The sequence below is a fragment of the Carcharhinus amblyrhynchos genome, chromosome 26, assembly GCF_965287045.1.
Source record: "Carcharhinus amblyrhynchos chromosome 26, sCarAmb.v2.hapA, whole genome shotgun sequence".
Classification (NCBI taxonomy): Eukaryota; Metazoa; Chordata; class Chondrichthyes; order Carcharhiniformes; family Carcharhinidae; genus Carcharhinus; species Carcharhinus amblyrhynchos.
In genome coordinates, this window is record NC_137349.1 from 11,828,374 (window position 1) to 11,897,311 (window position 68,938).

General features: G+C 46.5%; 1 protein-coding gene across 2 annotated transcripts; it reads right to left on the reverse strand.

Annotated features, from left to right (window-relative positions):
- Nucleotides 1-22,221: 22,221 nt before the first annotated feature.
- On the reverse strand, nt 22,222-57,923 carry arrdc2 (arrestin domain containing 2). Of its 2 annotated transcripts, none has more exons than XM_080212679.1 (8): nt 57,590-57,923; nt 31,012-31,081; nt 29,783-29,930; nt 28,654-28,756; nt 27,419-27,675; nt 26,957-27,119; nt 26,077-26,240; nt 22,222-24,958 (listed from the first exon to the last, which is right to left on the reverse strand). In XM_080212679.1, exons 1-8 carry the CDS (start codon nt 57,846-57,848, stop codon nt 24,905-24,907), a joined length of 1,218 nt encoding a protein of 405 aa, XP_080068805.1. In that variant the 5' UTR covers nt 57,849-57,923; the 3' UTR covers nt 22,222-24,904. The 2 variants fall into 2 exon arrangements, with proteins under 2 accessions (XP_080068805.1, XP_080068804.1); XM_080212678.1 differs by lacking the exon at nt 57,590-57,923 and adding an exon at nt 35,967-36,320.
- Between the last annotated feature and the right edge of the window lie 11,015 nt (nt 57,924-68,938).

Sequence of the window (68,938 nt, forward strand, 5' to 3'; positions counted from 1 at the left end):
TCTTAACCCTTTGATCTTCTTACCCAATCAAAATCATTGAAGCTCCTCCAGACTCAAATTTAGATTATCGAAAACGTGAAGAAAAAATGATTCTTGTCCTAAGGTCATGATACTTCAAATATTCACCTCTGCAGGAGTGACAAGGGATAATTAGGGATGGGCAATAAATGCTGGCCCAGCCAATGATGGCCACCTTCCAAGAATGAGTCTAAAATGTGCCTCAGGCATGCTTTGAAATGGATTCCCACACACAAAAGCTTTTCAAGAGGCAGAGTTTTACATTTCAGGGCTCCATAAGCTGCACAGTGGTTAGCACTGCTGCCTCACAGCACCAGGGGACTGCACTCAATTCCCGGCTTGGGTCACTGTGTGGAGTTTGCACATTCTCCCTGTGTCTGCGTGGGTTTTCTCTGGGCGCTCCGGTTTCTTCCCACAGTCTGAAAGACATGCTGGTTATGTGCATTGGCCATGCTAAATTCTCCCTCACTGTACCTGAACGGGCGCTGGAGTGTGGCGACTAGAGGATTTTCACAGTAACTTCATTGCAGTGTTAATGTAAACCTACTTGTGACATTAATAAATAAAATTTAAACATTAAACCTTTGTTCATTCATAAGGGTTTGAACCTTTTTGGGTCCAGGTACATTCTAGGTAAGACCAGGTCTCACGTGGACTGTAACCTTTGATGAAACAAAATTAGGCAGGATCTGCCCTAGGTAGACTGGAATGAGCCACTGGTGGGGAAATCTACAGAAGAGCAGTGGGGGGTGTTCAAAGATGAAATGGGGAGGGTACAGGCCCAACATGTTCCCTCTAAGGTAATAGGAAGGTGTAACAAACCCAGCGAACCATGGATGACCAGAGACGTTCAGGATACAATGGGAAGGAAAAGAGGGGCTTTTAACAAGTATAAGGGGAATCAGTCTGCAGAGACATTAGCGGAGTACAGAAAGGATGGAGCTGAAGATATCAATTAGGAGAGTAAAGAGGGGATATGAGAAAGCTCTGGCTGGTAAAAGTAGGGGAAATCTTAAGATATTCTATATGTATATCAATGGAAAGAGAATAACCAAAAAAAGAGTAGAGTTCATTAGGGACCAAGGGGGAAATCTGTTGGTGGACATTGGTAGGGTGTTAAACAAATATTTCACATCTGTTTTCAACCATGAAAATGAGGGGATAGTTATGGAACTCCGGGAGTCAGACTGTGAGGCTCTAGAAAAAATTATTATAGGGAGTGACAAGGTATTGGAGGGCTTAAAAGTGGACAAATCTACAGGTCTGGATGAATTGTGTCCCAGGCTATTGTGGGAGGCAAGGGAAAAGATTGCAGGGGCTCTGACCCAAATATTTAATTCCTCCCTGGCCACCGGGGAGGTGCCAGAGGACTGGAGAACAGCTAATGTGGTCCCACTATTCAAGAAAGGCTGTGGAGACAAGTCAGGGAACTATAGATCAGTGAGTCTCACATCTGTGGCTGGGAAACTACGGAAGAAGATTCTGAAGGTGCGAATCTATGTCCATTTGAAGAGGCAAGGTTTGATCAGGGTTAGTAGCATGGTTTTGTCGGGGTGGTGGGGGGGAGGTCATGCCTAACAAATTTGATTGAATTTTTTGAACATGTAACCAAGTATGTGGATGAGGGTAATGCGGTTGATGTAGTTTACATGGATTTCTGCAAAGCATTTGATGAGGTCCCACATGGGAGAGTTATTAAGAAAGCTAATACACGTGGGATACAGGGTGATCTGATAAGGTGGATTCATAATTGGCTTAGTGATAGGAGTCAGAGGATGGTGATAGATGGCTGCTATGATAACTGGAGGCCAGTGGCCAGTGGCGTAACACAGGGATCTGCGCTGGACCCCCTATTGTTTGTTATTTATATAAATGACATAGATGACTGTGGGGGCTGGGTCAATAGGTTTGCCAATGATATAAGATTGGCTGGGTGGTTAACAGTAAGGTTGAGTGTCTTGAGTAACAGGAAGATATAGACGAGATGGTCAAAAGGGCAGATAAATAGCAGATGGAATTTAACACTGAAAATTGAGAGGTGATGCAATTTGGAAGGAGTAACTTGACAAGGGAGTATACAACGAAAGGTCTGACACTGGGAAGTTCCAAAGAACAGAGGGGCCTTGGCGTGTATGTTCATTGATCTCTGAAGGCGGAAAGGGAGGTTAATAGGGTGGTGAAAAAGGCATATGACACACTTCGGGGAATAGATTACAAAAGCAGAGAAGTCATGGTGAGGTTGTAAAGATCTTTGGTGACGCCACAGCTGGAGTACTGTGTGCAGTTCTGGTTGCCACATTATAAGAAGGATGTGATTGCGCTGGAGGGGGTGCAGAGAGGATTCACCAGGATGCTGCCTGGGACGGAACATTTAAGTTATGAATAAAAGTTGGATAGGCTTGGGTTATTTTCATTGGAGCAAAGAAGGCTGAGGGGGCGACCTGATCGAGGTGTACAAGATTGTGAGGGGCATGGGCAGAGTGGATAGGGAGCAGTTGTTCCCCTTAGTTGAAGGGTCAGTCATGGGGGGACACAAGTTAAAAGTGAAGTTTACGGGGAGATTTGAGGAAAAGCTTTTGTATCCAGAGGGTGGTGATGGCCTGGAATGTACTGCCTGGGAGGGTGGTGGAGGCGAGTTGCTTCACATCCTTTGAAAAGTACCTGGATGAGTACTTGGCGCACCATAACATTCAAGGCAATGAGCCAAGTGCTGGCAAGCGGGATTAGATGGGCCTCATGGGTCAGTGCTGACTCGATGGGCCGAAGTGCCTCTTCTGCAGTATGGTATTCTGTGATTCTAATCTGAGCTCACTGTGGGAGTGAGACTGATCGCTCTGCATTGTGTTCCTATTGAGTTCTCTTTGTAAACGGGATTAAGTGTGATCCAAAGGAGTTCAGATGAGCGGGTTCCAGATTCCATGGCCAGCCTGTGTGAATACACAGGATCACACAATGTTTATAGTGCATTCGTGGGGAATTAGGCCCACCTAGTCACTGCAGTTTTATGCCCCACCCTATCTGTATAAGGAATCTGTGAAGCAGTCCCCCTCCCCCCCACCCTGTGTCTCCCACAGGGGAAACATCCTCTCAAAATCCACCCTATCAAGCCCCCTCAGGATTTTCTATGTTTCACTCAGATCCCCTTCTCATTCTTCTAAACCCTAATGGACACAACCTGTCCTTGCAAAATAACCCCCATCTCCAGAGCCAGTCAACTTAACCTTTGAACCTTCTCTGAACTGCTTCTCACATATTTATATCTTTTCAGGCACGGTGGTAGTCCTGCTGCCTCACAGGGCTTAGGACCTCGGTTCAATTCTGGCCTTGGGTGACTGCCTGTGCGCAGTTTGCACGTTCTCCCCGTGTCTGCGTGGGTTTCCTCCGGATGCTCTGGTTTCCTCCCACAGTAGTCATGATGTAGAGATGCCAGCGTTGGACTGGGGTAAACACAATAAGAAGTCTCACAACACCAGGTTAAAATCCAACAGGTTTATTTGATAGCAAACACCCCTGATCTGATCTTGGGTTCATGTCACACTATTTGTAACCCCCATGACTTGCCTGGACTTGCAACATCTAACTTATTGTCCTGTCTGGAGACAATACACATCTCTTTAACCTATGCTTAATGCTATCTCCATTCACATTGTCTGCACCTTTAAGACTTGATTAGCTGTAAAGACTTGCATTCTAATCAATATTCTGTAAACTGAATCTGTGCCTTTATATGCCCTGTTTATGATCAGTACTCCCCACTCACCTGACGAAGAAGCACAGCCCCGAAAGCTAGTGGTGTTTGTTGGACTTTAATCTGGTGTTGTGAGACACTTCTTACTTTGATCGTCCCACAGTCCAAGGATGTGTGGGTTACGTGGATTGGCTGTGCTAACTTGTCCCTTAGTGTCAGAGGATTAGCAGGGAAAATACATGGAGTTACAGGAATAGGGTCTGTGTGGGATTGTTGTCGGTTCAGGCTCGATGGGCCAAATGGCCTCTCGCTGCATTGTAGGGATTCTATGATTCTTTAATAAAGGGACCAAAACTTTACTAATTGCTCTAGATATGCTCCCACCAATACCCTGTACAACTATAGCAAAGCATCCCTATTTTTATATTCCATACGAACATAGAAACCATAGAAACTCTACAGTATAGTAGGAGGCCATTCAGTCCATCAAGTCTCCGCTGACAACAATCCCACCTCAGGCCCTATCTCCACAACCCCACACATTTAGCCCGCTCATCCCTCTAACCTGTGCATCCCGGGACACCAATGGGCAATTTAGCGTGGCCAATCAACCTAACCCGCACATCTTTGGAGCGGAGAAAACCAAAACACCCGGAGGAAACCCACGCAGACATGGGGAGAAGGTGCAAACTCCACACAGACAGCGACCCGAGCCGGGAATCGAGCCCAGGTCCCTGGCGCTGTGAGGCAGCAGTGCTAACCACTGTGCCGCCGTGCCACCCAGACTGACACGCTTAATTCATTATTCTTTTCTTTGCCAATGTAAAAATGAATTTTATTCTCACTCAGCAGCTGCCTGGAACCAATCCCAGAACATTGCTGTGTTTGAAAACTTCAGATGTTTTGTCATTCCTGCAGGAGTCGAAAATTTCACACGCATCTCGACCTTGGAACATGAATCATTTCATTTTCCCATATTTTCCCTGGGTCAGTGGCTTCTAATAAATGAAATCTGAGTCTGGGAGGGGCCGACTGATTCTTGTGGCTTTAGTGTGGTCACATTGTTTTGATGCGTTTGACATTTGCAGGGTGTTCAGACTCTGGTTTGTGTGTGTTTCAATACCCATTCATTCCCCCCACCCCCCCAATCCCCCAACATCAAATCCTGATCTCTGCCCGGTGAATGTTCCTGCCACTAATGTCTCTTCTGAGTCCAAACAGAATTTCTTTCATTCCTGCTATCTTGCGATGGCTCTCCGGGACTCTGTAGCTAAATTGCAGCTCTTGTGTTCTCTCGGACTGATGTAAACGATCCCATCAGTTCCCCTGATTTCCCGCTTAACAGCTCTCGTCCAGGCCAGCATTATCAACTGGCCTTTTATTCTGCTCCTATCCATGGGATCTTGCTGTGCATAAACTGTCTGCCGCATTCCCCTGCATTGCAACAGTGGCTGCACTTCTCAAGTACTTCATTGAGACATAGAAACCAGAAGCAAGAGGAGGCCATTTGGCCCTTAGAGCCTGCTCTGCCATTCATTTTGATCATGGCTGATCATTGAATTCAATATCCCGATTCTTCCTTCCTCCCATATCCCTTCATCTCTTTAGCCCCAAGAGCTATATCTAATTTCTTCTTGAAATCAGACAGCGTTTTGGCCTCAACTACTTTTGGTGGGAGTGAATTCCACACATTCACCACCCTCTGGCTGAAGAAATTTCTCCTCCCCTCAGCTCTAAAAGGTTGACCCTTATCCGCAAACTATGACTCCTAGTTCTGGACCCCTCCCACCATTGGGAACATTCTTTCTGAATCTACTCTGTCTAACTCTGCTAGAATTTTATAAGTTTCTATGACATCCCCACTCACTCGTCGAAACTCCAATGAATACAATCCTAAGTCTCTCCTCATATGAGAGACCTGCCATCCCAGGAACCAACCTGGTAAACCTTCACTGTTTTCCCTCTATAGCAAGGAAGTCCTTTCTCAAAAAAGGACACCAAAACTGCGCACAATACTCCAGGTGTAACCTCACCGATGTCTTATACAATTGCAGGATACATCCCTGTCCCTAAACCCAAATCCTCTCATCGTGAAGGCCAACTATGATTGCCTGGAAACGGGAGTGTTTAGTGGTTGTGAAAGGTACAATCAAAATGCAAGTTTTTTGGTCACCTCGCCATATTCCCTGTATGAGTCTGGTACCAAGTGTTGAGCAGACTAAACATGGGTTGCCATTCCAGAGGTTAATTCTGCCTCTCTCTAGTGGTTGTCCCACAACAGGAACCTAACTGATCTTGCTCCTTTCTAGCCCAGACAACTGAATCTGACGTAACCTTCCAAGATGCAAATTCGAGGCTCTCAGCAATGATAACAAGACTTCCACACAAGGGGCATCTTAATGTCATATGCCCGGCCATTTCCCATAACCACCTTTCATTTAATTACCTCCCTTACAGAAGGTGCAATAGCTGCCCCTGTACCTCCTCCCTCCTCTCTAATTAAGGTCCCAAAATCTCCCTTCAGGCTAAACAGCACTTTATTTGTACCTCCTCCAATTTGGTCCACTCTACTCTCACTGTGGTCTCCTCTACACCGGGGAGACTAAACGCAGACTGGGTGACCGCTTTGCGGAACACCTTCATCCAGTCTGCAAGCATGACCCCAACCTTCCTGTTGTTTGCCATTTTAACTCACCACCCTGCTCTCATGCCCACATGTCCGTCCCTGGCTCTAGCTCGGTGCAAGCTGGAGAAGGAGTATTCACCTTCCGATCAGACACGTTGCAGCCCTCAGGACTCAACACCAAATTCAACAGCTTTCGACTGTGAACTTTCTCCTCCATTTTTACCTTTTTTAACATCCCAAAAATATTTTTGTTCCTGTGTTAAATACCTCCCACCCCTCTGCCCTCACCAGCCTGACTGTCATATTTTGTTAGGTTTTTGGGAGACACGGTGGCACAGTGGCTGGCACCGCTGCCTCACAGCGCCAGGGAACTGGGTTCGATTCCCAGCTTTGGTCACTGTCTGTGTGGAGTTTGCACGTTCTCCCCATGTCTGCATGGGTTTCCTCCGGGTGCTCCGATTTCCTCCCACAGTCCAAAGATGTGCAGTTAAGGTGGATTGGCCATGATAAATTGCCCTTTAGTGTCAGGGAGACTAGCTAGGGTAAATGCATGGAGTTATAGGGGATAGGGCCTTGGTGGGATTGTGGTCAGTACAGACACAATGGGCCAAATGGCCTCCTTCTGCAGTGTAAAATTCTATGATTGTTCCGTTTTGTTTCAATCTCTCAAATCTATATTTTCTCAGTTTTAAGTTTATCTATTAGTGTTACAAGTAGGCTCGCATTAACACTGCAATGAAGTTACTGTGAAAATCCCCTACTCTCCACACTCTGATGCCTGTTAGGGTACACTGAGGGAGAATGTAGATGGCCGATACACGTACGCAGCACATCCTCTGGACTGTGGGAGGAAACCAGAGCATAGAGGGTGGCACGGTGGTTAGCACTGCTGCCTCACAGTGCCAGGGGCCTGGGTTTGATTCCTGACTTGGGTCACTGTCTGTGTGGTGTTTGCACATTCTCTCACTATCTGCGTGAGTTTCCTCCAGGTGCCCCAATTTCCTCCCACATTCTGAAAGACATGCTGGTTAGACGCATTGACCTGAACAGGCGTGGACTGTGGCGACTAGGGGAATTTCACAGTAACTTCATTGCAATGCTTTACTTGTGAGTAAAGGCCAAAGGCCTTTGCCTGACTGAAACTTTTGGGATGGTGCTGCCCACACAGAAGCTGATAGGGCTGAACTGGATTGTTAATGGAAAATAATGTCAGAAGGAATGTAAAACAGGCCTCTGAGTCGACAATGTAAGACTTGGGGAGCTGTACCAATGGCTTGGCCAACATTCCTTCTTCAAGCAACACCACCGCCCCTCATTGAATGAGCACTCAGGGTGAGGCGATGGCCTAGTGGGATTATCGCTCGACTGTTAATCCACTAACTAAGCTAATGTTCTGGGGACCTGGGTTCAAATCCCCCCACAGCACATGGTAGAATCTGAATTCAATATAAAAAAAATCTGGAATCAAGAATCTACTGATGACCACAAAACAAACAACGATGAGACAGAGTACAGGAATGAGAGAGAATCTGGTGAACTGCTGCGGCAATAATAACCTCTCCCTTAATGTCAACAAAATGAAAGAGACTGCCATTGATTTCAGGAAGCTAAAGAACATGCCCCTGTCTACATCAATGGGAATGAAGTAGAACGGGTTGAGAGCTTCAAGTTTTTAGGTGCCCAGATCACCAACAACCTGTCCTGGTCCCCCCAATGCTGACACTATAGTTAAGAAAGCCCATCAACGCCTCTGTCTTTCTCAGAAGACTAAGGAAATTTGGCATGGTAACATCTCACCATAGAAAGCATTCTTTCTGGTTGTATCACAGCTTGGTATGGTTCCTGCTCTGCCCAAGAGTGCAAGGAACCACCAAAGGTCAAGAATGTAGCCCAATCCATCACGTAAACCAGCCTCCCATCCATTGACTCTGTCTACACTTCCTGCTGCCTTGACAAAGTAGCCAGCATAATTAAGCACCCCATGTGCCCTGGACATTCTCTTTTCCACCTTCTTCCTTTGGGAAAGATAGAAAAGTCTGAGGTCACGTACCAACCGTCTCAAGAACAGCTTCTTCCCTGCTGCTGTCAGACTTTTGTTTGGACCTACCCTGCATTAAGTTGATCTTTCTTTATATCCTAGCTAAGACTGTACCACTACATTCTGCACTCTCTCCTTTCCTTCTGTATGAACGGTATGCTTTGTCTGTATAGTGCGCGAGAAACAATACTTTTCACCGTACGTTAATACATGTGACAATTATAGATCAAAACAAATCAAATCATATCAAAAACCATTGTCGGTTGTCAGAAAAGCCCATCTGGTTCACTAATGTTCTTTAGGGAGGGAAATCTGCCGTCCTTATTCGGTCTGGCCTACATGTAACTCCAGAGCCACATCAATATGGTGACTCTCAACTGCCTTCTAAAATAGCCGAGCAAGCCACTCAGCTCAAGGGCAAGTAGGGAAGGGTAATAAATGCTGGCCTAGCCAGCGACGCCCATGTCCCGTGAATGAATAAAGGACCTTCCTTTCACTTGTGCCACGTTGCAGACTGGGTGATTTATTTGCCTCAATAACAACAGGCACTGTCTCACAGTGTTTGTTTCAGAGACTGAATGATAAGCACTCTCTCCCACCTCAAAACCAGGAAGCTGAGTTCCATAGACTTTCACCCCACAGCTTCAGCTGAGGCAAGCAGTTTGCAGCCAAGTTCAGGAAATGATGAACAGACTCACACTAACCTCCACTCAATGCTCTCCTAACTCGAGCATTAAGCAACTTATATTAAACATTAACAGTGGACTCAGCAGTCTTGCAATTGTAATTTTCACCCTCATCGGCACCATGTTTATATCTAGAGGGGATGTTTGTGGAATTGTCTGCTCCCAGTAATCAGAATGATCACAATATCAAACACATTAAATGGTTGCACAATGTAAAATCACAAAGTTTTTTTTAAGTTTATTTATTAGTGTCACAAGTGGGCTTAAATTAACACTGCAATGAAGTTATTGTGAAAATCCCCATTCGCCACACTCCAACGCCTGTTCAGGTACACTGAGGGAGAATTTAGCAACGCCAATCCACCTAACCAGCACGTCTTTTGGACTGTAGGAGGAAACCAGAGCACCCGGAGGAAACCCATGCAGACACAGGGGGAACGTGCAGACTCCACACAGACAGTGACCCAAGCCAGGAATCGAACCTGGGTCCCTGGCGCTGTGAAGCAGCAGTGCTAACCACTGTGCCACTGTGCTGTCCACTAACCACCATTTATATACATTTTTCTATATTTTATGGGATGTGGGCGAATTGTTTGCCCATAACTGCCTGTGAACAGAATGATTTACAAACATAGAAATTAGGCACAGAAGTAGGCCACTCGGCCCCTCAAACTTGCTTCACCTTCAATAAGATGATGGCCCATCTGATTGTAACCTTAAATCCACATTTCTACCTACTCCCGATAACCTTTCACCCCCTCACTTATCAATGGCCCTCTAGGCTATTTATGAGGGCAGTTAAGAGTCAACCACATTGCTCTGGGTTTGGAGTCACATGTAGGCCACACCAGGTACAGATGGCAGATTTCCTTCCCTAAAGGACATTAGCGAACCAGATGGGTTTTTACAACAACTGATGATAGTCTCACCACTAGCAGAGGCTAACTTTATATTCCAGATTTATTAATTGAATTAAAATTCCACCAGCTGCCATGGTGGGATTTGAACCCATGTTCCTGGGGTATTAGTCTGACTCTCTGGATTCTAGTCCAGTGATGTTACCACTGTTATGCCATCTATATAACACCTTAAATGCAGTTAAATATCCCGAGTGACATTATCAAACAAAATTTAATATATCAGGAGGTATTTGGATAGATAAACCTGGTCAAATAAGTAGTTCTTGAAGGAGCAGAGAGAGAGGCAGAGAATTTTAGGGAGCGAACTCCAACATTCTTTTCATCCCAAGACTAACCATGCGTCTCTCCTGCTCTTACTGCCTGTCATTGGCGTGTTTGGAAGGATTTTACAAACTGACACTCAACCTGTTTGACTGCGTTTCAAACAACCTTCTTTGGCCACCAAGTCTCGAACGCAGAGTTCAAGGGCAGGACCACTTTGCCAAAAGACCTCCGGGGGAAGATTAAGGCTGATCTAATTGAGTTGTTCAGCATCATTAAGGGGTTGATAAAGTTGACAGAGAGAAATTACTTCCAGTCCAGAACAAGGGGTAGAACTTTCAAATTCGAGGCAGGCCACATGTAGGGGGATGATAACTGGAAGCACTTACTTACACAGAGGGAAGTGGAAATCTGGAACTCTCTCCCACACAAGGCTGGGTGTAAGAAATGACAATGATAGATTTATGTGAGGCAAAAATAGATTTATGTTAGGGATTTGATGCATTGAGTTGTAAGGAGAGGTTGGATAGACTGGGACTTTTTTCGCTGTAGCATAGAAGGTTGAGGGGTGATCTTATAGAGGTCTATAAAATAATGAGGGACATAGATCAGCTAGATAATCAATATCTTTTCCAAAGGTAGGGGAGTCTAAAACTAGAGGATATAGGTTTAGGTGAGACAGGACAGATATAGAAGATATAGAGGGGCACTTATTTCACACAGAGGGTGGTGAGTGTCTGGAACAAGCTGCCAGGGGCAGTAGTAGAGGCAGGTACAATTGTGTCTTTTAAAAAGCATTTAGACAATTACATGGGTATGATGGGTATAGAGGGATATGGGCCAAATGCAGGCAATAGGGACTAGCTTAGGAGTTTAAAAAGAAGGGCAGCATGGACAAGTTGGACTGAAGAGCCTGTTTCCATGCTGTAAACCTCTATGACTCTATGAGTCTATAAAGGTTAGGCAATGGTTACAAAATCAAGGTGGGTAAATGAAATTAATGTGCAGATCACCCAGAATGGAATTAAATTGCAGGAAAGTCATCTGGTTCACTAATGCCCTTTAGGGAAACAAATCTGTTGTTCTTACCCAGTCTAGCCCACGTGTGACTCCAGACCCACAGCAATGTGGTTGACTCTGAACTGCCTGCTGAAGTGGCCAAGAGAACCATCGAATAGCCTCCTGTGTTTTTGACTTCTGTAGTAAAGAGGAGCTAAGGGGTAGACAGTTCTCTCCTCCCCTCCCCGGGTTTATGCTGTACTGTCCTCATAACTGTTTGCTTGGTTCTGATGAAGGAATGAACGTTTCTGACTGTTTCTGTCTCGTGGCAGGAGGAACTGTTGTGGTTTCAGGAGATTGTGTTTCTATTTCAGATTTCCACTGCTTGTTATTTTGTCTCCACTTAATAAGGCAACTGTTCTCGTCAAGGGTGGATTTGGTGAAGAAGGCCCTGGGGCCTGCAAGAAACTTGTCTGTGTCAGCAAGGCCCATCATTAATGCAAAACACTCAGGTCACTTAGCTCAGAACTGTGATGAAAAATGTTATTAAGGAAAGTGTCACTGAAAATCTCTGATGCCTTTCGCATTAAATCCATTGGGGAAATTTTTTTGATTGTCTGATTTCTGTTCGCATAGACAAGGATTTTAATGGGTTGTACACACATCCCAGGGAGGTCTTGTAGTGCAGTGAGTTAGCGCCCCTGCCTCTGAGCCAGAGACTCCAGGGCTGAGTCTCCCCCCCATCAGAATTTGATGGCCAAGGAAGATGCATTCAAAATGTGGCCAAACAGGTTTAGTGCCATCCTGTAAATTCCTTGCAACATGCCAATAGCAGGCATTAAGATTGGGATAGACTTCAGATCTACCACGCTTGACTTGAAGTGACGTGTCTCAAGCTATTATTCCTGGTGACAGATTAGTGACCTGTTAACTAACTATGAAAACAGGTCTGCCTTAGTACACCACTTGCTTTCCAGATGTATCACAGCTTGGTATGGCTCCTGCTCTGCCCTAGACCACAAGGATCTACAAAATGTTGTGAATGTAGCCCAATGCATCACGCAAACCAACTGCTCATCCATTGACTCTGTCTACACTTCCGGCTGCGTCGGCAAAACAGCCAGCATAATTAAGGACTCAATGCACCTCAGACATTCTCTTTCCCATTTCTTCCATCAGGAAAAAGATACAAAAGTCTGAGGTCACGTAACAACTGACTCAAGAACAGCTTCTTCCCTGCTGCTGTCAGACTTTTGAATGGACTTCCTTGCATTAACTGATCTTCCTCTGCATCCTAGCTGTGACTGTAACACCACATTCTGCACTGTCTCCTTTCCTTCTCTATGAACAGTATGCTTTGTCTATATAGTGCAAGAAATAATACTTTTCACTGTATACAAATACATGTGACAATAATAAATCAAATCAATCAGCAATTCACCAAAGATATTTGGACAGAACCTTCCAAACCCCCAACCGCACTCAACTAGATGGACAAGGGCAGCAAATAAATGGGAACACCAAAACCTGCAAGTTCCCCTCCAAGCCACTCACCATCCTGACTTGGAAATATATCGATGTTCCTTTGCAGTCGCTGGGTCAAAATCCTGGAATTCTTTCCATAGAAACCATAGAAACCCTACAGTGCAGAAAGAGGCCATCTGGCCTATCAAGCCCGCACCAACCACAATCCCACCCAGGCCCTAACCCCATATTCCTGCACATTTCCCCACTAATCCCTCTAACCTATGCACCTCAGGACACTAAGAGGCAATTTTAGCATGGCCAACCAATCTAACCTGCACATCTTTGGATTGTGGGAGGAAACTGGAGCACCCGGAGGAAACCCATGCAGATACGAGGAGAATGTGCAAGCTGCACACAGACAGTGACCCAAGCTGGGAATCGAACCCAGGTCCCTGGTGCAGTGAAGCAGCAGTGCTACCTACTGTGCCACCGTGCTGCCCATAATTCCCAGCGGCATTGTGGGTCAACCCACAGCACATGGACTGCAGCGATTCAAGAAGGCATCTCACCACCACCACAGCTCTCAAGGGCAACTAGGGATGGGCAATAAATGCTGGCCAGCCAGTGACACCCATGTCCCATGAATGATTAAAAAAAATCAGGCCTTTGTGCGCCACTTGGTGCAGGAAGGGAATTGGAATTAATCTTTTACACTTGAGGGAAGGATGCTTTATACAACCTCTACTTCCAATTTTACCTTTCCAGTCCTTGGGTCTGGATTTTGACTGTGCCACCTCTTCTAGATTGTTCTCCAGCATTAGACATACAGAACAATCATTCTCAGAGTGCCGGCATCACTCAGAGCTGGCATTTATCATCTGTTCCTAACTGACCAAATTTCAAATCTGGAAAATGCTACAAGACACAGAGCTAGTGGCAAATCTATAACAGGGAACCTAGAGGATATGAATCCAGGTGCATTTACGTAGGATGTGAGCATTGCAGGCATGTGCTGCATTTATTGCTTATCCGTAATTGCCCCTTGGAAAGGTGGTGGGTGAACTGCCTTCTTGAACCACTGCCGTGCATGTGGTGTAGGTAAACCCACAATGCTGTTAGAGAGGGAGTTCCCAGATTGTTATTGGACATCAGTCAGTCCCATGTGGCGTAGGTATACCCACTGTGCTGTAAAGGATGGAGTCCCAGGATTGTTATTGGACATCAGTCAGTCCCGTGTAGTGTGGGTACATCTCCAGTGCTGTTAGGGACAGAGTTTCAGGATTATTATTGGACATCAATCAGTCCTGTGTGGTGTAGGTACAGCCCCAGTGCTGTTAGGGTAGGAGATCCAGGATTGCTGTTGGACATCAGTCAGTCCCACGTGGTGTAGGTACAGCCACAGTGCCGTCAGGGAGGGAGTTCCAGGGTTTTGAGTTCCAGCGACAGTGAAGGAACGGTGATACATTTCCAAGTCAGGTTGGGGAGCGGCTCGGAGGAAACCTCCAGGTGGTGGTGTTCCCATGCACCTGCTGTCCTAGGCCTCCTTGGCAGTGGAGATTGCGATTGGTGCCAAAGACACTTCATCCCTTACCCAAAAAAAATCAGAAAAACATTTGTACTGGATGTCCCCTTACCCCACATGAAACAACAACTGGAGGAGGCGGATAAACAAAATGTTCTCAGGGGGAGGTGGGGGGCTGGTAATGTCGGGAGTCATTCAATTCCAGTCAACATCAGATTGCAGAATGATGGTAAATAATGAAAATAAACAGAGTGAGACAGAATTAGCTTTTGGCTCCATCCTGCTCTGAACTTTCCACTTGGCTACAATGCAGTGTTAGAGAACGGTAGCGACAGAGGGGGGGGGGTGGGGGGGTGGGGGGAGGAAAATTGCCTTTCCCACAGATAAATACCTCCCCCAGCAACAAAACAGCTTGAGATCTGAAAGATGAGGGGGTTGGGGGTAAGGTTATTAAATCACAATACCCACCCTCAATAAAACATCCTACAAGGGCTCTCCATTTCTGTTGTTGTAATTCTCAGTACGCCTGTAGCTTCCAAGAATACAGGTTAAAATAACAGGGTGAGGGAGGTCAGTTACCAGAGGAGCCAAGCCAGCACAAGGCTTTTGCAGCTGTGGGAATCACAGGATGAAATCAAAGCCCGGTGGATTGCATGATACAGTACAAGTTTCTAAAACCAGTCCATGTCTTGTGGACTTGGTCTTCATCCAATGCCTGATGTCAGCATTACAGTGATGGATCAAAGGTCATGTGTTGCTCTGAATGGTCACCTGCTCGGATGGCCCGGCCTTGCCAAGCTTTGAGCGTTCCGTAAACACATTCTGCAGAGGGTTCACAGAGGGCTCCTGAGGTAGCTCAGACAGATCAGTGTCCAAATCAGAGGTTTAGGGGTGTAGGAGGCCGTGGTACACCAGACTGCAAACCATCCAAATCTCCCACCGGGACGAAAGTGGAGAGAACCCAAACTGTCAAGGGAGTGGGTTTTACAGGAAGACTCAACCTATAGGATTTTCGGGGAGGCAGCAGAAGAGTAAGATTAGTTGGTTAGCGCTTCAAAAAAACAGCATATACACAGTGGGCTGAATGGCCTCCTTCTGCAGTGTAGGGTTCTAGCTCTCTCCTCCTCTCTGCTAAAGGCCCTGGATGGAATTTTCCCATCCGGCTGGCTGCAGGGATCGTACCAGGTAGGATTGCAAATTCGGTGGACAATATAAAGGTTCTCTGACCTCAGGCAGAATTTTCTGGTCTGGGGGTGCACACAGGCAGAAAATCCTGCCCAATGAGGCCTTGCTGACACATTCTCAAGCACCAGTTGCATCTTGGGTTAAAAAAAGCTTGCATTTATATAGCGCCTTTCACATCTACAAGTATTAACTGTTTGTTCCCCCCATACCGGCCCTCCTCTGAACTCATGTAGCTGATTTCAGGCCAAGATTAATATTAACAGGTAGGTCTCGCTGAGCTCAGAGAAGCACAGTGGTACAGTGGTTAGCCTGCTGCCTCACAGCACCGGGGACCTGGGTTCAGTTCCGGTCTTGGGTGACTGTGTTCAGTTTGCACATTCTTCCTGTGTCTGCGTGGGTTTCCTCCCACAATCCAAAGATGTGCAGGTTAGGTAGGTTGGCCATGATGAATTGTCCCTTAGTGTCACTGAATCGTAGAGGTTTACAGCATGAAAACAGGCTCTTTGGCCCAACTTGTCCATGCCGCCCAGTCTTTATCATTAAGCTAGTTCCCATTGCCCATGTTTGGTCCATATCCCTCTATACCCACCTTACCCATGTAACTGTCTAAATGCTTTTTAAAAGACAAAATTGTAGCTCCTCTACTACTGCCTCTGGCAGTTTGATCCAGACACTCACCACCCTCTGTGTGAAAAAATGCCTCTCTGGACCCTTTTGCATTTCTCCCCTCTCACCTTAAATCTAGTTTCAGACTTCCCTACCTTTGGGAAAAGATGTTGACTACCTAGCTAATCTATGCCTCTCATTATTTTATAGATCTCCATAGGATCATCTTTAAGTCTCCTATGCTCTGGGGAAAAAGTCCCAGTCTATCCAGTCTCTTCTTATAACTCAAATCATCAAGTCCCGGAGCATCCTCGTAAATCTTTCCTGCACTCTTTCTAGTTTAATAATATCCTTTCTGTAAAAGGGTGGCTAGAACTGTACACAGTATTCCGTGCGGCCTTACCAATGTCTTGTACAACTTCAAGAAGACACCCAACTCCTGTATTCAATGTTCTGACCGATGAAACCAAGCATGCCGAATGCCTTCTTCACCACTCTGTCCATCTGTGACTCCATTTTCAATATCCCTAGATCTCTTTGTTTTTTTAACTTTCCCCAACACCCTACCATTAACTGAGCAAGTCCTGCCCTGGTTCGATCTATGAAAATGCATCACCTCACATTTGTCTAAATTAAACTCCACCTGCCATTCGTCAGCCTACTGGCCCAATTGATCAAGATCCCATTGCAATCTGAGATAATGTTCTTCGCTGTCCACTATGCCACCAATCTTGGTGTCATCTGCAAACTTACTAACCATGCCTCCTATATTGTCATCCAAATCATTAATATAAATGACAAATAACAGTGGACCCAGCACTGATCCATGAGACACACTGCGAGTCACAGGCCTCCAGTTTAGGCCTCTATAGCCACCCTCTGTCTTCTGCCACCAAGTCAAGGCGGATTAGTGGGTTAGATGCGTGTGTTACAGGGATAGAATTGTTGTCAATGCAGGCTTGATGGGATGAATGGCCTCCTTCTACACTGTAGAGTTTCTATGATCTCAGCCTGCGATCCTAATCCAGACTGTCTCACCAACGGGTTCAAAGCTCCCTCCCATCAACACTGTAGGTAGATGGTGGAACTCAACTGACACTGGGGTTGTGACAAGTACTGATGTGACACGAGGTATAATGCCCAGCTATCTCACACACACATCTGAGTAGACAATAAAATTAGACGCCTGAACTGAGTCACGTCAGCTGGAGTCCACAGCCGGTCTGAAACTCTTTAATATTACACTGTGCTGATATAGAGTTGACTTATTAATTCAACTGGATTTGAATTTACTGCCTACAGGACTAAACAGGGTAAAGACAAGAAGTCCAGAACCAGGGGTCATAGTCTAAGGATACAGGGAAAATCTTTTAGGATTGAGATGAGGAGAAATTTCTTTACCCAGAAAGTGGTCAGCCTATAGAAGTTTATAAACTTTATTTATTAGTGTCTCAGGAGGCTTACGTTAACGCTGCAATAAAGTTACTGTGAAAATCTTCTAGTCGCCACACTCCAGTACCTGTTCAGGTACATTGAAGGAGAATTTAGCATGGCCAATGTGCCTAGCCAGCATATCTTTCAGACTATGGTTACTGAGGTGCGCTTACTTTATGGGACAGACAATGGACTGTGGTTCAAATGTAATAAAAGCAAATTACTGCGGATGCTGGAATCTGGAACCAAAAGAGAAAATACTGGAAAATTTCAATAGATCTGGCAGCATCTGTAAGGAGAGAAAAGAGCTGACGTTTCGAGTCCAGATGACCTTTGTGGTTAAAGCTTAGTATTATTAAAACACTTGCAAGTTAAAGAAAGAACTTTTACACATTAAATTAAGTTAACCCTTCCCCAAACTGCGCTGACTGCCTGAAAAACACAGCATGAAGTCTCACAACACCAGATTAAAGTGCAACAGGTTTATTTGGTAGCAAAAGCCACTAGCTTTCGAAGCGCTGCTCCTTCATCAGGTGAGTGGGATTTCAGTTCACTAAACAGGGCATATAAAGACACAAACTCAATTTACAAAATAATGATTGGAGCGCCAGTTCTTACAGGTAATCAAGTCTTAAAGGTGCAGACAATGTGAGTAGAGAGAGGGTTAAGCACAGGTTAAAGAGATGTGTATTGTCTCCAACCAGGACAATTAGTGAGATTTTGCAAGCCCAGACAAGTCGTGAGGGTTACAGATTGTGTGACATGAACCCAAGTTCCCAGTTGAGGCTGTCCTCATGTGTGCGGATCTTGGCTATCAGTCCCTGCTCAGTGACTCTGCGCTGTCTTGTGTCATAAAGGCTACCTTAGAGAATGCTTACCTGAAGATCAGAGGCCAAATGCACACAAAAACACATATACCATCCACTCCGGTGAAGGGTGGCAGGCCAGCCGAGTCTTCACTGGGGTTTGTCTCAAATTGTCTGTTTATATCCCCACTCCGAGTCCTTCTGAAATGTTCTCTGGCTTTTAGCCAATAGCCATGATGTGGGTATGCCGGCGTTGGACTGGCGCAAACACAGTAAAAAGTCTGACAACACCAGGTTTTAGTCCAATCGATTTATTTGATAATACTCACAAGCTTTCGAGGGGACTGCCTCTCCGTCAGGTGAATGGAGAGTTCTGGCCTCAGACAGAGCATATCTTTCAACCAATAGGGCAGGCGTCACAGAAATCAATGAGGTTAGGCCAGGTCATCATGGGTGCACATATCTTCTTTCAAGATATGGTCAGCAACAAGGAGTCTGGCTGACACTGGAGAGTACATAATCATAATGTCTTCTGGTTGAATACCTCTTGATGGGGTTTGAGTCACAATGACTCTCACATTGTTAAGGTCGAGTATCTCTAATGAGCAGGACAGGTCTGAGCTGGTCCACGTTGGATTTTGACCTGTGGTTACCTTGTCCACCTTCCATCAGGCCTTTTTGCTTGCAGCTGTTTAGCTGTGGATTAATTTAAAGTGTCAAGTTTTATGTTGGGCCTAGTTGCTTAGGCCACGGCCACAACCGTATGTTTTCAAGAAGGGGTTAGGTAAATCTCTCAGGGTGATGGGTATCAAAGGATATTGGTGGGGGCTGGGGGGGACGCTATTGAGTTGGATGATCAGCTATGGTGGAGCAGACACGAAGGGCTGAATGGCCTCCACTATTTCTATTTTCTAACATGATTTCACATTGCGCAGCAGTCAGAACAGGAGGTCCTCCATCATATTGGGGGCCACTCGGTCATTATTGAAACTTATTCAATTTGCGGAAAACATCAGGATCAAGATGTAACTTCAAAGAAACGTTTCACTGAGGAATTAGAAATCCTGATAATAGTGGCCTCCTCCTGCGCCGTAACTATTCTGAGATTACAATCTGCTGACTCTGCAATGTCGGATAGTGAGAAACACCAGGCCAGAGATCATCAAAGGAACTACAGGTAATCTATCCTCTCTCATGCTCCCTTCACAGTAATCTCTCCCCTCTCTGCTGATGTATAGTTGGATTACAAACTGTGCATTTGGGGCAACTTCTGTTTCTGGGGATGAAATGGGGAAGTTTACACAGCCTTTTGGAGCTTGTAATGTTTTCAAAATAGCAGTGAGGTTATGCAAGGTTTAAAATAAAAGCTTGCATTAATATAGCATCTTCAACAGTTCATATAAACGATATATGGACTAGCCATAATCTCATTGAATGATAGGGAAACTTTGAGAGGTTAAATGCCCCCTGTCAATCCTATTGCCTGGGATAGGTGACAGAACTTGGTCAAGGATTGCCTCAAAGGAAGGGACAGTAAGAAGTCTCACAACACCAAGTTAAAGTCCAACAGGTTTATTTGGAATCATGAGGTTTTGGAGCACTGCTCGGTGGATTCACCTGATGAACGGGTTGCGCTCCAGAAGCTCGTGATTCCAAATAAACCTATTGGACTTTAACCTGGTGTTGTGAGACTTCTTACTGTGCCCATCCCAGTCCAACATCGACAACTCCACATCAAACAGAGGGAGGTAAAGAGGGAGGGAGGGAGGGAATTCCAGAGCTTAGGGACTTGGCAGCTGAAGAGTGATTGAAGAGGCCAGAATTAGAGGATTGTAGAGATCTCTGAAGGTTGGAGGAGATTACAGAGGGAGAGGAAAGGCCAGTGAAATGTGCGAAAGGCGAAAGTTTGTTATATTTGAGGGGAAACTGCATCCGACTGAACAGTCACATTACAAATAGTGAGGGGAACTTTCCGTACTTCCCTCAAATTGCTGCGTTATAGGAATTTGAGAATACGGGTGGAATTCAGTGTTATTTGGATAAACACTGGGATCAGCAAACCCACTGTTGAAATTGCACATTGCAAAGCCTACATTTCCAGAGCGTCACCAATGATTCATTCACTGCACATAAAAACATACATCAATGTGTCTTGTCAAGTGGCAGCTGTGGCTCATTGGGCAACACTCCTGTCTCGTGAGTCAGAAGATTGTGGGTTCAAGGCTCACTTGAGAAACTCAAGTGCACGCTACCCAGCTTCATACCAGGGGAATGCTACCCTTTGGGTGAGATGTTAAACCAAGGCTGTTTGCCTTCAGGAGTGCACTGCAAAGAATCCTACAGTGCAGGAGGAAGCCATTCAGCCCATCAAGTCTGTACCAATCACAATTCCACCCAGGCCCTATCCCCATGTATTTACCTAATTAGTCCCCCAGACACTATGGGGCAATTTACCATGGCCAATCCACCTGACCCACACATCTTTGGACTGTGGGAGGAAACCCACACAGACACAGGGAGAATGTGCAGACTCTGCAGTGACCCAAGGCTGGACTCAGACCTGGGTCCCTGGCACTGGGAAGCAGCAGTACTAATTACTGTGCCACTGAAGATGATGTGGAGATGCTGGCATTGGAGTGGGGTAAACACAGTAAGAAGTCTCACAACACCAGGTTAAAGTCCAACATTAAACCTAGAACCATAGAACATTACGTCACAGAAACAGGCCTTTTGGTCCTTCTCGGCTGTGCCGAACCATTTTTCTGCCTAGTCCCACTGACCGTGCACCTAGACCATATACCATTACAGCACAGAAGCAGACCTTTTGGCCCTTCTTGGCTGTGCCAAACTGAACCTGTTGGACTTTAACCTGGTGTTGTGAGACTTCTCACTGAAGATGAGCAGGGGGGTTATCCTCATACCAGAATTCCTCCCATAAATAATAATCATGAGGGCATTATCAGCTTGCTATCTCATTTCATTGCTGCTTGCGGAAGATTCCTGTGCACTCGTTGGCTGCTGCATTTTCTAGATTACAGTGACTGCACTTCAGCAAGTGCTCAATTCACTGGAAAGCACTTTGGGATGTTTGGAGGTGATGAAAGATGCCATATAAGTTTACATCTTTGTTTGAAATAAGCATCATCTTAATGTGACTGCACACAGTTCTGCTGGAATGCAAAATGCATGTTGGCTTCCACCTTACAAGGTCACCCGATATGGCCACTGATATCGCTCTTTTCCTCTCGCTGTAATATTGTGCATCATAAGAGTGTGGAAATTCTTCCCCCACCCATCCCCACAAATAAACAACTGGGGGCTAGTTGAGGTCGACGGGTTTGTGTTAGGTATCAGAGAGCAGAGATGGGTTAAATGGAGTTGAGGGGACCAGTCATAATCTGATTGGTGTAAAGGCTCGAGGGGCTGAATGGCCTTGTCTTATTCCTGTTTCATCGCTGCAGAGGTGACAGGTCACTGCTGGGATTTCACCCTAATGCCCACTGTCATTGGGTGAGGGTCACTGAGTTGCTTGACCCCAGCGATTGCTGTAAACAAAGTGGGCTCCGTTCTCAGCCAAATGCTACGTATCATAGCAGCAAGAAAAAAAGGAGAATCCAGTAATCAGGACAGCAACTCCCAATAATTCTTTCCATATCCCCAATCGCTGCAGAGATGAGCCAACTCTTTGGAGTCAAGAGATGAAAGCCACCTTGTTGGACTCAGTGCCATTCTGGATGGCACGTGCACCAACAGAGCCAGGAGGGGGATTCTTTACAATTACAGTAACTACATCAGGCATTAGGGTGGAATTGTCCAGACACGCTCACCCCAAGTTTGGAAAATCCCACTGGAGCTCAACTGTTGCATGGTCCGCTCACCCCACTGCCCACTACAATTCCCATGGGGGACGGGACAGGAAAATATTGCCGTATTCTCAATTGTTAAGAAAGAAAATGACCAAATCATTAAAGATCTGATAACATTTTATTGTAAAGAGAAAAAAAATACAAAAATAGCTTTTCTTTTAAAAAAACACAACAGTGTTGAAAAATGTTAAGATTTTACACACACGCGGAAGATGGATTTCATTATAATCTTCCATACGACAACCAGAAGTATTTCCCACAGCTCTCCCTCAAACCTAGGCATTGCCAACGCTAGCAGGATGCATTCCTAGAGATTTTAATATATCACTTCCCGACTCCGAGAGCCCACTTGCAGTCTCCCATCATTCGCAGCCTTCCAAGCCCATTCACTCCAACTTAATTTCCACAGCCAATGAGAGAGTAAAACAGTGTCTTCAGTATTTCCCAACTGAATGGCATTTGGCCTTCAGCCTTGTCACTAATATTTTTATAACTAAGGTTTTAAAAAATTGAAAATGATATCTTTTAATGCATCTGTCATATTTACTCCTAAAGTTTTGCTCCAGTAGACTCCTGGAGATTAATCCTCATTTCTTGGGCTCTCTGGAGCAATCCTGGAGAGTTAGTCATACAATACCTACCCCTGAGCCAACAGAGCACCAATCCAACATTACAAGTTATTGTAGATCTTCAAGAATTTACTTTTCTTCTTTCAAGTAAAACCCAAATAGATATCAAAAATCAATGTCAAAGATTAACACGCCGCATGCCCTTGTCATTGAAAGACTCTACTGCCAGTGTCCTAACTCAGTAAAAAGTCTGACAACACCAGGTTTTAGTCCAACCAATTTATTTCAAATAAATCGGTTGGACTAAAACCTGGTGTTGTCAGACTTTTTACTGTGTTTACCCCAGTCCAACGCCGGCACATCCACATCAGTGTCCTAACTCACAGTGGTTAGCAATGCTGCCTTATAGCACCAAGACTCAGTTTCGATTCCCAGCTTGGGTCACTGTCCATGTGGAGTTTACGCTGTCTGCGTGGGTTTCCTCCCACAGTCTGAAAGACGTGCAGGGAACAGGCGCCAGAGTGTGGCGACTAGAGGAATTTCACAGTAACTTCACTACAGTGTTAATACGAGCCTTACTTCTAATAGATAAACTTTAAACTTAACCAAATCCTGTTCACTCCATCACTGCCTCACTGACCTCCAGCGACTTCCAGTTAGTTTCTCCCCCCACCCCCACAGCCCTGCCGCCTATCCCTGTAAACCTCGAAACAACATTCCAGGATTTCAGCACTCCCACATTTCTGACTGCTTCAGGTATTTCAATCATTTGATCATCGCATAGACTCTAAAATTACCTCCACAAACCTCTTCATCTCTCTATCCTCTGTAACTTGCCTTCCTGTTTGACTAAGCCCATTGAATTTAGTTCAATCGCACTCTTGTGAAAGGCTTTGGGATGATTTTACTATTTAAAACGTTCTACACAAATCCTATTTGCTGTTACTCTTCCTCATGGAATCAGTGGGATAAATACTGGGACAGGAAGGTTCTCCACAGTGACAGCAGCGGGTCTGGCAAGGTCTAGGTTTCTGGTCACGTTGTTGGCCCAACTCCACAATCAGAATGCGGCCAGTTGAATAACACAAGTCATGTCAGTTTCTCCTTACACATTTACAAAGATTACCTCTTTTTCTTAAAAAAAAAACAAAAGATACAGAAAAAAAATATCATTTACAATTTTTCTTCTGATGGGGAAGCACAAATAATCACAAGTTTGACCATCTACGGTCACTGCTGAGCAGTGGTATTTATGCAACCTCCCTTCTTACTCTCCAGTTTCCCTTCACAAACGCCCCCCCCTCTGCCTCCCCCCCTTTTTTCAAACCCATGTGTCTCACAAATCAACCTTCCTAATCTGTCCCGTCCTGGTTCACTGCCCATTTCTCCATCTGGGAAAAACCTTTAGGATTATCGTTTTTAAAAAAACGTAAATCGGGGCAATATAAGGAATGGTTATTGATCAGAACTCGCCTTTACACAAGAAATTTTCCCTGCTCAGGATGTTCTGTAATACTCTTTCTCTGCATCCCTCCCAGGGTGGGTCGTAAGCATGATACAGGTTCGTGAATCGTGGCGTTAAGTGCACGCAGCGCGAGGGAGTGAATCTGACAGGACTTGCATGGCCTCGTCATCAAATTCCCAAACAGCGACTTGCTAAACTGAGGTAGCACTCTGACTGCCAGAATATGTGCAGAAGCAAATCCCACACCACCCCAAACACGGGTGCGCACAGTCCTCCTTCTGGAGGTGCAAAGCAGATGGACAGCAAGTTTTTGGCAAGGTGAATGCACAGCCAAACAGTCAAGATCAAGGGGTGGGGGAAGGCGGTTTGGACCCATTTGACTACCACATGTTCTCAATACATAGAAGAACCCCTCTACATATCTTCTGCTGCTGCCACAGCTGCCCACCGGCTCTGCTCAAAGCATTCGATGAGGTTTTAAGTTCAGAAGAACAGAGCAGCCAAGGGAGATGGCAGACAGTTCAACAAGAGGCACAAGGTTGGCCGAGGATCCCAATCCGACTTGCGTCATCTCCGCAGAGGTCATTCCCTCTTTTCCTTTCAGAGGGTTGACCCTGTGCCCCTTCAGGCAGCAATATCCCGAGTCTGCTTTCAAGTTGCCGGGCAGTGTCCCAAGGCCCTGAAAGCTGGTTTTAAAATCTCGCTTTTCCTGGTTTTTGTTTTAGGGTTGCACATCCCGGTGAAGGTTTCAGCAGGTCATACAGCGGCGACGCATGTCCGACCTCGGGGGATGGGGATCAATCTAAAAGACAAATGGGAAAAGGCAGGTGAGGAGCGTGTTGGAGGTCATTAGGAACAAGAGTGTTGTGATCTGCAGCTAGAGAGTTCGCCACAAAGCAGCATCGCGGGTAAACAGGAAATAAAGATACAAATAAAAATAAAACTCAGCTCTAGACGGAGAGAACTGAAAAGCAGGCATGTTTAATTGGTAGAGCATTGCTAGACCAGACTTGGATAGGTCTGGTCTCCATACTGCAAGTAGGGTATAGAGGCACTGGAGATGGTGCAACTAAGATTTACTGGAGGTGAGATTGGAATTGAAAGGTTATAAATTGAGAGGGTGGCATGATGGCACAGTGGTTAGCACTGCTGCCTCATAGCACCAGGGATCTGAGTTTGATTCTTGGCTTGGGTCACTGTCTGCATCTTCTCCCTGTGTTTGCATGGGTTTCCTCCCACAGTCTGAAAGTCATGCTGGTTAGATGTTAAGGGTTATGGGGAGAAAGCGAGAAAGTGGAACTGATCCACTTCAGATCAGCCACGATCTTATTGAATGGCGGGGCAGGCTCGAAGGGCTAGATGGCCTACTCCCGCTCCTATTTCTTATGTTCTTATGTAGATGCAATGGCCATGCTAAATTCTCCCTCAGTGGACCCGAACTGGAGCCGGAATGTAACAACTAGGGGATTTTCACAGTAACTTCATTTTAAGCCTATTTGTGACAATAATAAACTTTTAACATCCAGAAGGATTAAACAGCTTTTTTCACTGGTCAGATAAGGCTGAGGAGGGTCAGCTGATAGAGGCTTTCAAGATAGCGATAGAGACGTAGAGAAGAGGTTTCCACTTGAGCAAGATCAGAACTAGGAGCCTTCAGTATAAGCTAGTCACTAATAAATCTACAGGGAGAAATCTCTTTACCCACAGTAGGGAGAATGTGGAACTCACAACCACAGGGAGTGACTGAAGAAGTATGGGTGTACTGATGGGGGACACGAGAGAGAAAGAAATAAAGAATATAGTGAGTGAGAGATGGACGCAGCCAAGAGGAGATCTATCTACAGCAGAAACACCAGCACAGACTATTTGGGGCCGAATGACCTGTGTGTTATTTATAAGGCAAGGTTTGCCAAATCTTACCTCTGAGTAAATGGGTGGAGGTCGATAACGGAACTCCTGTATGTAGGCAAAGAAGGGTCTCTCCAACATCCTGCCAAGCTCCTCCTCCTCCTCTGGAAGGGTCAGTCCTTGGTCAGTCCGGTCAGCATCCTCCTCAGAAACGACCGCTGAGTAATCAGGGGGAGCTGAAATAGAGCGAGAGGGACATGAGGTCAAATGCTGGGATGGAAAATAACCAAGGAAAATGTGGCAAATTTAAAGAAACAGAACTCACTCTCAATCTGATAGAGGGGTGGTGGAATCAGGGACCTGCATGTTAGTAATGACATTCTGAAGGTGTTTTAAAGCAGTCACCAGCCACCTCTCATGGGATCGAGAGGCCATTCAGCCCCTCTAGCCTGTTTCATCACTTAATCAGATAATGGCTGATCTGTCCCTTAATTCCATAATCTTCACTGCTCTCACCCAATTAAACTCTGTTAGCCTCAATTGTGAATTTTCAAATGCACCCTCCCCCTTCACATTATGTTTCCTCCTCTCCTCCAGGAGATCCCCCTCCCCCCCACCCACACTTGCTGCTGGGATCTCCTGTGACCATCGGGTGATCACCGGGGGCATTCCCACTGTAAAGCAGTCTGGCTCACCTCATGGTTGAGTAGCTGGGAATGGGAAGTGGGCAGTTGTGTGAGGACATCTGGAACCTCTGCACACCAGGACAACGAGGAGGGATGGAGGAGAAATTGAGAGGCAGTGAATGGAAGGTTTTAGGGAAAGGCGAGCTGTGTAGAACGGGTTGTGCGTGGGAGAGTACGGGTAAGCGTTATACGACTAAAAGATTCTCACTGCTATGCTCCTGGCCTGATAGCTCAATGTGAGACACGCGGCAGTGTGAGGTACTTACGCTCTGGTCTCTCCGGGAGACTGAGACGCAGCCAGTCAATGTCCATACTGTACTGGCTCCCAACGCTGGACGAGCGACTACCAAATGGATGGAGAGGGATTGTGCCAATCACCAAGGGCAGCTCCAGGGCGAGTTTGGATGTTCCTGGGATCTCAACATAAACCTGGAATGGTCAAACACAACAGTTTACAAAAAAAGATTGGTCAAGAAAACATTCCCTTGCTGACCACTCGCGGGTTCTCTCTCTCTCCATCCCTTTCTCTAACTCCCACCACCATCCCCCTCCTAACAGTCTGCTCTTTCTCCTCATCACATTACGTATCCCCCCCAATCCCCCCAGCTCTCCCCCCATCCCCACCTTCCTCCCAACAACCCCCCACCCCCACCTCCTCCAGCTCTTCCCACCCCCCTCCAGCTCTCCTCCCCACTCTCCCTCCACAACCATTACCCAGGGATACCTACCCGGAGCACATACTCCACCCGGATCACCCGGCACTGCAGGAGGGAGGGAGACACGGGCGGGATCTTCAAGGGGCGACCATGCCATGACCCCCTCTTCCTGGGGGCGACCCCCTCGCCTTGCAGAGTTGCCACCACCGACTTCTTCTGCTTCTTTGTGCCCCTGGCGATGAACGTCTGTATTTGGACAATGGCGGCTTTGGGGGTCACTGTGCGGGAACAGCAGTTATCGACCTCCGCAAAAATGGGGATCACCTCACCTGGCGGAAACAAGACAAGGGTTACTGTCACAGGGCTCCAATCACAAACACACGCACAATCATCGAGGGGAGGGTCAATTATAACTCCCCTCACCAAGCAGGAAGCCCCCGGGGAGGGGTAAAGTATTACTTATCCAATACAGTTCTCAATACCACGTTCGTCAACTTCAGTGGGGAACAGAGTTGATGGTGTCTGGAGACAACATTGCCCCCAATTCCCTGCAGTTTCCCAAAAGTAAGGGGGCTGGATGTGACTAAAATTGTCCCACACACTTTGTAATTTCTTCTATCTTGTTTTATCATAGCCTGAGGGAAATAGGAGGAGGCCATTCAGCCCCTCAAGCTTATCTCCCTATTCAGACTGTGGCTCATCTTAAATCCCATTAATCCCCTCTCTCCCTTTACTCCACAGCCCTTAATATTATTACCCAATAAATATCTACCAATCTCAGTAGTGAAAACTCCAGTTGGTACCTGGTACTCTCCTCCCTGTCCCCCCAACAGTGAACTGGCTCCAGTTTCAGGGTGCTGCTCTTTATCCTGAGCTCTTTGCGCCCCTCCCTCCCCAACATCTCGGCACTGATTCAACAGAATCGCTTTATTAATTTTTAAACACCTCGATGACATCACTCTCAACCATCTAAACTTGAGGGAACCCAAGACCAGCTTAGGAAATGCATCCTCGCGCTGTTAACCCGTTAAGCCCCAGGGTTTTTCTGGCAAGTTGCAGCCAAGTGCAAAATATTCAAACGTGGGCAGTGTTTGGAAGGAAAGTCGGCAAACTTGATCCCTCGAGAAACATCATTAGAAAACAGATCATCAGCTCGCTGCTTTGTATGGGATTTTGCTGTTGCCTTTCCTACATCATAATAGTGGCTAGGCTTGTCTGTAAAGTGTTTTTGGGAAGTCGGAGGTTGTGACAGGTGCTATAGAAATGTGATGTTTTACTAACACAGGATTTAATGGAGATTGAGTTACCTGGTGTGTAGCCTTTGCGGTCAATCTTTGCAGTCAGTGAGACATGCCCAAGGTTGCAGTACCAGACACGAGCTAACTTTTCTTTTGTACCGGCTTGGGGAGCCTAGTGGGAGAAAGGAAAAAGCTTTTAAGAATACGAAGGTCGCTCAGTTCATTAATCAGGTTGCAGACACAAAGCCATGGAACACTAGACCCTGAAGACTCATTCATTTAAACATCTCCCACAACCCATGCATGACCTACCCATCCTGACAACAAGTCATATAAACTAGAAGCAGGAGGCGGCCATTCGGCCCGGCTCCACCATTCATTTTGATCATCGAATTCAATATCCTGAACGCCCCCCCATCCAAGTTCAGCCTAAACACTTCATTCACATCAGGCCACATGCGGGCAACTGGGACTAGACAAGTTGGGCTAAAGGGCCTGTCCCTATGCTGTAAACCTCTATCACTGTAACTCTGAAGGGTAATCCAGCAGAATTTCAGCAAACTCATTGTAACATTGTTGTTTCTAACATTGATATCCACAGAGAAAAAAAGGACTTTCAACCTCTTCCCGCACTTATCCCCCACTCATCAATGACAGTGCGGGATGTATCCCAGTGTGTTTAAATGATGGTATTCATCAGTGAAATTTCAGCTCCAGATCCCATCTTGATGGATCACCGGTGAGTAGGTGGCTATTTGGAAGATTCCCCCCATTCAAAGTAAATTAAGAGATTTAGATACAAAAGTGGATTGAAGTTTAAAACTCAGAGGGGGAGATGCCCTTTGGGGAGTGAGTGGGAATGGTATTGGGACAGGAGGTGGCCATTTAACCTCTTGATGCTGTTTCACCATTCAGTTCGATTGGATTTGAGATGCATCAACTTGTCTTGTGAATCTTGGTGCCCTTCCCAGCAAAAATCTCAGTTTTGAAATGTTAAACTCTTCTCCTGACAATCTTACCTGTCCTCATCAATTCTACAGGTGGGAGAATGTCCAGAAACTGAACACAATTACCGGAGTTTACCTAGAGCTTTATATAAGTACCATCACTTCTTCCCCTTTTAGTATTCCTCAAGAAAGGCAAGATCCAGAGAGTTAATGACAATCCCTGGATTGCCACTGTTTGATGAGGTTCTTACCAGCAGTAACGGGGTGTTAATGTCAATGGGTTCGATGACTGTGAACTCTCGTTTGATTTTCTTAACTGTGGCCCAAGGACGGTGAAGTTTGACTTTGACCCAGTATCGCACACTTCCATGCTTCCCCTCAAAGGATGTCACCAGGTTTCTACAAGAAGATGAAGAAGACATAACATCGATACATTAACTAATGGCAGCAGGATAAAGAAACGCTGGCACAAATTGATGGATTATAATAGAACTTTAGTGTTTGTTTCTGAGGTAAAGTCGCTGTATTCCCAAATAACTGTAAGCCTTTGAGGGGGAGAGCTGACTAGTGGTGATTTAACCCGGGGATCACCACACCTCAGGCAAGGGGCAAGACAGGGCCTTCATGAATAACCTCAGCCGGCACGGGAACTGAACCCGTGCTGTTGGCATCATTCTGCATCACTAACCAGCCATCGAGCCAACTGAGCTAACCAATGCTGGGAGGACTGACTGGGGAAACAATTGAGGTGATTCTGTTGATACAGTTCCGCACACTCTTCCTATTCACCCTCACTGTGTGAGATCAACGTGCTCTGCCCAAGGACCCAGTCGCTGTGGACCTGCCCATCTGCCTACATTTTTTGTTTTACCACCACCACACTAATGTCAATGAACGGCTCATTCCAGGCTCAAGTCAAGCCTTTCGCTAACATTTTTCAGTCTGGTTGTTCTGCAGGTTTTTGATACAACCAATTCAACACTGAAGGTATTGTGTTTACACAAAAGCCAATAGTCTGATATGATCTGCTACAAAGGATTGAATAAGACAAGCAAATGTTTTGGGCCCTTTTGTACATGGAATTTTTAAAGCTTATTTGTTTGTGTCACAAGTAGACTTACATTAACACTGCAATGAAGTTATTGTTAAAATCCCCTAGTTGCCACACTCTGGCGTCTCTTCGGGTCACTGAGGGAAAATTTAGCATGGCTAATGCACCTAACCAGCACGTCTTTCAGACTGTGGGAGGAAACTAATGCAGAGAACGTGCAGAGTCTGCACACATGGTGACCCAAGCTGGGAACCGAACCCACATCCCCGGCACGGTAAGGCAGCAGTGCTAACACCCGCCGTCCCAAGAGGGTCGGGGAGAAGGTTTAAATCTACAATAAGGAGTCTTGTCCAGTGATCTAGAGAAGGGTGGCTCTACAGAGAAGCAATTGCCCTCAAATGGAGAATAAGGAGGATTTCCGATACTCACTCTTCAGGAAGCTGGAAGCTGAATGGGAATTCATGTCGACCAGCCTGGAGAACAGTGACATCACCATTATCTGAAAAGGAAGAGACAAAACTATAAAAATGATGGACCATGCTACTCGGCAGCTTTGCATGGATACATTAGATTGAGAACTCAGGAAATGAGACTGTTTCTTAAGTGACGTGAGGAGAAAGGCTGAAGGAACGAATTAAATAGCATCTCATGTACTATGACCACTCAAACTCAGTTCAACCCCAATGAGTTAGAGAGGAACATCCTCTCATTGACATTCTGCCCTTGTGAAGGTTATGGGCTCAAACCCCACTCCAGCAACACATAATCCAGACCCACAACCCCTGTGCAGAACAATGGGAGTGCTGCACTGTCAAAGGTGGCGTATTTCTAAAGAAATATTAAACCGAGGTCCCACCTGCCCCCCCATTGGGAGGCACTACTCTGGAGAACAAGAGGTTTCCCTGCAGTGTTCTGGCTAATATTCATTCATGATGTGGAGATGCCGGCGTTGGACTGGGAGAAGTCTCACAATACCAGGTTAAAGTCCAACAGGTTTATTTGGTAGCAAATGCCACTAGGTTTCGGAGCGCTGCTCCTTCATCAGGTGAGTGGGAGATCTTTTCACAAGCAGGGCATACAAAAGCACAAGACAGCATTAAGCACATGTAACCCCCATGACTTGCCTGGACTTGCAAAATCTGACTAACTGTCCTGTCTGGAGACAATCCACTTCTCTTTAACTTGTGCTTAATGCTCTCTCCACTCACATTGTTTGTACCTTTAAGATTTGATTAGCTGTAAAGACTCACATTTCAATCATTATTCTGTAATATTCATTCAACCACTATCTCCCAAACAGATGGTCTGGTCATCATCGCATTGCTGACTGTGGCATCTTCCTGTGTGAAAAGCTGGCTGCCATATTTTCTACATGACTACGCTTTGGAAAAGTACGTCATTGGTTGTAATGGGCTTTATGAAATGCTGAGGTTTAGCCTAAATAATTGCAAGTTCTTTGGTAACTCTCACAGCACTGGGACAGTATAGAGAGCTACAAACTGCCTGAAATGTCACACTGTCATTTTGTCGTTGTTTAAATTTTGTGCGCGGCGGAAGGAACAGAACATGCACACCAGGTAGAACCTCCAGTTAAAGAACTCTATCATCAAGGAAGTTTAATCTGATGCGGCCTCATCAAATGGAAAAAAAATCACACCACACTGCTGTCTAACCACCACCCCCCCCACCACCTCCCCCCCAACCTGCCTCACCCTTTCCCAATAACACAGAGTTCACACTCGAGAAAGCTGCTTTGTCTCATTCTTGTCTTGTTTCTGTCCAATTAGGTTTCAATAACAATGGGGCTGATGCAATTTGAAGCAATTGACGAACTCCATCTAAAGCCTGCTTACCATTTCCACTCCTCTATAAAGCTGGATTGACACATTTCCACACACAGGACAACTTAACAAAAAGTGGACCCTGACAGCAAAAGGGACATTTGCCTGTTGTATTTCTTTAGGTGAATGAGTAACCTTAGGACACACTTGTCAGGTTAGCCCTGTCAGAATGTTCTGGATGGTTAACCACCCACATCTCACAGGGAGTGAAGGTCATAGTGTCAGATAGTGGACAAAATAATTCCCCAATTCTACCAACTGGTAACAACTTAAGCAGGCGACCAGCCAGCCGCAAATCTCAAGAACAACAATACAATTATTATTAGAATCATTGAATCCTGCACTGCAAAAGGAGGCCATTTGGCCCATCGAGTCCACACTGACCACGATCCCACTCAGGCCTATCCCCATGCATTTCCCTAGCTAGTCCCCTTATCACTAAGGAGCAATTGAGTATGGCCAATCCACCTAACCTGCACATCTTTGGACTGTGGGAGGAAACCAGAGCAGCCAGAGGAAAGCCACGCAGAGGGAGAATGTGCAAACTCCACACAAGGGTCCCTGGCACTGAGAGGCACAATAAGAAGTCTCACAACATAGGCTGTGAGGCAGTAGTGCTAACCACTGTGCCACTCATTATATTATTATTGTCACCTTCCTGTCACAAGAACAGCCGACGGATACCAGGCTGTAAAGAGGTCTTTGGTTAGTTTGGGGTTCTCAAAGCTCGTAGGAGGAGAAGGAAGATTGAAGATGAGAAGAATATTGAACGGGTGCTGGGTTAGAAGGAAGTGCAATGAGTTTTGCCTTCAACACTGAGGACGAGGAATACGGAACTTGAAGCTTTGAGGAGCATTCTGCAATCCCAGAGAGTGTGGGAAAGCTGGAAGTGTGGTTTTGATCCTGTCCACAGCAGGACAGCGATGACATTGATCCTGACTCATTGATCAGCATGTTGCAGGAAGGGCAGATAAGTGGGATTTCCTCTAATCGAGGCAGCCCAGAACAATGGAGGCATTAACCTTAAACTGACAGCAGGGGTGACGTTAGGGAGCACTTCTTCACACAGTGGAGAATGGCAGTCTGGAACACTCCCAAATCCAATTAAAACTGCCAAAGCTGAGACTGGTAGATTCTTATTGGGCAATTGGATTAAAGGTTATGGAATTATGACACAAGTCAAGATACAGGTCAGCCATTATCTAACTGATTAACAGAACAGGCTTGATGGGGCCAAATGGCCTATCCCTGTTGCCAAGTCGTATGCAGGATAAGATATTCTCTTATCTACAATCACTATCAACTTCATCTGCGGTCAGTCAGAATCCTTCACAACATAAAACTGAGTTCCTTCAATCATTCACTGGGGAGGTGGAAGGTGTCAAAGCAGACAGGACAGTCAGAGTGCAATTGCCAACTCTTCACTGGCTCAATTCATTCATCAATGGTCTCATCTGTTGGTGTTTGTTGCTTTGCATTCATTCCCTCAGAGTGCGGTATGAGTAATTCACGGGTTGTCTATAGGATGGCAGGATGGTGACATCATTGTTTTTGTACCTATGTTTTCTTCTCCTGGGATAAGAATTACGTGAAATTGTGCACGGATTCTCAGGTTATCATTCTGACAGACCTCAAAGCGTAAAGCATATCCTCACCGAAAAGGAATGCGAAGGCTGGGGTGCATGGATTAGTGAGAGAATTTCCAAAGCTCCCACTCCAGTGATGGTGGTGTGAATCTGTAAGCACCCTGTACACTGAAGTGCCCCAGAAATCAGCAAGATCCCAGCCCTGCTTATCTCAGTCCTGCTGCTGATGAGGGGCAGGGGTCACTACATGATCAGGCAGCAGGGAGAGTTAATCACAGCTTGGGATTTGGTGGGGGAGACACAGCCAAAGGAGAAATTTAGTCAAAAGATCTACGCTTTGGGATTTACGAGTTTAATATTTGGAGCTGACTTTTAACTGCGTCTCTAATCCCCATTATAAACCTTGAACCCGGGTCTCAACAGAGCTGAGTATTTGGCCCCAGTGAGAATGATCTCCCCCCCTCCCCCCGCCCCTTTTTTAACTTGGTTGCCACAAAATTCTCTCCCTCTCTATCAAGAGCGCCTCTGCAACGGCTGATCATCAAATCAAAATAGAATTTTTTGAAAACCTCAGCGGTGGGACACGTGTCCATACTTATTGGAATGAAAAATACAGAAACAAACTGTTCACCCTTCCGAATAACTTACAAGATAACCTGCGACCTATAAACATCAGCATGGGCTGTGAGGATGCAACACGTTTCTATCTAAATGCAAAGATTTTGTTGATTACATTCTGGATTGAAGAAATTGAAGTGGGCAAAAGGATTTCCAGGGGTGCTTTAAGAACCCCTGCAAAAACATTGACAAGCATCTCACACTTTAAATGTTACTCTAAACCAGAAAATAACCAGAATTGAAACTTGGACAATGAATTGCCACAATGCCTGTATGGGATTGGATTTTGACAGTCACCGTTACATTTTCCTGCAACATTCTCTCCCGTCCCGTAACAAAGCTCAGCCTTGCTTTAAACTTTTTTTTAATATATCCAATAGAACTCAAGAGTTGATATTAAAACAGCAGTTTACGGGTCAGAAGCAGAGAAGTCCAATAATTTCATGACATTTCTCTTCTTAAAAGCATTTAAGGTAAAGGCCCCGACTGTATGTTTTACACTTCTTTAGATGTTTAGACTGTGCACCCTCCTGTCTAAAAGGGGGGACAGTGCTGAGCCAGTTAAAGGACAAAGTTGACCGGGTCTGACTGGCACCATGAAATGTTCAGACAAAGAAAACAGAAACAGGATTGTCTGAAATAAAGCAGCCAGCAAAGTTTACAAGGAATGGTTCGACAAACAGCGCAACGAGAGGCGAATCAATGCCTTCGTAAACCAGTTACGATAGATTTTTAACCAATAAAAAGAGGAGCTCGCTCTGACAAAAACAGAGTGAGGAAACAGACCGCAGCTAGCAGTGTCCCAGAGTTCAAGATCTGATTTCATAATTGCTTCAATCCGAATCAGCAAATAAATGTCCCAATCACTGAAGGTACATATTGTACAATTAATAACTCAAAGATTACGTGACAAAGCACAGACACAAAGCTTTTAAACGGAGACTCGCAATCTAACAAAATGAAAATGAAACTTACTTTCTGTTTTGAGAGAAAAGTTGCTGATTCTTTCTCAGCAGTTACAGTATCACGCTGTAACAAGCTCAACTCCTGGAGTCAAGAGCCTCAGTAATCAGGGGATATTTACACCACAGTGGCCATGAAATATCAGCGATCAGAGTGGAAGCAAAGCAGTGGGGGAGCTGTGATAGCTGCCCCGGTTTCCAGCTGATAGTTTGCAACTTGACATTACAGCCACCCCCCACCCTCTTGAAACTTGACATGATACAAAAAAAAAGTACAGGAGAAGACATTCGACTTTGGAGGGGAAAGAGCATTCTAATTGCTCTCTGAAAGCAAGCTGTCACTAAGTGAGAAGTACATGCGGCGATGGGATACTGACCTAGCTGCAGTAGATTTGTCTTCTTGTTATAATACTCCACTTCATCGCTGTAGTTTTGAGTATAAGCAGTGCTGGAGCCAGCACTCCTGGACTCAGTCCAGTGCACTTTTGCATAGCCCTCAGCATGCAGTTTTAAGGACTGGATCTTCATTGCAGCAGCAAGTTCCAGGACAACTTTGCCTGACACTTCATCCCCAGTGCTGTAAACGGGCACTGAGCTGGGGTCTGGGCTGTCCAGCACCATGGAAAACCTCTTCAACTTATCGAAAATCATCTCTTGTTTTTTTGAGAAACAAAAACAAATAAATGCAACTTGAAGTTGCCGGTGAAGTCTTGCGACTAGCGCTGCGAAAAACAATCGGTAAGTTAACTGCGAGGGGGGGACGGTCCCTTTAAATAGACACGCCAGGCTCTGGGTGGGCGGGGCGACGCTGATTGACAGGCCGGCCGCCCAATCAGGTAGCGGGCCATTCTGTCGGCCGTCCAATGGCAGCGCGATCTGGGGGCGGGACTCGGCCGGCCTTTGATTGACAGCTCCCCGGGAGAGAAACAAGCGGGCGCGCGCATGCGCCCCCCGCGGCCGGCTGACGCACCTCGCTTGTTTTCAACAAGAGAGAGAGAAAAAAATAGGGAAGGGAGCCCGGCTGCAAACTGGCAAATCTCCCCGCCTATTGGAAGGAAAACATCACGAGAGATTGCAGCCAGCAGGAAAACAAATAGGGGAAGGGGAAACAAAAAAAGGACCCAGCCTAAAGGCAAATAAACAAGTTTAACAAAGAAGTCCCCAAACTTTTATCTTCCTGAAACTGCAAACTCCTTTTCACCCACTGGACAACACAGCTCAAAACACCAGGGGTGTTTTCTTTGCTCCCCAACTTAATACTAATTTTAAACCCACTGGAATCAATTTATAAAAAGTGGTTTCAGTCCAGATAATTCGGTACTCGTTCCAAGTGTGTCTGGACAAATATTTTGCTTTGTGAACTTTCTATTCTTGATTTTTAAGGAAAAACACATTTGTCAACAAGTCAGGTTATGCAACTTTATATAAAAAAAACTGCAAACATTGCATTTCCACAGCCCAACATGTTCTACTGTCCCCTGAAGGATTTCTCTGCTAACCAAACCTGTTTCTGAAGTAGAACTAAGTTTAAAAAGGATTCCTCGACAGAACAAGGCATTTCCCAAACAGCGTTAGTTTGGAACTAAGGTCTGCCAGGTTACACTAAAGAGTTTTTAAAGCAAGTGCTGCAACTTTAAAGTTAAAAAAAGGTTAGTTTATTTACTAGTCACAAGTAAAGCTTACATTAGCACTGCAATGAAGTTACTGTGAATATTATTTTGACTGACAGCTTTATTAAATAGCTGGCTACAATGAAATGTGGAGCCATGTGGGTTGGGAGGGAATGTTCTATTTATTTACCGAATTCAGGAGAATTTTGTCCTTTGTACGGAGCAGAAATAGCTCGAGGTTCTCTTTGCCTGTTCTACTGGTTTGGGGAGACATTCAAGGGCACAGGGGAATTTCATTCAGGCTAACATCCCTCCCTCAACTCAAACCAAGCAGAAAAAAAGTAACAGATGATTGTTCACGTACCAACCGACTCAAGAACAGCTTCTTCCCTGCTGCCAATGGACCTACCTTGCATTAAGTTGATTTTTTAAAAAAACCCTATGAGTGTAACACTACATCCTGCACTCTCGCCTTTCCTTCTCTATGAGTGGTATGCTTTATCTGTATAGCGCGCAAGAAACAATACGTTTCGCTGTATCCCAAAACATGTGACAATTATAAATCAAATCAGGGTTGCTGTTCATGGGATCTTCCTGTGCACGAAATGACCCACGCCTGCCTACGCGGGATCTGACAGCACAAAGCAACAAGTGACTGCACTTTAAAATAACCGATTGCAGCTGATTTGGGGTCCTTGCTCCGAGATACTGAATCAATGGAAACACACACTAACTTTCCAAACAAGTTCCAGGCTTCAGAGGCTGTTCCTTGCTGCCATCTGGCGGCGGCGGGAGGAAGGTGCGGGGGAGGGGGCGGGTTTGAAACGACAGGATTTGCATTCAAAATGCACCCTTAGCAACAACTTGCAATTATACAGCATCTCTTGACATTTCAAAACTGTGCACCAGAGTATTATCAAATAAAACATATCATTCGGGCACATGCAGAGATTCCAGCATCTGCAGCATTTTACTTTTGTGAGACAGGTTTGAGGGTAAGTGGCCAATAGCTTATTTGAAAAGGTAGGAGGTAGAATATCACAGCCCATAAAATTCATGCAACCTCACTGTAGATGAATCTGTCCCAGCAGGAATTTCAGAGTTCAGTGTCTGGACAACGGAGGGCCACTGATTGTGGAGTGGTTAAAATCAAGGATGCTTTGATTAAACCACTCTCCAATGTGTGCAAAAATCTTGGTTCATACCAACTAGAAAGATCACACAGATAAGACAAGCAAATTCCACACAGGGTAAAAATTAAGTGTGAGTGTATTTAAGGTTACTACAATTGGCTTATGCATATGAACCAGTTAGTTAAACTTTGACAAAGGGTCATCTGGACTCGAAATGTCAGCTCTTTTTTCTCCTTACAGATGGTGCCAGACCTGCTGAGATCATTCTTTTGGTCACAGTTAGTTAAGGATTGATCATAGAACCTCTTCAGTGCAGGAGGCAGCCATTTTGTCCATCCTGTCTGTGCCAGCTCTTACCCAGGCTTACTTACCACGTAACACCATGTATTTATCCCACTAATTCCTCCCTAACCTTCACATCCCTGGATATTCGGGGGTAATTTAACATGGCCAATCCACCTAACCCACACGTCTTTGGACTGAGAGGGGAATCTGGAGCACCAGGAGGAATCCCAAGCCGACACAGCGACAACGTGCAAACTCCACACAGACAGTGACCCAAGCTGGGAATTGAACCCGGGTCCCTGGCGCTGTGAGGCAGCAGTGCTAACCACTGTGCTATTGCCGTGGGGTTAAGGGGATAGAGCCTGGGTGGGATTGTGGTCAGTGCTTTCTCAATGGGCCAAATGACCTCCTTCATGCACTGTAGGGATTCTATGATTCGATGGCAAGTTCTCTAGAGAGTTTTAAAACCAGGAAACAAGTTTGAAAAGTGAAGACAACCAAAACTGGGGATCGTCGATAAAAGAAAAATCAGGAATTTTGGGGAAATGTCTTTACACAGAAAGTATAACTCATTACTCAAGGAGTGGTTGAGATGTTTAATATATTTAAGGGGAAGTTGGATAAACACATGAAGGAGAAAGGAATGAAAGATAGGGCAAGAAAAGAAAGGCACACACAGAGCGTAAACAACAATTGGGTTGAATGGCTTCATTCTGTGCTGCAGATTCAATGAGTATTTGAACTCTGAGTCATGCTGACTTTCCAGAAATATAATTACTGAGGCTCCGTACACAAGCGTCCAATAAACGTTCACAGATTGTACTGCCCGCAAGTCATTCTGGGTACAGTCTCATTGTTGACATCCTGTTAATAACGAAGCTCGGTCTGTGCCGGTCTCTCAGGGGAAACGTTAACAATTTGGGGACACCGTTAGATGTTAAATCAAAAGAGCCAGAGATAGACGAACAACAGAGAATAAGATCGTGCAGCATCGAGTTTGGATTCTGTGCGCTCAGAGCAAGGAGACGGTTAGAAAGTTAGAGCTCGTCCACTTAGCAATGAAATCAGGAAGCTATCACGCACCTCCATCTCCACCTCCCCCTCCCCACCCCAAACACATGGAAACCTGGAACTCTTTCCTGCACCATCCCCTCCCCTCACCAGAAACAGGGTATCTGAGGGTATTAAAGGAGCACGGAACCAAAGCCAGTAATGTACAAATTGGCTAAGATCTAACTGAACAGAGGAACACGCTTGAGGGGCTGAATGGCCTCTTCCTGTTCCTATCCTCCCGAGGAAGGGGGCGACAGAGGGAGGGAAGGAGTCTCACAGGGAGAGGAATCTGGAGGAGCTGCACTCACCTTGTTGCAGAAACATAAAATCTCACCGCTCAGTAACACTGTTGACCTTTTAATCCGGGGGGGGGGGGGGGGGGGGGAGAATCCGGGATATCCGGACACACAGAGCCTCTCAATTAACATCAGGTATAAAAGGACAAACTTGCATTGATGTAGCACCTTTCACATCCTCTGCATGTCTCAAAGCACTTTACAGCCAATGGATTACTTTGGAAGTGCAGCCTCCGTAGGAAACACGATTGCAGATTTGTACACAGAAAGATCCCACAAGGAGCAATGGCCAGATGATCGTGCTTTTATGTTGATTGAGGGGTAAATTTTAGCCAGGATACCAAATATGGGATCTTTCCATCCATCTGAAAGGGCAAACATCTGAAATAACGATCAGAACTGTTCACAGTACTTCACGTGTGGTCGAGCCAAGGCTCGCTACAAGAATAACATAACCTCTCTGCTTTGCAACTCTATTCCTCTAACATTCAAAAACAGCTTCTTTCCTGCTGTCAGACTTTTGAATGGACCTACCTTTTATTAAGTTGATATTTCTCTACACCCTAGCTATGACTGTAACACTACATTCTGCACTCTGATTTCCTTCTCTATGTACGGTATACTTTGTCTGTACAGCGTGCAAGAAACAATACTTTTCACCTCGTTAATACATGAGACAATAATAAATCAAATCCCTTGGCTTTTCCTTTCCGCCCCCTCTCTTCCTGAAGATGCCAACTCTGATTGGGTGGGGTGCCATGATGTGGAGATGCCAGCGTTGGACTGGGGTAAACACAGTAAGAAGTCTCACAACACCAGGTTAAAGTCCAACAGGTTTACTTGGTAGCAAACGCCACTAGCTTTCAGAGCGCTGCTCCTTCGTCACGTGAGTGGGAGTTCTGAGTTCAGCTGACGAAGGAGCAGCGCTCCGAAAGTGGGTGGAGTGCCACAGACTGCATTCTTGTCCGTTGACCCTGTGTGAATTTAGGCAAGTTATTTGGCTGCAGGAGCATCACAGCTTTGTTTTTATTCATTCCTTTGTTTGCTTTAGACATGGAAACCTCCCATCTGAGTCACACAGCAGTGAGCGGGTCCCAGATTGAGTTTTTCTTTAGGTCAATGGAACATTCCTGTTAATGGCCTGATTTCTGATTGGTGAGCTCAGCATGTTGCAGGACATGGACAGAGTGGATAGCCAGGGTGGAAGAGTCAATTACTTGGGGGCACAGGTTTAAAGGAGATGTACCAGGCAAGTTTTTTTTAAGCACAGAAGATAGTAGGTACCTGGAACTCACTGCCGGAGGAGGTAGTGGAAGCAGGTACGATAGTGAGTTTTGAGGGGCTTCTGGACAAATACATGAATAGGATGGGAATAGAGGGATATGATCCCCGGAAGGGTAGGGGGTTTTAGTTCAGTCGGGCAGCATGGTCAGTGCAGGCTTGGAGGGCTGAATGGCCTGTTCCTGTGCTGTATTTTTCTTCGAATCAAAACCTGTGACTTTCTCCGGTGTGTGAGACAACGTAAGAAGTCTCACCCGATGAAACAGCAGCGCTACAAAAGCTCACAATTCTATATAAACCTGTTGGACTTTAACCTGGTGTTGTGAGACTTCTTACTGTGCCCACCCCAGTCCAACACAGGCATCTCCACATCATGTTTGACAATAAATGATATTATTTATAATATAACAGATCATCCACTGAGAGTAGATTCTTACCAAACAGAAGGTGGCCATTTGGCCCATTCTGCCCGTGCTAGCTCTTTGGACAGTAAGAAGTCTCACAACACCAGGTTAAAGTCCAATAGGTTTATTTGGTAGCACAAGCCACAAACGTCCTGTGCTCTGAAAGCTTGTGTCTCGTGCTACCAAATAAACCTGTTGGACTCTAACCTGGTGTCGCCAGGTTACTGTGCTTACCCCAGTCTAACACCAGCATCTCCACATCGTAGCTTTGAAACAGCTATCCAATTAGACTCACTCTCCCTGCCCCTACGCCCATAGCCCCGGGCATTCCTCCTCTTCAACCATTTATCAAATTCTCTTTGGAAAGTCCCTGTTGAATCTGCTTCCACCGCCCTTTCAGGTGGGGCCTTCCAGAACACAATCCTCGCTGGGTAAACAAGATTCTCCTTATTTACTCTCTCTATCAGTTACCTCTAGTCCGTGTGTCTACTGGTTACTGATTCTCTCACCAGTGTAAACACTTGCTCACTATTTACTCAGTCGCCTCTCTCACAGTTTTGAACCCTTCCATTAAATCTCATCTAAAACCAGCAGGCACCCAGACCCAGTGAGTTACATTCAGGGGCAGGGGAATCATGACTACAAGGGTCGCTGTAATAGGACTGAAGGACGACTCCTGATGTGCAGGTGACTGAATCATGCCTCAAACCACCAAGACATGACCCTACAGTCAAACTGAGTTCCAGTCCTTGTTTTCTGAAATTACCATGGATAAGGTTCTCTCTCTGATTCTCCAGAGAGATGATGTGGAGATCATAAGAACATAAGAACATAAGAAATAGGAGCAGGAGTAGGCCATCTAGCCCTTCGAGCCTGCCCCGCCATTCAATAAGATCATGGCTGATCTGTCGTGGCTCAGTTCCACTTTCCCGCCCTCTCCCCATAACCCTTAATCCCTTCTCTTATCAAAAACCCATCAACCCGCTTCTTAAAAATATTTAGCGAGGCAGCCTCCACCACTTCAACGGGCAGAGAATTCCAGAGATTCACCACCCTTTGAGTGAAGAAGTTCCTCCTCAACTCCGTTCTAAACCGCCTCCCCTTTATCTTGAGGCTGTGCCCCCTAGTCCTACTGTCTTTTTTGAGCGGGAAGAGTCTCTCCACCTCTATCCTATCCATCCCATTCATCATCTTATACGTCTCAATGAGATCTCCCCTCATTCTTCTAAACTCTAACGAGTACAAGCCTAGTTTATTCAGCCTCTCCTCATAGCTCAATCCCCTCAGCTCCGGTATCAGCCTAGTAAACCTCCTCTGCACTCCCTCCAGGGCCAAAATATCCTTGCGCAGGTGCGGCGCCCAAAACTGCACACAGTACTCCAGCTGCGGCCTCACCAATGCCCTATACAGCCGCAGCAAGACCTCCCTACTTTTATATATAACTGTTCCCTTCCTGTTGGCGAACACTTCAGCGGTCACGGACATTTGGCCTCTGACCGAATGCGTTCTCCAAGGTGGCCTTCACAACACTCGACAGCGCAGAGTCACTGAGTAGAGACTGATAGCCAAGTTCCGCACACGAGGATGGTCTCAACAGGGATCTTGGGTTCATGTCGCACTACCTGTAACCCCCATGACTTGCCTGGGTTTGCAAAACCTCACTTACTGTGCTGTCTGGAGACAACACACATCTCTTTAACCTGTGCTCAGTGCTCCTTCCACTCACATTGTCGGCCACTTTAAGACTTGAATAGCAGGTTAGGTGTAAAGATTCGCATTCTAATCAGTAATCTGTAAACTGTCTGTGCTGTTAGATGCTCTGTCTGAGGCCAGAACTCTTCATTCACCTGACGAAGAGGGAAACCTCAAAAGCTTGAGAGTTTACTAGCAAATAAATCGGTTGGACTTAAACCTGGTGTGCTGTGTCTCCAGAGACACACAAACCCCTCAGGCAAGAAGGCAGAGGCGAGCAACATTCCCCTCCCCCCACCCCCATGCAAGTCAACACCTGATTCTGTGATAAGGAAAGAGTGAGATGGAGAGCAGGAGAGAAATAGCCAAGGACAGAAAGAGGCAGAGAACGAAAGAGAGAGACAGCGAGTGAGAAAGAGCCCAAGAAAAAGAGAACACAAGAGAGAGACAATTAGTTAGTTTATTTATTAGTCTCAAGTAGGCTGACATTAACACTGCAATTATTTACTGCAAATATTTAAGTCACGGGTAGATAGGTTTCTGATAGACAGGGGAATTAAGGGTTATGGGGAGAAAGCGGGAAAATGGAACTGATCCACTTCAGATCAGCCACGATCTTATTGAATGGCGGGGCAGGCTCGAAGGGCTAGATGGCCTACTCCTGCTCCTATTTCTTATGTTCTTATGCAATGAAGTTACTGTGAAAATCCCCGAATCGCCGTACTCAGACGCTTGTTTGGGCACACCGAGGGAGAATTTACCACGGCCAATGCACCTAACCAGAGGAAACTGGAGCAACTCACACAAACACAGGGAGAACGTGCAGAGTCTGCACAGACTGTGACCCAGGCCTGGAGTTGAACTCAGGTCCCTGATGCTAACCGTTGTGCCACCCATAAGACTGAGATAGTCAGGAAGAGAGGATATGACGCAGCACGGAGCTAGACAGAGAGAAGCAGGAGAGTGAGTGCATGAGACCAAGAAATAGACTAGAGAACATGGTGGGGTTTTTATTGTCTGAGAGAGACAGACAGACAATGCGCTGGGAGACTGACCAGTTTCTTTGCCCGTGATTGGGATAGGCACTCTTGGGTCTAGAACATGTTTTTGATCACAGATTGCTGCTCTAACACCTGTTCATTCTGCACTCTATTCAACCACACCTTAGATGCTGGTAAACAAGATTCTGTGCAAGACCCAACAGGCTATCCCTCTATAAGTAAGTGAGAACTCCATGTCAATAATGAGAGAGGGGTGGGGGAAGATTAAACTTTGACCCACATCATAGGCTCTGTTTCATTTCACCTTCACAAATTTTCACCCTTCCTTCTGTAGGGTCCCTACAGTTCAGAAGGAGGCCATTTGGCCCATCGAGTGGATGATCCACAATCTCACCCGGGCCGTATCCCCATAACCCCATGCATTTACCCTAGCTAGTTCCCCTGACACTAAGGGACAATTTAGCAAGGCCAATCCACCTAACCAGCACACTTTTGAACTGTGGGAGGAAACCAGAGCATCCGGAGACAACGGGAGAACGTGTATACTCCACACAGGCAGTGACCCAAGCCGGGAATCGAACGCAGGCCCCTGGCGCTGCGAGGCAACGGTGCTAACCACTGTGCCACTGTTCCTGGGAAAGTGTTCCAGAGACATGTAATTACCCTGTTGCCTCAACCCAGAGCTTTCAGTGACGCAGTGTAAACACTGTCAGGCAGCTAATCAGCACTGGGGGCATCACAGTAGCTTCTGGTCTCTGATGTTCTTTTGGGAACTCAACATGGACCAACTAGCGTTAACTAACAACTTCTGCCTCTGGGTCAGATGACTATGGCTCCAATCCCACATTCCAGTCACACTGACGCAGTACCGAGGCACTGCAGCACTGTCAGGAGTACTCTCTTTTGGATGAAATTATCTTTGCCCATAATTGGTGACAATGCTGCCTCGGCTCTCACATTCCCTCCCCAATCGCTCTACAACCCTTTTCTCCTGCCAACTGTGTGACAAAGCTTTTCTGTTTCACCTGTCCCAATATCTCCTTATGTGATTTAACCTTTGTAATTAATTACCCACACGGTGCTCACTGGGATCTGACAATGTCAAAGGTACAAACAATGTCATTGGTGTAATGTTAGTATGAGTTTTACTCCAGATTTAACCCTGTGCTGTACCTATCCTGGGAGTGTTTGAATGGGTGGGGGGGGGGGGGGGGGGGGGGTGCGGGGGGACGGTGTAGAGGGAGCTTTACTCTGTATCTAACCCCATGCTGTACCTGTCCTGGGGATGCTTGATGGGGGACAGTGTAGAGGAAGCTTTACTCTGTATAGAACCCTGTGCTGTACCTGTCCAGGATGTGTTTGATGGGGACAATGTAGAGGGAGCTTTACTCTGTATCTACACTGTCCTGGGAGTGTTTCATAAATCATTGAATCCCTACAGTGCAGGAGGTGGCCATTTGGCCCATCGAAACTGCACTGGCTCTCCAACAGAGCATCTTAGCCAGTACCTATCCCCATAACCCCATGTACGTATCCCACTCAACCCCCTAACCTGCACATCTTAGGACACTAAGGGGCAATTTAGCATTGCCAATCCACATAACATACACGTCTTTGGACTGTGGGAGGAAACCGATGCAGGCTTGGGTAGAATGTGCGAACTCCACACAGTGACCTGAGGCTGGAATCAAACCCGGCTTCCTGGCACTGTGAGGCAGCAATGCTAACCACCGTACCACCGATTGATACAATAATTTGTGCCCCACAGCCAAAAACTGTGTTCCCCACATTAATGCAAGTTTGTTCAGACAGTTTAAATGTTCTGATATTCATGGCAGTTGTTACTGGTGGGCTCTCTTTGTTCCTGTTCAGTGCCATACTGAGGGAGTGCCACACCTGCACATGTGCCATCTTTGGGCAGAAGTGTTAAAATGAAGCTGTGCGTGACCTCTTGAGGTGGTTGCAGAAAGATCACACCGCACTATTCTGAAGAAGAGCACAGAAACGTAGAAGATAGGAGGAGGCCAATTGGCCCTTTGAGCCTGCTCCACCATTCATCACGATCATTGCTGATTGTCCAACTCATTAGCCTAATCCTGCTTAAAAATAAAAGCAAATTACTGTGGATGCTGGAATGAGAAACCAAAAGGGAAAACACTGGAAAATCTCAGCAGGTCTGGCAGCATCTGTAAGGACAGAACAGAGCTGACATTGAGTCCAGATGACCCTTTGTCAAAGGGTCCTACTAATCCTGCTTTCTCCCCATAACCTTTGATCCCCTTCACCCCAAGTGCTATATCAGCCGCCTCTTAAATACATTCAGTGTAATGAATTCCACAAGCTCACCACTCTTTGGGTGAAGAATTGCCTCCTCATCTCTATCCTAAATGGCCTACCCCGGATCCTCAGAATGTGACCCCTGGTTCTGGACTCCCCCCACCAGCGGGAATATCCTCCCTGCATCTACCCTGCCTCCTCCTGTTAGAATTTTATAAGTCTCTATGAGATTCCCCCTCATTCATCTGAACTCCAGCAAAAACAATCCTAACCTAGTCAATCTCTCAGTTCCGCAGTTCTCCCTGCTGTCCCAGCCATTTACTTATCCCTCAATTAACATCAGCAAAAAAAAATCTGACGTTTATTGCATTCCAGTCTGTGGGATCTTGCTGTGCACGGATTGGTTGCCACTTCTTTTTTACATTAGTGGCTGTACATGAGGAGATGTACAGGGATTAAAAGTCTTCCACTGGCTGGGGAGAACTTTGGGATGTCCCCTCTACGTAAAAATATAACGTATTTCAATCAAACATCAGTGTAAAAATCGATCGCTGATCTCATGAGAAAAAGGGAAGTGAAGTGACTGGGAAAGCATTTCAGCAACTTGCTCTGGAAGAGAAAATGTGCAAACAAAAATCCCCCAAGAATCGCATTTCCTACTCTTGAGTTGGTCACGCCACTTTAAAGGACGTTGCTCCATCTTAAACTGGGCGGAGAAATCGCCAGGCTTGACTCAGCTGTCAATCATCGAGTGTCACCATGGCAACCCAGGTTGCATTGGTTTAAAAGGCTTTTTTGAGCTTTGCTATTGGCTCTTTCCTCTTCCTGAACAGCGTCGAAGCCAATGAGATGTGTGCACGCATTACCGGCTTCTTTTATCACTAAATCGCAATGTTTCATCTTAATCAGCAAAACTGCAAATAAATGAAACTAAACCCACATTTCATTAGCAAAACGAAATAAAAATGAAACTAAACCCATATTTCCAAATATTCCCCCCATGCCACTCTAACACACTAGTATCTTTTATCAATGTCACAAGTAGGCTTACGTCAACACTGCAATGAAGTTATTGTGGAAAAAAAAACCCCTAAATAAAAAAAGAACATCGTGCGTGTAGGACATGACATTACATTGTCCATTTTACCAGTTTGGAGGGTAACTTGGGGTGGCACAGTGGTTAGTACTGCTGCCTCACAACGCCAGGAACCCGGGTTCGATTCCCGGCTTGGGTCACTGACTGTGCGGAGTCCACACATTCTCCCCACGTCTGCGTGGGTTTCCTCCCACACTGTAAAAGGCGTGCAGGTTAGATGAATTGACCATGCTAAAATTCTCCCTCAGTGTACCTGGACAGGGGCCAAAGTGTGGTGACACAGTAGCTTCACTGCAGTGTTAATGTAAGCCCACTTGTGACACTAATAAATAAACTTTATTTTTGCGTTTGATCTTTTTTCAGGTTGATTTACAGGAAGAGGCAGAAATGCTACAAAAAAAGTCTTGTGTGGAAAGATTATCACTTCTTCAATAAGACCTACAAATGGCTATTCCACCATCCCCCCCAAGGAATGATTTTAGTCGCTGAACAATTACCAGTGGCTTTGTTCCAAAAATGTAACATTGGAAAGCAGAACATTGTAACGAAGCTGTTTGGAGTATTACCTGAATGGTTCCCATTCCCCTCAGTAACACCCTTTCACATTGTTTAGACACCGCCCTGGTAGAAAGCCCCTTCCAGCAAAACCTGCACACCCTCATGGGCGAGATCATTTTTTTGTTCGGTTACAGGACGTGACCATCGCTGGTTGGGCCAGCATTTATTGCATTTAAGAGTCAACCACACTCTTGTGGCTCTGCAGTCACGTGTAGGCCAGACCGGGTAAGGGTGGCAGATTTCCTTCGTTTAAGGACATTAGTGATTTTTCTGACAATTGACAATGGTTTCCTGGTCATCATGTGCAGCTCTGATCATTTTATTATAGAAATATTATTAAACTGGAAAGAGTGCAGAAAAGATTTACTAGGATGCTATTGGGATTTGATAGTTTGAGTTATAAGGAGGTTGGATAGACTGGGACTTTTTCCTCTGGAGCGTGGAAGACTGACAGGGGACCTTATAGAGGTCTATAAAATAGCAAGGAGCATAGATAAAGTAGACATACAACATCTTTTGCCAAAGCCAAGGAGTCTAAAACTGGAGGGCACAGGTTTAAGGTGAGGGGAGAGATGCAAAAGGTCAAGGCGCAATTTTTTCACACAGAGGGTGGTGGGTGTCTGGAACGAGCTGCCAAAGGCAGTAATAGAGGCTGCTATGATGTCTTTTAAAAAGCATTTAGACAGTCACATGGGTAAGATGGGTATAGAGGGATATGGGCCAAACGCAGGCAATTGGGACTAGCTAAGTGGTTTTAAAAAGAAAAAAAGGGCAGCATGGACATGTTGGGCCAAATGGCCTCCCTTTAAATTTTTAAAACTTTTTAATTCCAGACCTTTTATTGAATTCAAATTTCACAGTCTGCCATGTTGGGATTCGAACCTGGGCTCTCAGAGAATTACAATGGGTCTTTGGGATTCCTTGGATTCAAAGCCAAATATTAACTAGATGGTGTCACTGCTGGCTGTGGGATCTTGTTGTGGATACTTCAGAAAGGCACTCCAGAAATGCAAGTTCCTTCTTTCAGTGCCCGAGACTGATGAGGGTGATGAAGACACACTGTCACGATTGTGGTTAATGTGAGTCAGTGTCTCAGAGACTGGTATCTGCGACAGGAAGGATGAGTTGAATTTTTAAAGCAGCTTCCAAATCTCAAAGTGCTCTGCAGCCGATAGAATAGTTTTGGTGTGTAATGAGGCAGCCAAATTTGTACACAGCAAGATCCCACAAGCAGCACAGTAAAAGTAACCAGACAATCTGTTTCAGTGACGTTGCGAGAGGGATAAGTTTCAGCCTGGCTGCTGGGGAGAAACTCTTTAAATACCTCATCCAAAAGACAGCCCACCTCTGACAATGCATCACTCCCTCAGCACCGCACTCACCCCCTCAGCCTAGATTTTGTACTCAAAGTGCGATTTGAATCCACAAACTACTGCCTCAGACGAGAGTGCTATTCCCCGTGGCCCTGACGGAGACATTAACAAGTTCCCTCAAAGGGCGCTGTGCAGCCGTGCGCAGACTAAGCTCTCTAACCACTTGCATGTGGGGTAATTAGGTCCCCCCCCCTCCACTGGGGAAGGGAAGGAGCAGCAAGGTGACAGCAGTAGAATAGTGTACCTGCATTCTGTCTGCCCTGCTGTCCCAGTATGTACAAACTGGAGGGGCTTTGCTGACGCATCATAACAGGGTCTACTCCCTGGCCTTCCATCCGACTCCATTGCAACGTACTAAAAAGAAAGGGCAAGTGAATGACCTTCACGCTAACAACAAACTCCATGATCACGCTCCTGACCTCTGGACCCTGTTCTCAAATCAACCTGTTTTTTTCAAAATGAAAATAGACTCGCATTCACAAAACATCATAGAAACGTAGAAGATAGGAGGAGGAGGAGGCCATTCAGCTCCTCGAACCTGCTCCGCCATTCATCACGATCGTGGCTGATCGTCCAACTCAACAGCCTAATCCTGCTTTCTCCCCATAACCTTTGATCCCATTCACCCCGTGCTGTATCCAGCCGCCTCTTGAATACGTCGAGTTATATTAGCGCATTGGTCATGATATTGACTGCTCTCATCCAATTGAGCAACATTAATGTAACTTTCTTCACCGGGCGACCCTATCACAGCTTTTCCCCCAATATTCAGATGAGGTGTACTACACTCACATCCACTTTTGAGATGTTGGTGGTGCTGGGGGAGTGCTGCACTGTCAGAGGGGTTGTATTTCCGATGAGATGTTAAATTAAGGCCCTATTTACACTCTCTGGGGAATGTAAGAGATCCTAGAGCCACAAAGTAGAACAGGGGGAGTTCTCCCCAGCGCCCTGGCTGATCTTTCTCCCACAATCAACAGCATTAACAATAACAAATTATTTGGCCTATTTAACCCATTGTTATTGTGGGACCCTACTATACAGAATCTCTACAGTTTAGAAGAAGGCCATTTGGCCCATTGAGTCTCCACTGACTCTTATCCAGATTCTATCCCTTTAACCCCACATATTTACCCTGCTAATCCCCCTGACACTAAGGGGCATGCCTAATTAACCTAATTTGCACATCTTTGGAGTGTGAGAGGAAACCCACACCGACACAGGAAGAATGTGTGTAAGTTCCACACAGACAGTGCCCCAAGGCTGAAATTGAACCCTGGCACTGTGAGGCAGCAGTGCCAACCACCGTGCCACCCTAAAGCATACCGTGCACACTTTTTGTATTGCATTTTGCTACATTCCAAAGGAGACCACATGTCAGAAAAAAATCTTCATTGGCTGTAAAGTGCATTGGGAAAAACCTGCGGTCATGAAAGGTGCTATATAAATACAAGATCTTTCTTTAATGTAATGCCAAAAGGTAACCAACCTTGACGCTTGGGGAGAGATTGGTGTGACTCATCTGATCTCTGCCAGACATTTCACCGTTGCAGTTGCCTATTTCCCACAGAAATCACCGCACAAGGCAACACTGGTGTGTTCTCACAAGCTGGCCTTATGATCGGCCCCTGTCAATGGGGCTTTTTCTGTGCGGACATTGCCATCCAGTATCAAGTGTTACCCAGCAGAGGGAACATGTGAGCAGCTTCAGCTCACTCCCCGCCCTCGCCCCAGGCAGCCTGAGATAGATAAACACAGGCACAGAATGCAGCCAGTCCAGTTCAGGAAGAGCAGCGATGATTACAATGAAGCTGACACACTCCTGAAACAGTCTGATATTGTGTGAGAACTGCATCAGGGCTAAAGGGCTGCCAACCCTCTAGAACTGAGCGCACAGAATCATAGAAACCCGACAGTGCAGAAAGAGGCCCTTCGGCCCATTGAGTATGCACTGACCACAATCCTACCCAGTCCCTACACCCCCCCCCACCCCCAATATTCCTACACATTTACCCGCTAATCCCTCTAACCTACGCATCTCAGGACAGTAAGGGGCAATTTTAGCACGGCCAATCAACCTAACCCGCACAACTTTGGATTGTGGGAGGAAACCGAAGCACCTGGACGAAACCCACGCAGACACGAGGAGAATGTGCAAACTCCACACGGACAGTGACCTGAGCCGGAAATTGAACCCGGGTCCCTGGAGCTGTGAAGCAGCAGTGCTAACCACTGTGCTACCGTGCCGCCCCATTAGGGTCTAAATGTTAATCCCTAGGATGTGGGTGGCTCCAAGGGACAACTAACATCGATTACTGTGAAATCTCAGTGCTGGACAAAATACTGTTTCACTGACTGTCCATACAAAAAACTAGAGTTTGCTTCCCAATTAGTTGTGAGGAAGATTGTGTACCAATGGGTGGCACAGTGGTTAACATTGTTACCTCACAGCGCCAGGGATCCTGGTTCGATTCCCAGATTGGGTCACTTTCTATGCAGAGTTTGCACGTTCTCCCCACATCTGCATGGGTTCCCTCCGGGTGCTCCAGTTTCCTCCCACAGTCTGAAAGACGTGCTGGTTAGGGGCTTCTGCTGTGCTAAATTTGTACCCGAACAGACTCCAGAGTGTGGCAACTAGGGGATTTTCACAGCAACTTCATTGCAGTGTTAATGTAATCCTACTAAATAAACTTTACATTCTTGAGCAGTGGTTCCCAACCTTTTATGTCACATCATACCTCAACATAGGTCATTGAAGACCTCTGTACTATTAAAAGAATTCTGAGACACACCTCCTATTCTCTGTATTCTTCTCTTACTGGGAACTTTTGTCTTTTAAACTGCTCCCTGTCCTCTCCATTTCTCTCGCTTAGCCCCAGGGTTTTTTGCGTCCTTTTTTTTGAGTTTCTGCTTTTTGTGTGGGCGCATGGGATCTGTGTCTTCAGCTCCAAGTCCCGTTGGCCATGGGTGTGGGTCTGACCAACATAAAGACAAAATAAATCAAAACCACACACGTGTATCTCTTTCCACATACACGGGAAACCCCAAAGTCTGTCAGCTCTTGGACAGCCAACCACAGAGCTGAAGATGAGGGTTAGTTTCAGTTTAATTAGGTGAATTGTGAATCGTGACTCTGTTTTCGTGGCACACTTTGGTGGGGGTGGGGGCGAACTCTGTGTGCCGTAGCTCACTGGTTGAGAACCACCGTCCCAGATGACCAATGACAGGAGTGTGGGAAGTCATGTGTTGACACCTCCAAGAGTAACGTCCAATTGAAGCTGGCAATTCGGAGCAACTAGACTTGTCACTGTTGCCAGCGGGGAGAATCGTGCCCTGGGTCTCCATTCCAGAGACAAACTAGAAAATATTCCACATCTTCACTTGCTCAACATTCTCCCCTTTGCTCCAAAATCCACTTTTGAGAGGTTTGGCTATGTATTTGTTTAAAAGAATGTCCTCAACAACAACTTGTAGAGGACTCTGAAGCCATCGTGGTTTCTCGGAGACATCAGGAACATCACTGGACCACCAGCCAACAGCAGGCGAAACCAGGAGGGGTGATTGAAACAGAAAATGCTGGAATTTCCTAGCGGATCTGACAGTGTCCACAGAGAGAATATCGAGACAATATTTTAAATCAGGGCTCAAAGAGTCACCCAGACTCGAAACGTTGGCTCTATTCTCTCTCCATAGACGCTGTTAGACCTGCAGAGATTTTCCAGCATTTTCTATTTTTGTTTCAGATTCCAGCAACCACAGTATTGTTTTTATTGTAGGGGTGACTGAAAACTTGACCCTGGCTACTGTTTAGTGAGCAGTCTTAACACAGGAGGTGGAAGTAAAGACATGCTAGGGACGGAATTTAATTTAAAATGGATTTTTCACGTGTTGACAATGGCAACCATTTGATGCCATCCTCTCGTTGCCTTGAGAAGGTGGTGATGAGCCTTCTAGAATCATTTGGCAGTGGGTTTGATAAAACACAGTTGCCGAAATTCTACTGGCCTGTCCGCTCTGGGAATCGGAGCAGGCGAGGGCGGACAATGGAAAGATCCGTTGACGTCAGGCGGATTTTACGGTTTCGGGATGAGCGAGGCTGTAAAATCCCACCCAGTGTCTCTCTGGGCCATTTGAGGTGGGCTGTCAAGAGTCAACCACTTTGGTACGGGACTGGAGTCACTTATAGACCCCGACTGGGAGAAGCTGGCAGATTTCCTTCCCTAAAGGGACAAGTAGTAAAATTAAAGTTATAAGTTTTATTACTTATTTATTAGTCACATGTTGGCTTACATTAACACTGCAATGAAGTTACTGTGAAATTCCCCTAGTTGCCACACTCGGGTGCCTATTTGGGTACACTGAGGGAGAATTTAGCATGGCCAATGCACCTAACCAGCAAGTCTTTTGGACAGTGGGAGGAAACCCAGGCAATCACGGGGAGAACGTGCTGACTCCGCAGTGATCCAAGCCAGGAATCGAACCTGGGTCGCTGGCGCTATGAGACAGCAGTGCTAACCATGGTGCCACAGACAATAATAACCAGTTGGTTTTTCATGACAATTTGACAGCTTCATCGTCAATTTTATGGAAGAAACTAAAAACTTATTTCTATAGCGCCCGACAACCTCCTCACTTTGCGGGCAGTGATGTAATTTTTTTGAGCTGTGCTCACTATTGTAATGTACAAAACACAGCAACTAATTTGCACACAGCAAAGTGATAATTACTAGATAATAATTTCCAGTGGTGTTGTTTTGTCCAGAGGATACCTTCTCTGTCCATCTCCTACATAATGCCATTGGATTTTTTGAGTTTCACGTCATCCAAATACAAAGGTATTTGTAATCGTGCAGCAGTCCTGCAGTAACATGCCCAACAGTCAGGTGAGACTGTGTGCTCAGGTCAGTGGAGGGGGAAAAAAAAAAATCGATCCCACCCATCCCCAGATTCAAGGGGTGAGAGGGGGTGGATGACCCACTAAAACCACAGCTGGATTTGCACCCCCACTTTTTTTCGACAGGAGGGACCCAGAATGAGCCAGTGCATCTATGAACCGGACGGAGTTGTGCTGTAAAATCAGCAGCAAAACATACAGGAAAGAGAGATCGAGAATCCGGTGAGCTGCTGCAAAACAATAATCTCTCCCTCAACGTCAACTAAACGAAGGAGATAGTCATCAACTTCAGGAAGCATAAAGGAGAACATGTCCCTGTCTATGTCAATGGGGATGAAATAGAAATGGTCGAGAGCTTTAAGTTTTTAGGTGCCCAGATCAGTAACAACTTGTCCTGGTCCCCCCATGCTGACACTATAGTTAAGAAAGCCCACGACCGCTTCTACTTTCTCAGAAGACTAAGAAAATTTGGTATGTCCACTATGACTCTCACCAACTTTTACAGATGAACCATAGAAAGCATTCTTTCTAGTTGTATCACAACTTGGTATGGCTCCTGTTCTGTCCAAGACCGCAAGAAACTACAAAGAATTGTGAATGACGCCCAGTCCATCACTCAAACCAGTCTCCCATCCACTGACTCTGTCTACACTTCCCGTTGCCTTGGCAAAGCAGCCAGCATAATTAAGGGCCCCACACATACTCTCTTTCACTTTCTTCCGTCGGGAAAAAGATACAGAAGTCTGAGGTCATGCACCAACCAACTCAAGAACAGCGTCTTCCTTGTTGCCATTACACTTTTGAATGGACTTACCTTGCATTAAGTTAATCTTTCTCTACACCCTAGCTATGCTTGTAACACTACATTCTGCACGGTCTTGTTTCCTTCCCTATGAACTGTATGCTTCGTCTGTATAGTGCGCAAGAAACAATACTTTTCACTGTATGGTAATACATGTGACAATAATAAATCAAATCAAATCAGCTGCTCTCAGGATGTTTAGTGATCTGGGATCTCATTCCGACTGTCAGAGTGGAATCATCTGAATGTAAAAAAACTGGAATATCATTGCACATTCTAACAAGCATTTTGATCGCTCAGCGGAGGCTGTGTATTGAAACACCTCAGACAGGATCGATGTAGAAAACTTGAATATTATTTCGCTCTGACTGCTCACTCTGAAAGGTTTGTGATGGTCTTTCAGATATTTTATGAATAAAATATATTTTTTGCAAACAAAAATCTTAAGTGTGCAGCGAAACGGAGCGAGTGAAACTGCACTGCCTCTGGTCAGGAACCCAGTTGGCTGTAGTCCAGGGGCTTCGGGTTAGGGTGAAAGTGTTTAATTTTGAGAAGAAGGTACGATCTATGCTGCTACATGAAGCAGATGATGAAACAGAATATGGATGTCACAGGCAGTGTCAGGGAACCCTGTACCCAGAGTGGAAAATGTACTGAACGTATGTGTGTCTAAGTGTGGGCTTGTGTTAGTGTGTCTGGTTGAGTTAGTTAGTGGGTGTATTCGCTCCAATGATATTTGGGCTGTCTGTACAGCAAGTGCCAGGACTAAGGTTTACAATCAAAATTAGAAATCCCAGACCCTTTAACACAACCCCCTGGAATTAATCTGAATGTATCCATAGCATCAGGTCACAGTACTTTCTGTTTTCGAGTTGTAAATTTCACAATTTTTCAGATTTATTTACCAACAGCACAGGCAGTAATGAGATTTGCAATTGTTGTTCTGCATTGCATCAAATTCAACACATTGACTGTGGGATCACACTGTGTAATCTTGAATCCAACACCCCTGCCCCAAAGCCCCGACAGGAATATTTACCCCACCCACCCCTCACTCCCCCAGTGGGCAGTAATATTTACCCCCCTAACACACCTACATACCCCCCCCAACAATGGGCAGTAATATTTACCCCCTTAAACAAACACACCCCAGTATTTACCCCCATCTCTCTTTCACACATGGGCACACACACAGAAATCCCCCCAACTCCAGTGTACAGTAACATTTACCCCCTCCCTTTCACTTGCATACACACTAACCCTGCCCCCCCCCACTCCCCAGTGTGCACTAACCCTGCCCCCCCCCCACTCCCCAGTGTGCACTAACCCTGCCCCCCCCCACACTCCCCAGTGTGCACTAACCCTGCCCCCCCCCCACACTCCCCAGTGTGCACTAACCCTGCCCCCCCCCACACTCCCCAGTGTGCACTAACCCTGCCCCCCCCCACACTCCCCAGTGTGCACTAACCCTGCCCCCCCCACACTCCCCAGTGTGCACTAACCCTGCCCCCCCCACACTCCCCAGTGTACACTAACCCTGCCCCCCCCCACACTCCCCAGTGTACACTCCACCCCCCCCCACACTCCCCAGTGTACACTCCACCCCCCCCCCACACTCCCCAGTGTACACTCCACCCCCCCCCCCACACTCCCCAGTGTACACTCCACCCCCCCCCCCACACTCCCCAGTGTACACTCCACCCCCCCCCCCACACTCCCCAGTGTACACTCCACCCCCCCCCCACACTCCCCAGTGTACACTCCACCCCCGCCCCCACACTCCCCAGTGTACACTCCACCCCCCCCCCCACACTCCCCAGTGTACACTCCACCCCCCCCCCACACTCCCCAGTGTACACTCCACCCCCCCCCCCACACTCCCCAGTGTACACTCCACCCCCCCCCCACACTCCCCAGTGTACACTCCACCCCCCCCCCCACACTCCCCAGTGTACACTCCACCCCCCCCCCCACACTCCCCAGTGTACACTCCACCCCCCCCCACACTCCCCAGTGTACACTCCACCCCCCCCCACACTCCCCAGTGTACACTCCACCCCCCCCCCCACACTCCCCAGTGTACACTCCACCCCCCCCCCACACTCCCCAGTGTATACTCCACCCCCCCCCCACACTCCCCAGTGTATACTCCACCCCCCCCCCACACTCCCCAGTGTACACTCCACCCCACCCCCCCAACCCCCCAACCCAGTGTACACTCCACCCCCCCCCAACCCCAACTGACCTGGAATGGGCTGCTGCCGCTGTTTGAAGTAGCTTTGATAGGAGGTGTAGTCGGAGTACACGGTGTTCATGCCGATGCTCCTGCTCTCCAGCCAGTGCACCGCGGCCATGCCCTGGGCACTGATCAGCAGCGAGCGGACCCGCACGGCCGCCCGCAGATCCAGCACCACCCGGCCCGACACCGACTGGCCCCGGGTGTACACCGAGCCCTCCCGCCGCTCCGGCAGCAGCAGGAAGCCGCGGATCCTGCCCACCTTCATCCTCCCCCTTCCCCCACAAACAGGCCGGCTGGGCGATCCGAGCAACTCCGTCCCGGAGCCGCCTGTGGGATCTTGCTGTGCGCTGCCTCCTGCCCTGGTCCCTCTGGCTGCTGCCCTAGGTGCGCTGGCTCTTCCCCTACCAGTTTCCTTGGGGACTGGGGGAAACTTTCAAACTTCCAGTCACCGCAGCAACTTGGCCAAATGGGAAGTGCCAGCTCCATCTGCCGCTGACGTCCCCCAACGGCAGCCAATAGCAGGGCAGGAGGGGCGGAGCCTCTGCCTCCACCAATGGCCAACCGACTTGACCAAAATCAAAAACAAACCCTCTCACTCTTAAAGCGACAGTCCCTGTCCAAACGGGTTACCAACCCTCCCGGGTTGCCCGGGAGCCTCCGCCAAATGATTAGCAGGTCAGGGAGAGGCGGTGGCTCAGTGTATTAGTAATCCGGAGAGCCAGGGTAATGCTCTGGTGAACCTGGGTTCGAATCCCCTCATGGCAGAAGGTGAAATTGGAATTCAATGGTGATGTGGAATTAGAGGGGTGAGGGGTGAGGGGTAAGGGGGGGTGGGGAACCTCACTGAAACTTAGGGAATACTGAAAAGCCTGAATAGAGTGGACGTGGGGGAAATATTCCCATGAGTGGGAGAGACTTACTACTTAGTGCAAGTCTATTTGTGACATGAATAGATTAATCATAGACTAGGATCCCAGGGCACAGCCTCAGAGTAAAAAAGTGGCCCTTTAGAACAGAGACGAGAAGGAATTTCTTCAGCCAGAGGGTGGGGAATCTGTGGAATTCATTGCCGCAGAGGCCAGGTCACTGAGTGTCTTTAAGACAAGCCACCAAAAGAAGAAATGCTGGAAAATCTCAGCAGGTCTGGCAGCATCTGTAAGGAGGGAAAAGAGCTGACGTTTCGAGTCCAGATGACCCTTTGACAAAGCTTTGTTTCAGATTCCAGCATCCACAGTAATTTGCTTTTATACAGATAGATAGGCTCTTCATTGGTCAGGGATCAAGGGTTACAGGGAGAAGGTGGGAGACTGGAACTCAGAAATGTATCATCCATAATGATGGAGCAGACTTGATGAGCCGAATAGCCTAATTCTTCTCCTATATCTTATGGAATTAAAACTCTACTGTTGACCATGAAACCATTGTCAATAGTTGTAAAAATCCATCTGGTCCTCTACTGTTCTTTGGGGAAGGAAATCTGCTGTCCTTACCTGGTCTGGCCTACATGTGACACCGGAGCCACAGCAATGTGGTTGATTCTTAAGTGCACTCAGTGATGGGCAATAAATGCTGACATCCCATGAATAAAACAAAGATTCCTCTTCAGCTCCCTCTTGCCATGAACGTCAACCCCCCTCCACCCCTCCCCACTCCCCCACCTCCCCAGGGGAAGTCAAATCAGGGAGCCATCAAAACAGGGACAAAAACCAGAAAATGCTGGAAAATCTCAGCAGGTCTGACAGCATCTGTGGAGAGAGAATAGAACCAACATTTTGAGACTAGATGACCCCCTTGTCAGAATTGCTGACAAAGAAAATAGGATGAGATTTATACTGTCAGGGGATAAAATGGGGCTTGTATTCTGTAGAAGGATCATTTTGATGCCAAATTTCCACTCTGCTTCTCTCTCCACAGATGCTGCCAGACCTGCCGGGTTTATCGGGCATTTATTGTTTTTATTTCAGCTTCTGGCTCAGCTTGCGATGCCCCTTATAGTCGAATATCTGCAGGCTGACACACACCATCGGGGTTCACAATGTGATAGCAGAAGGTGACAGGGGAAGGGGGTGGGGAGAGTTGGGGTGACATTGTTGGGAACCGATAGTGAACGTAAGATGGTCACCATTAGAAGGTTGCTAAGGGTGGCTGAAGAAACTGGGGCCCTTGTCTGTGAATCGTCCACACTCCTAAAATATTTCTAATCATAGAATTCCTGACAGTGCAGAAGAAGGCCATTCGGTCCATTGAGTCTGCACTGACAGATTACCTTACCCAGACCCTTTCTCCTGTCCTATCCCCATAACCCACACATTTAGTATAGCCAATGCACCTAACCTGTGCATCTTTGGACTGTGGGAGGAAACCAGAGTTCCCAGGGGGAACCCATGTAGACACGGGGAGAATGTGCAATTTCCACACAGTCACCTGAAGCCGAAATTGAACCTGGGTCCCTGGCGCTGTGAGGCAGCAGTGCTAACCACTGCGCCACCGTGCCACCCGAAAAGACAAAAGGATAGGAATGTGACATACAAAGATTTAGCTACTAATTTGCGCACAGCAGAATCCCAAAATGGGGAGAACATGCAAACTCCATGTGGACAGTGAACCAAGCCGGGAATTGAACCTGGGTCCCTGGCACTGTAAGGCAGCAGTGCTAACCACATCGGGAGAAGAGTTCAAGGTGGTGAAGAAGGGTGGGTTTGAGGCGGTTTTTCACAAAATTGTACGGCAAAGAAGGAGGTAATTCGGCCCATCATATCTGCGTTCTCTGAAAGAGCCACATGCTCTTTATGAGTTGTAAGAGGTGGGGGGGAGGGGGTGGGGGAGGGAAGGATGCTGAGAGGGGATAAGTTCCAGAGAATGGGAGCAGCATTGCCCCTTTCTAGTATGGTTAATGGGCAGAGAATGAAACTCGGACTGGTGGAGAATTCAGGGGTCAGTGTTCAGAGATTTGATGTCAGGGAGCAGAGCTTGATTGGACGTTGAGTACCAACCAGCAAGACAGCCGGCTCCACAATGCCTTTTGCATGTCTGCCTCAGCCGCTGACAGCTGCAGCACAGGCTGCATGGACTAACCTTCCAATAACACAAGGTGTAACAGGCTGGGCAGCCCCTGTGTGCAAACAGATATCTGTGCATCTGTCCATCAAGAGATGTGGGCAGGGTTTGTAACCTTGGAGAGTGATGACCTTCCTGAGCATCAGCTGAAACTGCAGTCTCTCTCTCTCTCTCTCTATTTCAGTGTAGGGAGATCAAATCCTGTCTGACATTGGAAATAAGAACCCTTTGCAACATAAGGACATCTCAAAGTGTCTCACAACAAATGCACTGCTCTTGTGAGCGTATTTCATAGAATCAGACAATCCCTACAATGCAGAAGGAGGCCATTCGGCCCATCAAGTCTGCACCGACGATTACCCCGCTAACATAAGGGGCAATTTAGCATGGCCAGACACCTAACCTGCACACCTTTGGAGTGTGGGAGGAAACCAGAGCACGTGGAGGAAACCCATGCAGACATGGGGAGAATGTGCAATTTCCACACAGTCGCCCAAAGCCGAAATCGAAGCTGGGTCCCTGGCGCTGTGAGGCAGCAGTGCTAACCACTGCGCCACTGTACCACCCAAAAAGACAAAGGGATAGGAATGTAACATACAAAGATTCAGCTACTAATTTGCGCACAGCAGGATCCCAACATGATATTAGTTAAGGGATAAGTATTGGTCCCAGGACATAGGGGAGAACTCCCCTGCTCCTCTTCGAAGGAGTGGCTAAAGCTTCTAACATTCACCCGAGAGGGCAGATGGGCTGTTGTCTTGACATTGTACCCAAATGACAGCACCTCTGGCAGTATAGCACTCCCTTGGTGCTGCTCCAGAAGTGTCAGCCAGAATTATGTGGCTGGAGTGGGTTTTGAATCTAGAACTTTCTGAGCCAGAGGTAAAGGTTCTCGCCACTGCGGCACTGCTGACTACACTGACCCAGCTGGTCAACTTTCTAAACATCTGTGAGCTCAACTGGAAGGCAAATCCAATTTTTAAACATAGCTACAATGAAAATGATAAAGAATGGAACCAAAGTGTATTTATTTTTCCTGCTCTTGCCTCCAGCTTGCTTCTCTCCTCTGCTAACTCTTGCTGTGGTATTGGCTGCTTCACAGCTCTCCAATCCACAGCTAAGTGAGATATTCGACCATGAAGTGCTGAACCAGAGCCAAGTCTGATCCCCATAGATGGACATAGAAACCAGCCCATCAACTCAGGAGTGTGATGGAATATTCCCCTGAATGGGTGCAACTCCAACAACACTCAAGAAGCTTGACCCCATCCAAGATAAAGTAACCCACTTGATTGGCACCACATCCCAAATATCCAGTCCCTCCATCACTGATGCTCAGTAGCAGTAGTGTGTACTATCTACAAGGTGCACCGCAGCAAGTCACCAAAGATCCTTAGACAGCACCTTCCAAACCCACGACCACTTCTATCTAGAAGGACAAGGGCAGCAGATACATGGGAACATCACCACCTACAGGTTCCCCTCCAAGCCACTCACCATCCTGACTTGGAAGTATATCGGCATTCCTTCACTGTCACTGGGTCAAAATCCTGGAATTCCCTCCCTAACAGCATTGTGGGATGACCCACAGCACATGGACTGCAACGATTCACGAAGGCAGCTCACCACCACCTTCTCAAGGGCAGTGAGGGATGGGCAATAAAATCCTGGCCAGGCAGTGACGCCCATGTCCCACATTTGAATAAAATAATCTTCCAGCACAGGGTGACTCGATAATGATCAGGAATGATCCATTCGCAGCCGAGCTCTAAGATATCCATTCCCAGCTGAAATCAGTCACTCAACACAGAACAAGAATCAAATGACCAAAGCCGCAATGGATATAGTTTAAGGTCCAGGATTCCTGTGCTGCTCCAATTCCTGTCCACCCTCTGATTTGAATCAATTGGTGGACATTCCTTGGCCAATTCCCTCTCTAAACTTCTCCCACTCTCTTGCCTGGGATGGAGCATTTAAGTTATGAAGAGAAGTTGGATAGGCTTGGGTTATTTTCATTGGTGTGGGTATGCCGGCGTTGGACTGGCGTAAACACAGTAAAAAGTCTGACAACACCAGGTTTTAGTCCAACCTATTTATTTGATAATATTCTCACAAGCTTTCGAGGGGTTACCCTCTTCGTCAGGTGAATGGAGAGTTCTGGCCTCAGACAGAGCATATAAAGCACAGACAGTTTATCTCTAAACTGTCTGTGCTTTATATGCTCTGTCTGAGGCCAGAACTCTCCATTCACCTGACGAAGAGGGTAACCCCTCGAAAGCTTGTGAGAATATTATCAAATAAATAGGTTGGACTAAAACCTGGTGTTGTCAGACTTTTTACCTTATTTTCATTGGAGCAGGGAAGACGAGAAACCTGATCGAGGTGTACAAGATTATGAGGGACATGGACAGAGTGGCTGGGAATAGTTTTTCCCCTTAGTTGAAGGGTCAGTTACAAAGGGACACAAGTTAAAAGTGAGGGATGGGATGTTTAGGGAGAATTTGAGGAAAACCTTTTTTACTCAGAAGGTGGTGAGGGTCTGGAATGCGCTGCCTGGGAGGGTGGTGGAGGTGGGATGCCTCACACTCTTTAAAAAGTACCTGGATGTACTTGGCGCAGTATAACATTCAAGGCAATGGGCCAAGTGCTATCAAATGGGATTAGGAAGGTAGGTCAGGACATTTCATGTGTCGGTGCAGACTCGATGGGCCGAAGGGCCTTTTCTGCACTGTAGGATTCTGTGATTTTGTGATTCTCCCTTTTCCCTTTACAGGTTCCTTCTGAAACCTGCCTCTCTCCTGTCAATATGCGTCATGTTTCAGTTGAGTTATGATGCAGTGAAACGCCTCAGGATGTTTTAGTTGCAGTAAGTTGCTCTTTTAGGTGGATGAATAGGACAGAGACGGATGAGGGGATGGGAAGGGGAATAACTGGGAATTGCTGGAAGGATCTTGTCAGAAAGGAAGAAACTGATTCCATTGGGAAGAGGGCCGGTAATCCGTGGGACACCGATTTCAGATAATTGGCCTAAAATGTGAGAGGGGACGTGGGGAGAATGATGTTTTTACACCTTGAGTTGTTCTGATCTTCAGAGAGTGGAGACGTTAAATTTAGATTAAATTAGACACAGCATTTCTGGCCTTGAGTAGGTGCCCTTCCCTCCAGATGTCTCCTTGTCTGCTTCATCTCACCACCCCCTGCCTGCTCCCCTCCCTTTGATTCCACTACCCTCCCCAACTCCCCCTCACTGCCTCCCCTCCCCCCACACTTCCCTTGCTTCCCACTTTCCTACAGGGGGGTGGGGTGGTGCGAGGAAGTTGCAATATCCTCTCTTTGGAGGTCAAACAGTAACTGCCATAGGTCAATATGACAAATTCTAGCTGTTTGGAGAAGTCATGTGACATACCTCGCACCACTTTTCCCAGACGCTGGGCAACCTTGAGGCCTTTAGCACCAGATTGGCGGCCGTGAGATATAAACAGCCGCCATTTGTCATAGCCCGCTAGGGCAGACAGGCTCCTCTGCAAGACCAGTCTGGAATGTTCATGCAATGCAAGGGATGATACATTCCAGGAGATGTGATGTGATCACCCAGAAACTTCCAGAAGCCAGCACATGACGAGCGGGAGGCTTTTTATCAGGTCCAGCGGCCAGCCATTTTGAAAAACAGTAAAAAAAAATTAGTCAGGTTGCCAGAGATTATGCATTTATTTTCTGACGAGTCCTGATTGGGACAGGTAAGAAATCTGGAATAGAAAGCTAGTCTCAGTAATGATGACCATGAAACCATGGTCGATTGTTGGAAAAACCCACTTAATGTCCATTAGGGAAGGAAATCTGCCGTCCTTACTCGGTCTGGCCTACATGTGATTCCAGACCTACAGCAATGCGGCTATTTCTTAACTACCCTCTGAAATGACCAAACAAGTCACTCAGTTCAAGAGCAATAAGGCCCAGCCAGCGACACCCATATCTCCATAGTAGAATTAAGAAAATCGATATTAAAATTAGCGAAATGGATTAATAAGTTAACTTTAAAAAAAGCCAAGCGCAGAGATTCATTTCCAGTGCGGTGAGTGTGTGTTACATGTGGTGTGTGTTTACCTGAGTCATGTGATCATGTATCCATTAATTATGAAGCCCGCTTATTTGTGGCTCTTTAACCTCATCCAGTTCCACCCCTTACTTCAGTTCATCTGGTGCTGAAACCTCACCCCTGTCTCTATCACACCTTGACTATTCCAAACCACAAGGCACGGTGGTTAGCACTGCTGCCTCACAGCGCCAAGGACCCGGGTTTGATCCCAGCCTTGAGTGACACAAAGAAATCATAGAATCCCTATAGTGCAGAGGAAAGCCATTCAGTCCATTGAGCCTTCACCTACAACAACCCTTATTTACCCTATTAATCCCCCCTGACACCAAGAGGCAATTTACCATGGCCAGTTTACCTAACCCACATATCTTTGGAATGTGGGAGGAAACTGGAGCACCCAGAGGAAACTCACACAGGCATGGGGAAAAGGTGCAAATTCCACACAGACAGCCACCCAAGGCCAGAATTGAACCTGGGTCCCTGGCGCTGTGAGGCAGCATGCTAACCACTGTGCCATAGGGCCTCTTCTGTACTCTATGATTTTGTCAGAAGTCAGGACATCCTCAAGAACCTTTCAGCCAATGGGGTTTTTTTTGAGCTATAGTTACATGTTATACTATAAGTAAACAGGATGGCACCATGGCACAGTGGTTAGCACTGCTGCCTCACAGTGCCAGAGACCCAGGTTCAATTCCTGGCTTGGGTGACTGTGTGGAGTTTGCACGTTCTCCCCATGTTTGCGTGGGTTTCCCCGCAGGTGCTCTGGTTTCCTCCAACAGTCCAAAAATGTGCGGGTTAGGTGGTTTGGGGCCATGCTAAATTACCCCAAAGATGTGTAGGTTAGGGGAATTGGCAGGGTAAATAAATGGAGTTCCGGGGATAGGTCCATGTAGGATATTCTTTGGTGCGGACCTGTTGAGCTGAATGGCCTGTTTCTGCGCTGTAGGGGTTCCCTCATTCTATGCTATCTCTTGATGATCTCCTTGTTTTAGTTCCCAGGAAGCTCACCTCATCTGCCCAATTTACCCTAACTTGCACCACATCCCACTCACCCATCACCCCCTGTACCCATTGACATAAACTGGCACCCAGGTAAGCAGGGTCTTATTGTTAAAATATGAAAATAAGTTTAAAATTCACATCCTTTTTTTCTAAATTCTTTCATTCCCTATCTCCACAATTGCCTCCAGCTCCACAACCCTGGCAGATCGCTCTTTTACCCCTGACCTTCTGCTCAATCCGGATTTTAATTGCTACAACGTTATCAATCGTGCTTTCAGCTATCTAGATCCTAAACAATGGAATTTCCTCCCTAAACATCACACCCTCTCTACCTCACTTTCCTGTTTTGAGACACAGTTCAAAACCTCTTCCTTTGACCAAGCTTGTGTCATCTGTGCGAATACTTCCTTTAGCGGCTCAATGTCAAACTTTGTTTGGTAATTATTCCCGATAAACCATAGTAAAGCTGCTACATAAATGCAAGTGGTTGTTGTTTTAGCTGTACGTGCAGTGTGGAGTGTAGAGAGATGTGTACGTGCGAGAGAGGATACATGATGTTGATGCATTGGGCAGCGGCCGTGCATCTTCTCAGTGCTAATGGTGGCTGTACGCAATTGATAAGGAAACAGGGAAATGTGTGACATGAGTTCGCTAATTGACTGCAGCAGATTAAACCAGGATTAGAGAATCACCAGAGACACAACAACATGAGAGGGTCTCCCTTGTTTACCTGATATTGCTTACCCACAATGTACTGTATTCCCATGGTATCCCACCCAACACTACTGCACGAACTGAACTGTATCCACACTATACTCTATCCACACTGTACTATATCCACATTGTACTATATCCACACTGTACTGTACACACAATGTACTGTACCCACACGGTACCACATCCAACACTACTGCATCCACACTACTATACCCACAGAGTATTGCACCCACATAGTCCTGTACCCCACATTGCACTGTGCTACACTGAACTGTACCCCACACTGTACTGTACTCCACACTGCACTGTACCTACATGGTACCACACGCAACACTACTGCACCCACACTGTATTGTGCACACAATGTACTGTACCCACATTGCACTGTAGCTACACTGCACTGCACCCCACACTGCACTGTACCCACACCGTATTGTATGCCACACTGCACGATACCCACATTGCACTATACTCACACTGTACGTTACCCACACTGTACGTTACCCACACTACACTGTACCCAAACTGCACTGTACCACACACTGTACTATACCCCACATTGCACTGTACCCTACAGTACACTGTACCTATGCTGTATTTTACCCCACACTGAACTGTACCCACTCTGCACAGTACGCCCATTGCACAATACCCACACTGTACTGTATCCACATGGCACTGTACTCACACTGCACTGTACTCACACTGTACTGTACCTACACTGTACTGTACCCACACTGCACTATACCCACACTGCACTGTACTCACACTGTACTGTACCTACATTGTACTGTACCCACACTGCACTGTATCACACTGTACTGTACTCACATTGCACTGTACCCACACTGCACTGTACTCACACTGTACTGTACTCATATTGCACTGTACCCACACTGCACTGTACTCACTGCACTGTACCTACACTGTACTGTACTCATATTGCACTGTACCCACACTGTACTGTACCCACACTGCACTGTACTCACACTGTACTGTACTCACATTGCACTGTACCCACACTGCACTGTACTCACACTGTACTGTACTCATATTGCACTGTACCCACACTGCACTGTACTCACACTGTACTGTACTCACATTGCACTGTACCCACACTGCACTGTACTCACACTACTGTACTCATATTGCACTGTACCCACACTGCACTGTACTCACATTGCACTGTACCCACACTGCACTGTACTCACACTGTACTGTACTCATATTGCACTGTACCCACACTGCACTGTACTCACACTGCACTGCACCTACACTGTACTGTACCCACACTGCACTATACCCACACTGCACTGTACTCACACTGTACTGTACTCACATTGCACTGTACCCTCGCTGTAATGTATGCACATTGTACTGTACCCATACTGTACTGTACCTACACTGTATTGTACCCACACTACACTGTACCCACACTGCACTGTAGACCACACTGTACTGTACACACACTGCGCTGTACACCACACTACTGTACGCACACTGCACTGTATCCCACACTGTACTTTGTCCACACTGCATGGTACCACACACTGTACTGTACCCACACTGCATCATACCCCACACTGCACTGTATCCCACTCTGTACTGTAACCCACACTGTACTGTACCCACACTGCACTATACCCACACTGCACTGTACCCACACTGCACTATATCCACATTGCACTATATCCACACTGTAATGTACTCACATTGCACTGTACCCACACTGCACTATACCCACACTGCACTGTACCCACACTGCACTATACCCACACTGCACTGTATCCCACACTGCACTATACCCACTCTGCACTGTATCCCACACTGTACTATATCCACATTGCACTATACCCACACTGTAATGTACTCACATTGCACTGTACCCACACTGCACTATACCCACACTGCACTGTATCCCACACTGCACTATACCCACTCTGCATTGTATCCCACACTGTACTATATCCACATTGCACTATACCCACACTGTAATGTATGCACATTGCACTGTACCCACACTGTACTTTACCTACACTGTATTGCACCCACACTACACTGTACCCACACTGTACTGTATGCACACTGCACTGTACCCCACACTGCATGGTACCACACACTGTCCTGTACCCACACTGCATCATACTCCACACTGCACTGTACCCCATACTGCACTGTACTCACAATGCACGGTTTCTACACTGTACTGTACCCCACACTGCACTGTACCACACTGCACTGTACCCACATGTACTGTAGCCCACACTGCACTGTACCTCACACTGTACTGTACCCACACTGTAATGTACGGATATTGCACAGTACCCACACTGTACTGTACCTACACTGTATTGTACCCACACTGCACTGCACCCCACACTGTACTGTACCCACACTACTGTACCTCACTCTGTACTGTAACCCACACTGCACTGTACCCACACTGCACTGTACCCACACTATTATATACCACCTGTACTGTA

Excerpts from the sequence above, each read along its gene's own strand:
- arrdc2 (XM_080212678.1), bottom strand. The coding sequence starts at position 36,240 with ATGATTTTCGATAAGTTGAAGAGGTTTTCCATGGTGCTGGACAGCCCA. Across the intron at positions 31,082-35,966 it reads GACAAATCTACTGCAGCTAG|ATAATGGTGATGTCACTGTT; the intron begins GTCAGTATCCCA and ends CTTCCTTTTCAG. Across the intron at positions 29,931-31,011 it reads AGCTTCCAGCTTCCTGAAGA|AAACCTGGTGACATCCTTTG; the intron begins GTGAGTATCGGA and ends ATCTTCTTGTAG.